At 38.8% G+C, this 72,089-nt stretch overlaps 2 protein-coding genes and 1 long non-coding RNA gene across 3 annotated transcripts; 1 reads left to right on the top strand and 2 right to left on the bottom strand.

Moving 5' to 3' along the window:
- Positions 1 to 27,562: 27,562 nt before the first annotated feature.
- On the bottom strand, positions 27,563 to 31,342 carry LOC124149560. Its single transcript, XR_006863120.2, has 3 exons — positions 31,190 to 31,342; positions 29,742 to 29,837; positions 27,563 to 28,160 (listed from the first exon to the last, which is right to left on the bottom strand). It is a non-coding gene; the product is annotated as an uncharacterized LOC124149560 (long non-coding RNA).
- Positions 31,343 to 46,797: 15,455 nt separating this feature from the next.
- Positions 46,798 to 55,389, bottom strand: LOC124149592. Its single transcript, XM_046521275.2, has 2 exons — positions 55,187 to 55,389; positions 46,798 to 49,759 (listed from the first exon to the last, which is right to left on the bottom strand). Exon 2 carries the CDS (start codon positions 49,736 to 49,738, stop codon positions 48,188 to 48,190), a length of 1,551 nt encoding a protein of 516 aa, XP_046377231.2. The 5' UTR covers positions 49,739 to 49,759; positions 55,187 to 55,389; the 3' UTR covers positions 46,798 to 48,187.
- A 4,364-nt stretch (positions 55,390 to 59,753) lies between these two features.
- On the top strand, positions 59,754 to 69,763 carry LOC124149561. Its single transcript, XM_046521238.2, has 4 exons — positions 59,754 to 59,813; positions 62,819 to 62,927; positions 65,732 to 65,781; positions 66,250 to 69,763. Exons 1-4 carry the CDS (start codon positions 59,811 to 59,813, stop codon positions 67,174 to 67,176), a joined length of 1,089 nt encoding a protein of 362 aa, XP_046377194.1. The 5' UTR covers positions 59,754 to 59,810; the 3' UTR covers positions 67,177 to 69,763.
- Positions 69,764 to 72,089: the final 2,326 nt, after the last annotated feature.

Below are 72,089 nucleotides of genomic sequence, written 5' to 3'. Positions count from 1 at the left end.
TTGTACTAGTCCGGACTGATGCCGTTATATAGTGCTAGCTCACTGAGATACCATGCCGCAGTTTAACATGAATACCCCACTCAGACACAGTATACTGACTCCGAGCCGACCAGTCCTTGTTTTAGCCCCTTAATGCCGAGCGCCAGACAGGGTAACAACAAGTACAATCTTTTAACGTCTTTTTGTATGACGCGGCCCGGGATCGAACCCTGGACCTTCCGCTCACCGGGCGGACGCTCTACCACAAGACCACGGAGGCGGTCGCTTCTGTGTTGAGAACTTTTGCCATCATTTGGAGAAAGGGCCTATGTAATGATTTACTTGCTTGATTGACTGCTGTCAATATGGCTACGGACCGTGTTAACATGACTAGTGTCGATCATTGTATCGCATTATATCCTTACAGTGATATGATAGAATGGTGTCGACAAACCATAGATAGTTTGGAATCTGGGATTCGAACCCACGATCACATCCTGACACGGCTAATGGACGCATCAGCCAATTGCGGTGCCTCAAACCACCAATATTCTCAATTTTCCTTGTTACGTTGACAACATAACACAATAAAGTACATTTTAAAATTTTATTAAAAATCTCCAATAAGTACGAACAAAGACGACGTATACACATATTTAAACAGTCGTGTTTTCTTAAACATTGCTGTCAATCAGGTTTGTACTAACAGGGTGATATTCAATCATCAAGATGAGATGGAGGCACTGTACAGAAAAATATACATCTGAGGGTGTAAGGCCGCTTTTAGCAGTATCCATCTGAACATCAACAAGGACGTCATGAATGTGAGTGAGTGAGTTGGGTTTAACGCCGCTTTTAACAGTATTCCAGTTATATTACGGCGTGTCAGCTTAATGTGGGAGGAAAGCCCGAAGTGATGCAGGTCCCAGACGTTTACCACTTCGGTGAAACCCACGAGCACGGGTATGGCGTGACGAACTTAGAAACATAATCGGGGCGAACCGGGATTCAAACCAACAATCATAGGTTTCTGGCATGCCCAAGGGGCGCAACTCTGCACAGAGCCTTAGACGACTGGGCCACCCGTGCCCCCACGTCATGAATGTGGGGATCGAACCCTGGTCTTAGGCCTGGAGGAGAAAACACTTTAACCACTAGGAAACACTACAACCTCACGATTCTGTGAGCTAAAACATTAATATTGTCAAGTACACTGGGAATACACAAAATATGTGTGAATTGCTATAGATATGATATACAATCATCACTATAATCAATATTAGTATCACTTGTATTGGTGTTTACACTGACAGCGGTAGAATATGACCCGGACCTGTAAAAGGCCGCTTGTCTATATAGTTGGCTAAGGCTAGGTATCCCAGTGTGTACCGATACTATGGAGAACCCCTGGGCTTGTTAGGTGGTTGTCAAATGAATACATCCAGAGTAGCATGGCTCAACCACATCTGTATATATCCATTCTCCTGAACTGTAAACACCACCTAATATAGTTTAACCCTACGTTGGCCCACAGCAACAAAACACTGAGCTTTGAATTTCAAAACAATTAGCGAGATTCATATATTTACGTTTGGTTTAATTTTTAAATATGCTTATTTAGAATGTCACTTGGCTGAATATATGGCTCAACTATTACAGTTATTTGACGGCGGTCTGTAAAATAATCGAGTCTGGACCAGAAAATCCAGTGATTGACATCATGAGCATCGATCCATGCAATTGGGATCGATGACATGCATCAACTAAGTCAGCGAGCCTGACCATCCGATCCCGTTAGTTGCCTCTTACGACAAGCATAGTCGCCTTTTACGGCAAGCATAACCCATGCTTGCCGTAAAAGGCGACTATGCTTGTAGTATGCTGAAGACCTATTCTACCCAAAAAGGAACGAGTAAGAACGATTGATGATTCTTCATGTTATAAACAGATAAGCGAATATTTTAAACACAGAAAATTCTTACAACAGAATAAATGAAAAAAGGTAACCACAAGGTTTTAACCACCACCGCCGCCATCCCCTCCCTCCCCCCATTGGATTTTTGATTAGTGATTAGTGATTATCTTAAGTTAGCGATATCATACCCAAAAGAATAATTCTGGCGCTTTGTCAGCACTCACAAAATACCCCAACATGATTTCATTTTTTAAAATATGATTTAATTTAGAACTTTTAAAAATAAAAATATTCATTCACATAAAACGCAACTGTAATTGGGTATCTAAGATATCTTATCCTGAAAATCAATAAATTTGCTCTTTTCGGCATAAATTGATTACATTTCAAACATGTTATGGGTCATGTGGTTGCAAGTTCATTTCCTACCCCAGGCTGCATTGAACCAATATATTTTTACACTAATTACCCAGCTACGGATTACATTTCACAAACTGTTGCACGAATGAGACATTATCAAATTTAACAACAGTTGTTTCAATTTTCCATTACAAAAAAAACAAACTCGGTATTCTTTCTTTTGACCCTGAGTTAATATCTTTTTTACTTGTGTGGTACTTTATACATATTGTTCATAATTCTTTAATATTTTTTATTAATAATCAATACAATGATTAAACTGCATTAAATTGTTAAGGCGCTTGGCAACTCGTGCTCGACTATCCACTGTATTATATCTCCATTCTGTTATGAGGAATATCGCTAAAAAAATACCAATGATTCTTTTAAAAATCATATTCGAAATTTGGAACTAATAAATTCCAAGCCATATTACGGAGAGAGCTCCACATGGTGTACCTACGTGGTGAATTGGTGCGACGCTTTAACCTCGCTGGACAAGCCCCATTGTCGGTTAAGATTATTTACATAAAGAAATGTCAAATCAGGTCAGAAGTGTTGTATATTTCACGCAGGTGTTCACCAGAATAGTCACGTGATGTCAGGGTTACGAGTTTAGCCAATCGGGAAACACTTCCGTTGCACGAGTTTTTCCTACGCGTAAACCAGACTCCTTGGATCGAAGCAGACGACGCTTACTTTATCAAGTTTACCGGTGCATGTTACATTAATTTCAACAAGCTGTTTACAATTCATTTAAAATCGATATTACAGTGGGCAATTTCTCATGTTTATATTATTCTCGCGCTACGGAGAACGGTGCTTTTTAAACTTCGGTATGTCATGCGCATTATGAAGACTTTCCTGTCCTGCCGTATATTTTTACTCTGGAGATGACGTTGAACAAAAAAAAGGTAAGTGCAGCAGTAAGTAATTAAAAAATCTGTTGGTGAACTTATAATTATGTAAAAGTATAATCGCTGTGGCTGTAATGATTTACAGATGATGTGATGGTATATACGATACAAAAAAAGCACGTCATGGGAACCAGGCCTTTCGGAGCGTTTCTCAGTCATTGTGTGTGTTTGTGTGTGTCTCTGTGTGTGTTTTGGGGGCGGTCGGGTAGCCTAGTGGTTAAAGCGTTCACTCGTCACGCCGAAGACCCAGGTTCGATTCCCGACATGGGTACAATGTGCGTAGCCCATTTCTGGTGTCCTCCGCCGTGATATTGCTGGAATATTGCTAAAAGCGGCGTAAAACCATACTCACTCACTCACTGTGTGTGTTTGTTTGTTTGTGTGTGTATGTGTGTGGGTGTGGGTTGGGGGGTGGTGTGGTGTGGGGGTTTGGGGTTGGGGGGAGCATTGTCCCAAGTCGTCAATGAATTTAAAGTATATTATTCAATGAAAACATACAGCATGTACATAGAAACTACTGGTTCTAAATTCTGTTTGACAGCAGATATTCTGTATGTATGCATATGCTGGCCAATGTGTGGAGGCGTCGGACAATTGTCTCCTCGTGAAAATTTGTTGGGCATTGTCCCATGTCGTCAATGAATTGATAGCATATTATTAAATGAAAGCATACTGCATGTACATAGAAGCTGCTGATTCTATATTCTGTTTGGCAGCAGATACTCTGTATGTTTGCAGATGCTTGCCAATATATTGACCTTACCTCAAACAAACTGATAAATTATATAGGACATGTTCGTACGGGTGGATTTTAGAAATAGTATATTAACGTGTCATAATTTGTTGAAGAAGCCGTTATCACGGCAACGAAACTGTTTTCTGTTGTTTACATCACAGGTGTTGCATGGAAAAACTATGTTGTTAAAACGTTCGCTCCTGTACCACAAGTGGATACATGTGAGAAACGAAATATCCGGGGTAGAATAGGAGGTCAGCAACTTATGCTTGCCGTAAAAGGCGACTGTGCTTGTCGTAAGAGGCGACTGACGGGATCGGGTGGTCAAGCTCGCTGACTTGGTTGATGCATGTCATCGTATCCCAATTACGTGGATCGATGCACATAATGTCAATCACTTGATTATGTGGTCCAGACTCGATTATTTACAGACCGCCGTCGTAAAGCTGATATAGTGCTAAACAACAAACAAACAAAAAAACAAGTGTGTGAAACCCATCCTTGGTCTTCCCGTCGTTGAGTGAGTGAGTGAGTGAGTATGGTTTTACGCCGCTTTTAGCAATATTCCAGCAAAATCACGGCGGGGGACACCAGAAATGGGCTTCACACATTGTACCCATGTCGGGAATGAAACCCGGGTCTTCGGCATGACGAGCGAACGCTTTAACCACTAGGCTACCCGACCGCCCCCTCCCGTCGTTGAAATAAAATGATAATTGTGTAATTGGTTAAGTTGAAAACACCAACGACATACATGTAAGAACATCAATGACCATTTTAACCTTCACTGCAGCTCTGTCTTGTCCAGCTCCGCTATGACAGGTGTAATAACATCAATACATGCTGCTTTCTTTGTGAAACCTGCAAACTGTTGGTTTACTGTCAAAAAAACTTAGTATTACTTGCAATAGAAACTAGTTCAGCTCCGCCGATTCAGCAGTCTTAATCCGACGAGGGTAGTCGTTTGATCTGCTGTAAGCAGCCGCAAATTTAGTACCAATGTCCAAATAGGAAGGGGTGAGGTTAGCTGTCACGTTTTCCTTCCGATTTATATTTTTATCAGCAAATGTTCACAAGGTGAGACTTTGATGAACCCTTGCACCCATTGTCCAACATCTACATACATACAAACATTTTAGAAACCGAATTTAGATTCAATAAAAATTTATATATTCATGTTTAGATTAAATAATATGCTTTTTAGTTTTGTCTTTGAACACCCCCCTCCCTCCACTGAGCTGCAAAAATGTATGTTTTCAGTGAGCACCATACCCGTCCTCGTGATTTTTCACCGACAGATAAAGATACTGCATCACTTCGGGCTTTCCTCCCACATTAAGCAGGCACGTCATAATATGACTGGAATACTATTCCACGCGGCGTTGAACGCGGCTCGCTCACTCACTCACTCAACAATGTCCTACTTACAGTCATACATACACCAGGTTTCCAGGTAACCTTTTAAGCCATTGAATATTTTCTCACGTGTTATAATTCATATTGGGTATTGAACGTTTTCTTCCTATTGTTTAATTCCCTTGGACCCAGTGTGTTGGGTATATTCAAACGAATGAGTAGGCATAATTAGCAAAATAATTCTGCTTGAAATGGTGTTTCAAGTAACGTCTGTGTTTGATCTGCTCATGTGCAGCCCCGGTGTCACATAAACTCTCAACAGCGACACTTGTATGGAGACAGGATTTTCTTCCAGCTACAGATGCAAAAAGCAGCTATTTCTGGACAATTTAAACTTTGAGCATGAATATTGTTTTTAATTCTTGTGGCAGAAAATTTCTTTCTTTTTCAACAGTCTGAACCCTAATGGCATTTTTCAAGTCATTTCTGGGTCGAATTTGTTTTCGATAATGTTAGGTAAAGCGCCGATTGTAGCCATGTTTAAATGTGGTTCCCTCACCACTGCAGTAGGAAACGGCCGTTATAGTAGACCACCAACCTTTAGAATGATATAATTTGTTCAAATCGTTTTAGGTTATGTAATGTTCGCACTGTTGAAGATGAGAAGCACTTTTTCTATTTCATGTCCTTTGTCTTCTGACTTAAGAGATGAACTTTATCACATGCAAATAATATGGTAACTAAGTTTAACAATCTTAACGAGTGTGAAAAGTTAATATACATAATACAGAAAGATAGTTTTGTAAAAACATTACAAGAACATTTATACAACATCTAAACACGCAGCTGTTAATCTTGTTTTTCTTTATACAGTGATTGTACGGTTGTATCTATATAATACCTGACACTAGTTTATACATCACCATGAATGTTTACCATGAATTTGTGCCTTTTATATATACTATCTATATACACGTGACACATAAATAATATATACATATATCCCTCTCGGTAAACAAATACTAATACGAGCTGTAAGGACAATGTGTAACATTAATACTACGAATTATAGAATAGAGAGAGTATAAGATATAATGGATCTGTTAAACTGGTATTAATAGAATAGTCCTATAAATAAAGAAAAAAGAGATAATAAAAACATTGTTGCTGTTGCGAAAAAGAACGTTGGGCTGGGAGGCGGGGTAAGGCGGCTGATGATTGCAGTGTTGTGCGTGTGTGGGCCAGGTGACCTTGATAAGTTGGTTGTATAATCGAGTTGGATAGATCCATAGATAGGTGAGGTGAAATGGGGTTTAAAAGTCCCTTAATGCCGAGCGCCTGGCAGGGTAAATTTTATGTACCGTCTTTCAACGTCTTTTGGTGTGACGCGGCCGGTGATCGAACCCCTGACTTTCCGCTCTCAGGGCAAACGCTGTACCACTCGTCCAAGGGGGGCATGTCGATTCAAAGATAGAAGATATTAATCTTTATTTCTTCCATATGAACGAATATTACAATATGTAGAGATATTTTCGATGTGAATCCGAAATGGAGAAATGTTGTTTTGGCAATTGGTTTGTTTGGAGTTTTGTTTTGTCAAAGATTAATCTAAAATATTTGCTGTCTATTTTAAGGAAATTTGAAATTGCTGAGAATTCTGCCGATGCATTAAATGGTCTGAAGAGTAAAGCAAGATTGTTTTTATAGTTTGATGTAGAGCTCGAACAGGGGTTTGTTAGGTGATCATGATTTAAGATCAGTTGTCTAGGTCCTCGGATTTTGTCTAAATTGGTCGAGTTTGAGAAATTGTGCCACTTAGTAATACTTTTAGTGTAAGGAGATATATGTCCATGTTGGAATAAATAATGTAACTCTCTCTCTCTCCGCTCGTATTGACGAGTAAGAAGTGAACACAAGCGCTTGTCCTACCGGGCGAGTTAATATTTCAGTCATATCAATTCATCTCTAATCAAATTCAATAAAATTGGTATTTTCTTGAGTGTAGTGCGCACGCAAGCATTATGCGCACCCCCTCTACGTGATTCAGTATTTTGGGAAAAAGATATTCGAGTATTAGGCACAGACAAAGATAGCATCATATCCCTTCGACGAATTCATGCAGGTTAACGATCGTTTCATAACAAACATGGTCAATACAAATTTGAAATTTAAAATAAAACATCACTAGACAATATTATTTAACGTTTAAATTGTATTTCCTGTTCTGCTAGTCATTGGTTTATATGCAAAGATTACGAGGAAATACATGTAGTAATCTTAAACTAAAACGGATACAGCAATCAGCTGTACACACTTTTTCTGCAGATGACTCGGTTAAAAATTACCCAATAATAAAACTTCAAAAAATTTTGATGCAATGATCGGCAGAATTGTATCTGAAACTTTTATCTTATCAGTAATAATATATTCTAATATCGTTTCGTTTCAGTGGCAGCTTTACTATATACATTTAAAATAATAATCATAAGTGAAGCACTTTCAAAGGTTCATCGCTATTGCCGGATATTTTTACGTATGGATTAATTTGACTAGTCACCGTCGAGGCTCCCGCCCTTCTGATCGAGAAAACTTTATGTTGACATATAATAGTCAAACTACAACAAATATGACTTTGAACGAGTCAAAGTATGACATTTATGATATATAGATAATCCATTCTCTGTCAAACACGGTTCGTTTCAAGGGGTCAATAGCGGTAATCTAACCATGGTTGCTGTAAATAACGGTCAGTTGAAAACAAATAATGAAATAGGTTACAAACATAAGTCCACGTATACAATGAACAATTTTATAACCAGACAGCGAAATACATAATTAATTGGCGTACTTAAGTACGGATTTCTTGACATGGTATTTCCAGTGTTACGAGCTCACAGTAAATGTCTTTGCATTGGGGAAAAACCCATCACAAATTATGATGGCGTGTGTTTTATATTGGGACCCCTCTCCAGACAACTGTGTATTTTTTTTAAAGTGTGCAGGTTAGAAACAAAGCAAAGTATGCAAGATAATTTAACCTAAAATATGTTCTTTTCTCTCGCACGTTCTTAGAAATAAAAACGATGCACACGTCACTCGTATCATTAATAGACGGCCTCCTTGGCAACTGCCCTTTAAAGAAATAAACAGAATTTTTTAAAGGAATACAATTATATTCATTATTTCTGTTGTAAGCGAACTGGTAAAGATGACTGGATGGCGGAGACTATGCATTTCTTTGTACTGTCTGTCTTAAATATCCTCAACTATCAGATCCAAATGACTGGTGATTGGGTTGAACAATAAGTCTAAAATTAAAAATTAAACTTTCAAAGGAAAAGTAGGAATATGTTCAATGCTGTTATGAACATGTTGTGAATTAACTTCAGTCAGCACGATATCATGCAAAACCGCTGAATATATGTGTGACTTTTTACTTTATAAAGGTTAATTGCAGAACATGGTAATAATACCCGAGAACATGAAACTTTATAACAATTATAAGGGTAAGTGAAAACATCGCAGGACGAGTACAAAATAATATCAACTTGTCTGCAGGACAAGTTATGTTTCGATCCCTGAGTTGGTCTTTTAATGTGTCGACACCCCTTGAGGCGCCCAATTTCTTCTTATAACGAGTCTTTCTTTTTTAGCTCCAGCTAAGACGCATTCCTTTCTATAATAATGAGTTGGTCTCTAATTTTTCATCACCAGTTGTGACGCGCCACTTAATATGCTGAGTTTGTCTCTGATGTTTCAGCTCCTGTTGTGATGCCCCACTTCATATATCGAGTTGGTCTGTAATGTTTCAGCTCCAGTTGTGATGCGCCACTTCATATATCGAGTTGGTCTCTAATGTTTCAGCTCCAGTTGTGATGCGCCACTTCATATATCGAGTTGGTCTCTAATGTTTCAGCTCCAGTTGTGATGCGCCACTTCATATAGTGAGTTGGTCTGTAATGTTTCAGCTCCTGTTGTGATGCGCCACTTCATATATCGAGTTGGTCTGTAATGTTTCAGCTCCTGTTGTGATGCGCCACTTCATATATCGAGTTGGTCTGTAATGTTTCAGCTCCTGTTGTGATGCCACACTTCATATATCAAGTTGGTCTGTAATGTTTCAGCTCCTATTATGACGCACCACTTCATATAATGAGTTGGTCTCTAATTGTGCAGCTCCATTTGTGACATCTGTTATTGTGTGATTTTCTCTCATGTTTTAGCTCTAGTTTAGATATCTCCAGTCAGTCGCAATGCGTTGTTCTCCAGTTGAGATGCGCCACCTCCTAGTTTAATGTGATGCTATCTAATGTTTGAGTTCCAGTTGAGACCCGAAACTTCCTACTTTTATGATGTTTTTTTATTATTCATATCCAGTTTGGGACGCGTCCTGACAGAATCATCTTTTCAATATTATGGCCCTACTCGGCCCTACTTTAACTCCATATAGTTTCTGTAGTCACGGTGACTTTGACTGAATGTAAACATGTCCTTCTACAATTGTAGGTTATACCCAGACGACCAAGGTGCCTGGACATGGGTTACACATTGCAACTGTCCGTGGTCATGTGGGCTCCATTCTGAGAAAGCTATGCTATGCTGGACTTTCTCTGTGAAGAATGTGGTCAGTAGATATAGGGGTGTATTTTGCTGGTCCGAATGTTCCGAGTAGTGGGGAGAGTATAACCTTCCGCATTCATGGTGAAGTGTAAGAATGAGTTGCGGGTGCTGTCCACACCCAATGATACCCCAGTTACCGTAGAAAGGCAGTTGTAGTGTCAGCTGAGGTCGTCTGGAAGTCTGATCCCTTTTGCACTTAAATTGAGAGTTATTAAAAGGCTCTAAGCTTCCGGTTGAGACGCGCGACTTCTGTAAGGAGTTAGTCTTTGTTGTTTCAGATCCCGCTGGGACGCGACACTTCATAAAGTGAGTTGGTCTCTAATGTTTCAGCTCCAATTGTGACGCACCACTCAAAATAATGAGTTTGTCTTCAATGTTTAAGCTCCAGGTGAGACGCGCCAATTCCATAAGGAGTTATTTTTTAATGTTTCAGATTCTGTTGAGGCGCGCCACTTCTATAAGAAGTCGGTATTTAATGTTTCAGATCCTGTTGAGACGCGCCACTTCTATAAATAGTTAGTCTTTAATGTTTCAGATCTCGTGACATGGCGCGTCGCATAATTTATTTGTGGCTACCTTTTGTTTCAGCTCCAGCTTAGAAGCACCACTTCCTATTATAATGATTTATTTGGTGAACAATCGTGTGTTTAGATAGCGGTAGATAACGGCAATTTCGGTTGGGCTATCAATGTGCACAATAGTCGTGGAGAGACAGCGAACACAGAGCTTGCACAATCCTCTCTCCCAAATGATCTAATATCGGGTGTGAACCCAGACGCCGAAAATCTTTTCGGGTCCATGTTTTCCTCCTGACTCAAAAAGACCTTTCTGTGTACCCGTCTCTAGGTTTGAGAGGTTTAAAACAATTTTGGTACCCCTGCCGGAAGATTGAAAACAAAAAATAAGACAAATATGTCTTCACAAAATTTACGAAACTGTTTACCACGGGATATGAATGTTTAGAGTTTAGATCTAATTTCAACTTTTATTTTATTGATTTCGTATTTCGCGCAATTTCGGTTTCTGAAAGCAAGAAGTTTCATATGTGCTTTTAGCGGTACGTTTTTTATAGGTCACACGACATTCGTCACAACTCGTCACTCTCCGTAATCTGCAATCATGTTGGCAATAACAGTTTCAACATGCCAGTTATTCCATTCATACTTGACAGTACATGGTGTACAGAAAAATTCAACCAGAAATGAAATAATCCATCACACTTCATCCTTGTTAACTTATAAAGTAAAAGAACCACCACTCTCTCCGACAACACGCCCATTGAGTCATGATTTACAATCTCAATATATAGGAAAATTTCAAAAGTAAATTTCCAAATGTATTAACCCTACTATCACTTTAATATCGGCCCGTCATGGGTACAATGTGTAAAGCCCATTTCTGGTGTACCCCGCTGTTATATTGCTGGAATATTGCTAAAAGCAGTGTAAAACCATACTCACTCACTTTAACATCGGTATATGATAAAGGCACAGGCTCATCTGGAATACGCTTCATTATGTACAGAAACGGGAGGCTGATTTCCACAGCCGACTCGGTCGTTAAAGTCCCCGTATAATTGAATATGACAGTCTGCAACATGGCTGGGTTGTCATACATCCACGGCTCTAAACGTTCTAAGGGCGGTATGGATAGCCTAATGGTTAAAGCGTTCGCTCGTCATGACGAAGACCATGGTTCGATTCCCCACATGCATACAGTGTGTGAACAAAATTTCTGGTGTCCTCTGGATATTGCTGGAATATTACTAAAAGCGGAGTAAAACCATACTCACTCACACACAAAACGTTCTTATAACATAAAGGTTAACTTGTAACACTATAATATATTGACACATAAGGAGGATCATATGCTACTGTCAGTCGATCTTTAACTGTATCTACACACAAAGTTTGTAAAATTCAGCTCTCAGACAGCACACAGATTTTTAAAAAAACGTGAGAGTGAATTAATCCATTTATAAACAAGGGCTTTCAGCTTCAACGTGCCTCTTTAGGCCACACATTACATACTATCCGTTATGATCCGACTATATTTAACAGCTTGTGCTCATAAAGAAAAATGTGCAGATGACCTTAAAGCGCCATTGACCTACGTCGAGATGCACGCACTGCTAAATACAACCGCTTGCAGTCATCCGGTTTGTAACCACGACAGCAAAATGGATATTTCTTGAAAAACGCTCTTTGCAAATTATTACCATTACTGAAATTAATATTCCTTATAGGCGGAATGGTTTGTTTTTACTTTACACGTATTAGCACACATGTAGCTGTCTTCGTTGTTAAATAATTGCGATATTTAGTGATTCTATATTAAGTGGCGAGGACTATAGAGTAGAAGCAAGTTATGAAGCAAAATGTCATTTAGCTTGGCGAAATGTATATCGCGTTAATTAAATATTAGGTTTGATCAACATCATAACAGCCTTGATTGACTCCGGTATAAGAATATATATCGAAACGTCGCCTTTACGCCAATTCAAGAAGTTGTTATCCATAAATTGTGTCTACTGTGTCAAAATAACTTTGATTTAGTTTTTTCACATTCGAAAAGGCGGGTTTTCTCTCTCCTACCCAGCGCTTCATCTCTGTACTTATGCCACAGACCAGAGAGTCTGGAGACGCATTTAGAGAAACATAGGTCGTGAAATGGTTAACTTCCTTTGGGTATTTACGTTTGTTTACAAAGCCTTCCATTAACCGGTCCTTCTCTGATAAGCGCGAGTGTTTACAACAGGGAAAAAGTCCGGACTGATAATGTTTCTATTCTACAATGTCGAAAAACATTTTGTATTTTAAGATTTCTGGGCATCGAACGCATAATGTTTACTTTCTAAGTATTCACCTACTGTAGCTACGTGATCAGGATTTCTTTCCCTAGGCGATGCCCATTGTTTGAGTTAAACAGCCCGCCTGGTACTTTAGATGTCAAGCACCAAGTGTACAGAGCATTATAACCACCATCCCAGTCTCTGGTGTCGTACGGGGCGGTGGGGTAGCCTAGTGGAGAAAGCTTTAGCTCGTCACGCCGAACACACCAGGTTCGATTCCCCACATGGGGACAATGTGTGAATGCCATGCCTGGTATCCCCCGACTTGCTATTGCTGGAATATTGCTGAAAGCGGCGTCAAACCATACTCACTCACTCTAGTGTCGTGTTATATATTTGTATAAACTCTGTGTCATGGCAATTTGGCATGGCGCTAGGCAAGAAACGACATTGCAGATTGTCATTTTGTTTATGATGCTGGGCCTAGATTTTCGAAACGATCCCAGTTAAGATTAATCTTAACACCTTACGATCAAAGATAGGGGTTTACGATAAGATACAGCTTCGAAACTATCCGTACATGTCTTATATCGTACAAAGGTACGATACCTATCGTAACTCTAAGAGAGAACTCATTTGTTGCAAAAACGTGCTGTTTAACAATGACAGCACGGGGATTTCCCAGCCGCAAACAAAAACATGAAGAAATAACTCGGTATAAATGATCGGCTGATAATTGTCACCAGGTCACATTGTTCAACACACATCTATTTCAGTTCTTCCCGTTAACAAAATGTTTAGTGGCTCCCAAAATACCATTCAATATGTCAATTTGCAACATTAACCGATTATATGCTTTGCATGTTTGTATACAACAATCAGTTGGCGAATATTCGGAAAAGACAAGGCCAAAGAATAGATCAGAAACGCGGAAAAAACACGAGCACCTATGTGCATTTATTCGACTTGTCTCCAATAAGCAGTTGTCTATAAGTGTATTGCGGCAAATACAAGTTGATCATAACAACTGTATGCAATTATTCATTTGTAGTCAACTCGTTCACATGGACAGCCGTACACACCAACCTCTTCACAAAAGATTGTTTATTTGGCATCCACTGTAAAACATGGGCACTAATGCATGTAAGCTACATTTATCACATCTTTCTGAATGTTTGCATGCTACAGTCACATTTATGACATCTTTGTAAGTCTACGTATCAAGAATGCAGGTGAGAATAATTGCACTTCAAGCTAGATTCTAGTCGTAGATGGGGCGGTGGGGTAGCCCGTCACGATGAAGACCCGGGTTCGAATCCCGACACGGGTACAATGTGTAAGGGCCATTTCTGCTGTCCCCCGCCGTGATATTGCTGAAATATCGCTAAAAGCGGCGTAACACCATACTCACTCTCGTCGTTGATGCTTTTCTTTGCAGCATACATGTGTCGTGTAAAGACATTTTTCGAAAATAACAATGTTAAATATAGTGTTACTACACTACAGCTAATAGAATTGAAATAATGTGAGAAAAGATACTTTACTTATCTCGCGAATGCGCCGTTGTGTAAAAACATGGAGTAAAAGGTCATGGACGAAAGTAAGGGAAGTTATTCTAAATGACAATGATGAAACATTTGATCTAACAGCAGACATTCTGCATTATTCAAGTCTGTTGTATACTGCGTCAGTTTGACAACGCTGCCCGTGTTTTTGTTTATGACCAATGTCACGTTACTGGCGAAAACCCCACATTACACCTTCAAACACACAGGAAACTGTGCACACTTGAACTTGTCATTTATCTCAAGCTGGTAATTTTGTTGTGTTATTTAGGTCTCCAATATATTTCTTGAAAAATCAACGAAAACAATTATAATATCAAGCTGTTTGTGTGTACATGTAGGTAGTTGCCGTCATCTCGAAACCTAATAGACCAGATTCGTGCTGAAGAAATATTGTTCTACGGGGTTACATCTGTAAACTGTTACTTTCAGCAAGGAAAGGATCGCCACAGATATAAGCAGCTAAAAGCAGTAGTGTACAGGGTAAGAGTAGGTTACTGAGGATCGTGTAAATGGAGAATGAATGCACAGACAGGAAACAGCTGCTCAACCACAAACTACAAACACTCAAGACAGCCCCCTCGCTAACAGTCACACCCAAGAAACTACATTCAAACACAACAAACTCATAGAATTCCTAACTGCAGCCTTTCTCCTTAAAAAACCCACACCTAAAAAAATCCACTCCCTGGCCCTCCTCTCTAACCTCTACCAAAAAACATTTCCAAAACTTCCAGGCAGCCATCAGAGCACTTAAATAAAACCCTATCCCTATTTGGCTTTCCAAATCTAGCCCCAGAACACCACCCCATCTAGGCCTACAAAACTCCCCTCTCATTCTAAAACCCGACAATGGTGTTCATACAGTGGAACAGCAATGGAATCACCACCAATGGGCATGAGCTTAAGGCACTCATAGCCCTTGGAAAAATTCAACCTTTACTAATCGCAGTCCAGGAAACCAAAATATCACCTAAGAAAGCCTTCAAAATACCAGGCTACACTTTCATTCGGCAGGACAGACCACGTCCATTAAACTTTCCCGGACCCCCTCATGGAGGCCTTGGTATCTTTATTAAAGCTCTGCACGCTAACGTCGAACCCATTCGACAGAGGTGTCACTTCCCGTGCATCTGATGTCGAACCCATTCGGCAGGCGAATAGCATAACGACAACCCAAAATAAAACTCGCCATATCTATTTGCCAAGAAGGCTTTGCGTAACATTTAAATTACGTATGGCATGCATAAATGCTCAGCTTGCTCAATATCAAAACTTTCAGTCATTTATTTACCTCAAAAAGAAAATATCGCGAGTTAAAAAAGTTTCGGCCAAACTTTTGGGCACACAACTACCAGAAACGGCCATTGTTGACTTTTGGCACTTCACGTTGAGCGGCATGCAGTCCGATATTTTCTTTATAATTTCATCATTTTCCTATTCGATCATAAATTTTTGTTTGCTGACGAAAGGAAAACACTCATGTTCCTTAATTTTCAAAAAATAGGAACTTTCGGTGTAACTAATTGTTAACAAAAACAATCTGAATCGTAACATAATCGATTGGATGGTACTTGTGCGATCATGGCAACGGCGGTAAACAAACAACTCCACATGCATAGTTAACCCGTTAGACTATTACAATCATTTTGATACATCTAACTTAATTTTCTAGAATTCTTGACACGTATGTATAAATCTTTGTAAAAAAAAATCATTTTTAAAGAGTTTGCAAATGATTTCGTTTGATAAACTTTCGGACTCATTGACAAGCCGACAAACGTCAGTGATACGTTTGGGCGTGGCCTAACTCGCGATTTGTTGAGTTAACAAAGTCAACAAACACTGCGAAAAATGACAAATATTGGATGATACGCATAATCTGAATTGATATACATTCTAGGTAAACCATTCAATAGCAAAAAAATGCAGTTTACGAGAAATAATCAAAATACTTGCAATTTTAGCTATCATATCTGAAACCGGAAGCACATACCGCATGTGAAGCATGGAAGCAAAATATGCAAAAGTTGGTAAGCTATCATAAAGAAATTCCGAAATAGATTCAAATTCAAAAGAAAATACATAATTTGCAATTTTTCGTCAACTATTTACTATTTATTGATCTGCAGAGCAGTCTTCACTCCTATTTGTTTCATATTTCTTCGTGATTGTCGCCATCAAATGTGCAAGTCTAAATCCGAAACCGTAATGGATTTCACGCTCGATGATTTTAATTTTAAAATATTTTCTGAAAACGAACGCAACGGAGAGAGATATAACGTATTGATATGCCATAATAATAACAACATAATATTGTTATTGGTCTAACATTACAAAAGAACAATTTAAAATATTAAAGATGTTGTTGAAAACCTTCTGAGAACCTCCCGTTTGGTACACGACGAGGTAGTGTAAATATATATATATATATTCTAGGCTCCTACATGTGATTTTGTACCCAAACAAATTAAATTGTACCCAAAATACTTTGTGAGCTATGAAAATAAGACAATAGATCTATAATTATATTTATGTTTTCATGTAGATGAACAGAACACATAATAAAATCATGCTAGAATCTATGAATGTATTCCCGAAAGGAAAACTATCCCAAATGTAATGTGGAACTAACACCGAAAATATGTACGTAGCATTTTATTGCTGATATATACCCTATGATATTCAGCAACGCGGGGATGTTATTTTGAAACTCGTTTTGTCAAGCCCATTTTCGCGCACCTGTTGTAGATATCTAGAGGGTGATCTTGCTGATCGACGATATCCATAGACGTATTACGTGGGATACACTTGTTGTAGTGAAACATATCAGTTTGTACATTGCAGAAATATGAACCATGTCCCATTTATATTCACCGTAACATTGAATGGTGATTCTTAAATATCAACAGAAGTTCAAATAAAAGATACCGAGAAACTTGCATGTGGCATGTTGACTTATCGTCTACCGTTTCCGGGTCACGGGAGCATGCAAGGTCAAACGGATTAACTAATACGCGAATTATATCGCCAAAGTCACATTTTTATTTCATGTTAGTGGTGATTACTGATACTGTGTATCGACTTATGTTTTTGCTGTATGTGATAGGCGAACTATTTCAAAATTTACTGTAATTGTTTTGTTACTAAAGATTATCAGCAGACTACCCCTGTCTGTGACATCACATCCGGTAACCTTTGCACTTATTGAAATAGTGCTGTCAGAATTCACGATCTTTATTTTCGTTTTTCTCTCGTTATATAAATCGGAATATGACGAATAAAACATTCTTTGATTGAGAAAATCGTCAACTTTCGTCAAGTTATATTTATTAAGGCAATGTAAACTTTGTTGATATTAGAATAGCAATAAGTTATGCGGAGGTCGGGCGAAGATCGCCATGTTTGATTTTAGGACGTCTGCTAGCAGCATGACACGGGTTGTTTATTTTTGTATATCGTAAATATTCAACCAAAACGCTTGAAATAAGGATTAGTGAGTATTTATAAGTCATTAATTGTTTCCTGCAAATTTTACAACATGACACGTCAGATTAACCCGAAAATTCGTATTTCTGCAACCGACATGATGACCTCGAAAATTAAGTTATTTTTCTGTTTAACGTTTAGATAATACATTTACTGAAAGGGTTCGTAATTTACCATCGCGCTGTTATATGCCGATAAAAAAATTTACTCAATTAAAATTAAGATATCGGAGATATGATTATTGAAATCAATTTGCACAAATGATACGATATTAAAAGGTTCCTAGCATGAAATGCAAACCACCTTTAATAACGCAATTCAGGCAAGTTCAAGAAAATTTACAAATTTTGTGTTCGCTTTGGTCTTAACCTTGGTATGATTGAAAACACCGGGATATTTTTATATAGTATTTTGTAGTTTTCTATCAGAAATAAATGTGCAAAATATTTCTTCAATTTGCCCTTGTTTAATGAGGCACCGACTGTTTGAAATCACCCACCCTCTTTAGAGCGCCTTATGCTAAAATTAATCCAGCAGACAAGGGTAAGAAGTGTGAAAATAATTCAGCAGGCTAAAGGTGAAGGAACATCTAAATTACGAAACTATTAACATCCCAACCCCAAATCTTGAATGCCTGGCTATCAAAACCGCCATAATAAATGTATATCATACCAAAACAAAACCCTTTTCAGGAGAGGATCTGGAAATATTATCTAAATTTATCGACCAAAATACCCTTTTCTTAGGTGATTTCAACGCCCACCACCCACTGTGGGGTACAAAAATCTTTTCTGACAAATTTGGCACACTAATTAACGACTGGATAGACTCCAATGATCTCATCTGTCTAAACAATAATCAAGCAACTAGAATCCCCCTAAACCCTCTCCAATCCCCCACCTCTATTGACTTAACCATCAGCACACCTTGACTTCAATCAAAACTCAGCTGGGAGGTCCACTCTGACCCCTGGGGCAGCGACCACCTGCCCATAAAAATTTCGTTCTCAATAATCACATCTAGTCCAAATTCTCCCTCTTCTCCATCTAACCCTCCTTCAGGCCAATCCTCCCAGCAATCAAATTCAATTTCCAAAAAACTGACTGGAAAACATTCAAAACACTCTGCAACCAGACAAACGTCCAACACATCCATAACTGAGACAACGACATATTCAACGCAAACCTAACCAACACTATACACAAAATAGCGACCTAATGCATTCCCACAATTAAAATCTCACCAAACCACACACCTGTCCCTTGGTGGAGCTCAGATATTGAAAAATCAAGAAAATTAAGAAGAAAAGCATTAAATAAGGCCAAGCGGGATAAAACCAAACTCCCCTTGGCTAGAAACCTCAGAAACTCCACTAAGCAACTTATAAGAACAGCCAAAAGAAAACATTGGGAAACTTTCACTAGTACCTTGAAAAAGGGGAAACAAAACACCAACATTTTATGGAAAAAAATTAAAGCAATTAAAGGAAACTCTAAAGCCTACTCAGCCCCCACTTTTCCTAATTTAAATACTGACAAAGAAAAGGCTAATGCCATGGCTGCTCACTTCTCGGCAACTAGCAGCTCCACCAACCACACACCAAACATGCAAAACAAAATTAAAAACCACCCCACCTACACACACAGGCCTCCTCTCACACATATGGCATTCAACAAAATAATTAACATACATGAACTCCAAACAGAAATTTATAACAAAAACACAGCCCCAGCCACAGGACCAGACAAAATTAGCTATACTATTCTAAATCATCTTCCCCTCAAATTTCAAAAACTACTTTTACAACTATATAACCAGATTTGGACCTCCGGCTCTATAACCCAAACATGGAAAACAAACCTTAGACCTGCTACACTGAAGAAATTTAAAAACAACCGTAACTTAGCCCCATATGACGTAATTTGGGATTATAAATATAGTAATACTAATAACTGCTGGTAAAGAGGGTTTCGTTTGTTGTAACACAGGAAGTGGAATGGCATGTAGTAAATACATGGTACTAACAGTGTCACAATGAGAAGCCAACAACTTTTATGTTTTGGCCCGTCTACGCAACCTGCCATTATCTAATTATTTGGAATAATCCTTTCCCGCGTTTCTTTCAATTAAAAACGACTAATTTCATACGAAGGGGTCTGTGATCTAAAAGGACAATCATTATGTTTTCATAAACACAGACACACTTAGTGCGGTATGGTCTGGTCAGTAACTGACAACCTGCTGATGACAAATGTCAATATACCGGGTCAGTATACTGACCATTACATTGATCGAAGGATGTGTGTCGTCTACTACTAGTATTCATCGAACAGTTGTAATACTGTAAATCCGCACTAAAAGCATTAAAATGGCCCAAAATTTTACTCCAAAAATCTCTAAATAAAATACAACAATGGGCTGACAAATGGGGCTTCTCCCTTAACTCAGAAAAAACAACAGGAATAGTATTCAAACATAAAAACATGAAACCCGCCTCCCCAATCATCCAGCTTAACAACAAAACAATCAAATTTAAAAAACAAACCAAATTCTTAGGACTTATTTTCGATGAACATCTCTCCTGGGATGCTCACATACAAAACCTAACGACTAAATGCAGTAAAGACCTAAACACGCTGGCTCTAACTGGGGAGCCTCCAAAGATACCCTCCTCTCTCTCTACATATCACTAATTAGATCAAAACTAGACTACGGCTGCGCCATATACAACACCCTAAACAACTCTCCATCTAAAAAACTTGTCTCAATACAATATCAGGCTCTCAAACTAATTACACGCACTCAACATGGCACCTCCCACACTTCACTCCAGGCCTTAACAGGAGAAATGCCACTAAATCTACGTAGGGAACAATTAACCCTAAATTTCTGGGCCGCGTCTCAATCCAACCCCCTAATCCAAAACCTAATAAACAAAAATATCAGCCCCAAAAACCAAGCCCTAGCTCGAAAACACCCTCTACTTACTCCAATATCCCAAAGAATAACCAATTACTTAAATGAACACCAAATAAACAATCTTAAACAAAACTGTAAAAAATCAAATATCTTCACCCCAAAACTTAAAAACACCCAAAATAGACATAACACTAGCTAGCACAATAAATAAACAAACCGACCCAAACATAGCAAAAACCACCACACTAGCATACATACATGAAAATTGGCCAAATTGGTGTCACATTTACACAGACGGATCCTCAGATCCGATCTCCAAACACACAGGTTTCGGAGTCCACGTCACACAACCAACAAAAGCCACACAATCCTACCGACTCCCAAACAATCAATCAATATTCACGGCTGAACTAATGGGCATGGCCTCAGCCCTTCATAATCAACAATCTAAAAAACAAAAACAAAATCCTAATACTTACCGACTCGCTCAGTGGACTACAAGCCCTCCAAAATAAAAACACCAAAAACCGCCCTGAACTAATAAATCAAATACTAAAAAGCTCAAACGATTTAACTAAGGCAGGCAAACAAATAGTATTCATTTGGATCCCCGCCCACGTAGGAATATACGGCAATGAAAATACCGATAAAGCAGCTAAACTATCCCTTAAAATCCCAGAAATAAGCTTAAACCTACCCATCTCCAAATGAGAAATTAAAAGTGTCAACAAACAAAAAATCACAAAAAATGGCATAACTTATATCTAAACTCAAATAGCCAAATCAAAAAGGTTCTAAAAAAAACCTAACCAAACCAAAATGTTTACATCCGTCCAAAAAATCGACACAGTAGTCACTACACTCCAAACAGGACATACTAACCTAAATAACCACCTCAAAATATAAAAAAAACACGCAACAGGAACCTGCCCACATTGCAAACAACGAGAAACCCCAGAACACGCACTCATACACTGCACCCACTACCTAACACACCGAACTACACTACAAACCACCCTAAATCTAAATAAGGCTCTTACTCTAGAAGCAATCCTAAACCCACAAAATAAAATAGAAAAATTCAAAGCTTTAGGCGTATACTTAATCAAAACAGGACTAATAAATCGCATTTAAAACCCCAATAAACTACCAAAACCAAACCACATAATCAAACTAACAAACTTCCATACACAGCGCCCTTAGTTCGGCCCCCAAACCCTCTTGGCATTTTTTCCAAATCTCAAAATTTCCAAAATTCTATATAAGCAACCAGAAAAAACACCGCTACTGGATTGCCAAACACCTTTTTCCCCTTTTCGGAAACACATTAAATGGCCTGACCGGGCCCGTGTGCGAAATACGCTGCAGTCGGAAAGCGCACGTAAAATCTCCAATATAGTCTCCATAATCTCCATAAGTAAGTTATGTAAAAAATTTACATCAAATCATTCGTTTTCTACCAAGGATTTAAGATTGGGAGGCCTCTAAACGCGTAAGTTATTTCTTTTTACAAAAAAATATGATTTCGATCAAAAGGTTACAGTTAACATGACAAATACAACGTTCAATCACATTTAAATCTACAAGATAACCGTTAATTTTGGCCAAGAGTGGATGTGGAGAGTATGCGAAAAAGGGCTCCACTTTGTATAGATATAAACATTTTTGATGAAACATCTGTGTGTGTTAAAGTTGAATTTGACAGCCCGGGCCAAGTCGGACCAAACACTAATACAGTAAAAGTGTTTGAGTTAACGGATCGGTTTTCTTTAAATGCTTTGTACTGAGACATTGTGAAGTGGTATATACAGTGAACTACGGTTATAACGAACACGCTTATAACGAACTAACGGATATAACGAACTCACTTTTTAGTCCCGAATATTTGCTGTAGCTATACTGTATATATGCTTATAACGAATTACGGTTATAACGAACTAAAATTAGTAGTCCCTTTGAGTTCGTTATAACCGTAGTTTACTGTAGGTACATATAACACTAATCTATGGATGTAAACACATTTGATTATGCATCTGTCTGTTTAAAGTTGATTTTGACAGCCCGGGCCAAGTCGGACCCAACACAAGCCAAATACTTCTGATAGAGACTATGTTGAGAATGTAGAGGGAAAAGGGCTTCACTTTGAGCACCTTGTTTTCTGTAAATATCTGAGACACTATGAAGTGGTATGAAGCTATGAAGTGTTTACATCTATAGACAAGTTTATGTTTACCTAAATACCACTTTATAGTGTCTCAGATCGCGGTATTTAAAGAAAGCAAGGAGCTCAAAGTGAAGCTCCTGTGTGTAATCGGTTTAATTGTACGGTATACATTGCAGACAGACAGACAATAATTTATTAATGTCTCACTTCTGTACATACATAAAACAGCTTTGCACAAATAAACATTGATAGAATGTACAGAAATATTCAATAGAATTATGAGAGATTATAAGCAGAATATCCCACTGCTAAGTATAGGATACATTGTTGAATTAACATTAGATAAGGTTGAGAATTAAGTGTGTGTTTTTTCAATACATCTTAGACTGGTGAGTCGTCTGGTCGATGATAACCAGCCTACTCATATTTTTACCCTGTTCCCCATTGTTGGAAAGTGTCGTCTGCTACCCCAGCTGGAGCCATCTGGTAACAATTAATCACAATCTGTCAATATACAATACATTATAATACATCAAGATGGCAGTTTCCATGTAACGATTAAGTATTTCTAAGAAACTTAAAGATATGTACAATATCTAGATATATGTATCTTTAATTTGTATTATTCTGTTTCGTATATTGACAGCTGGTGATTGAGCCGTGATTGCTTGCCAAGGGCGGTTACACGAGATACTGAGTTCAGCGCACCCTTGTAGCCTTATGTGATATGACAGTGGACAGTTCAATGCCTTTGTACAACAACATGTGACTATCGGTCTCCAAAATTTCATATTTGTATCTATGATATTAAATATATCGACTTTATTAGATTCAATAAAATTACTAACAAATCTACCTATTGCGCATTGAGCGATAATCTCCTTTAGCTGAATGCGTAGTATAGAGCTTTATCACGCGCGACCTTGCAATGCTGTTCATCGTATCTTATTCAAGCTGTATCACTGAGAATGAGTGATTATCTCCCTTACCCGAATAGCTCTTTTGCGCACTACCTTTGCAATGTATCGTATGTTATTCAGGCAGCCAGCGAAAATGGTTCCAGGGATGAACTAAGGTCAAGCATGTAACGCGCACTCACTCGTTCTCCCTTCACACTGCTATTGCAACTTATTGTTCAACACGATTAAATCCCAGGCTTTATGAAGCATGACTTTGTTCAATAAACAACACATGTAAAACAACGGGTTTGACATCAGATATTTGTAATAAGTTGTCTTCACAATCACATGTATGGTGCTTGCTGTGCAGATTTGAGCACAGTTTCAAGTCGTTCACTGTATGTAAAATATGATTCATACCGTTTTCATACGGCGGTTTATGGTTCTGGGACTCGTTCCACAAAGCTATCGTTGCGCTACGACAGTTGTAAGTCTATGTTAAGGTATGGGAGTTACGATCGTCTTAGCGCTACGATCGCTTTGTGGAACGGGGCCCTGCATGGCTTATTGTATTGACAGATGTTTTAACTTCCTACAAAGATTATACACCCGTAGAAGTTATTTGCTTCTGGATACATGGGCAATCAAAATGTTGGCCCTTAGTTTGCAATTATTCTCCTGAAAAATAATTCGGTTGCATGATATATTCACGATGTTTGGCTTGAACATAGTAACATTCTTCTAAACATACTTCAAATTTAAGCCGGAAGTAATCACAACACAAATCCAGTTAACCAAACGGAACCGTACACAAGAGTAGTGAGTGAGTGACATGGGTTTAACGCCGCTTTGAATAGTATATTTCCAGTTATATCACGGCGTGTCAGCTTGATGTGGAAGGAAAGCCCGAAGTGATGCAGGTATTAGACGTTCACCACTTTGATGGGATCCATGAGCACGGGTATAGTGCTGACAAGCCAAACACTTCTGATAGAGACTATGTTGAGATTGGAGAGGGAAAAGGGCTTCACTTTGAGCACCTTGTTTCCTTTTAATACCGCGATCTGTGACACTACAAAGTGATATATAGGTAGATATTATACAAGTTGATAGATGTGAAACCATTTGATGTTACATCTGTGAGGTTTAGTTGATTTTGACAGCCCAGGCTAAGTCGGAACGAACACTTCTGACAAAGATTGTCTTAAGAAAATACAGTAAAAGTGTTTGACTTTAAAGGATCAGTTTTCTTTCAATGCGATGTACTGTGCCATTATAAAGTGGTATATAGGTAGATATAATACTAGTCTATAGATGTAAATACTTTTGTTGATACATCTGTATGTTTAAAGTTGAGTTTGACAGCCCGGGCCAAGTCGGACACAACACAAGCCAAACACTTCTGATAGAGACTATGTTGAGAATGGAGAGGGGAAAGGGCTTCACTTCGAGCACCTTGTTTCCTTTAAATACCGCGACCTGAGACATTAGAAAGTGGTATATAGGTAGAGTTAATACTAATCTACAGATGTAAACACACTTGATGATACATCTGTGTGTTTAAAGTTGATTTTGACAGCCCAGGTCAAGTCGGAACGAACACTTCTGACAAAGATTTTCTTAAGAAAATACAGTAAAAGTGTTTGACTTTAAAGGATCAGTTTTCTTTCAATGCGATGTACTGTGACATTATAAAGTGGTATATAGGTAGATATAATACAAGTCTATAGATGTAAACACTTTTGATGATACATCTGTGTGTTTAAAGTTGATTTTGACAGCCCGGGCCAAGTCGGAACGAACACTTCTGACAAAGTTTTCTTTAAGAAAATACAGTAAAAGTGTTTGACTTTAACGGATCAGTTTTCTTTCAATGCGATGTACTGTGACATTAGAAAGTGGTATATAGGTAGAGTTAATACTAATCTACAGATGTAAACACACTTGATGATACATCTGTGTGTTTAAAGTTGATTTTGACAGCCCAGGTCAAGTCGGAACGAACACTTGTGAGACTGTTGAGAGTATAGGAGAAGAGGTCTACTTTAACCAACGTGTCTGCTTTAAATACGATGAACAGTGACATTATTAAGTGGTATTTACTTAGATATAGTACTGTCCTATAAATGTAAACGCTATGCCGACAGATGGAAATTTGTATCACGATAGCTAGAAGTATTTGATACGTTTCAAATCCTATTTCGTTTAACGATTGCCCTTTTACATGTTACCGAGATCAGCGACGCTTACACACAGCTCCACTTTCTGGTTTTTAAGCGATTTACTCCGAATCACTTATTTATGGTGCACGTTCATGGTTGATGATTGTTCATTAATGTCATGTGTGTGTGTTGCATCAATGATATGTAGGTATGGTCGCCGATAATGGAGTAATTAGCCGATACAACTTTGGCCCGTCTTGGCCCGGCCCGGCCCGGCCCGGCCCGACTTTTAGGCAATCCCATAAATTGTTTATGTGTGTAAATTGCATTGAACATGAAATTTGAATATTTTGGGTGGTGGGTGGGCGATGATTTTGGATAGTGACTGGATATTTTGTCAGCTACAAACCAGCAAAACCAGATATCCTTTTAAATAAAAAATATATAAAGCCTAAATAAAAAAATAAACATGTTGCAATGATGTATTTTTGCGGCTTTTTGCTTCAACAGTCTGAATCAAAATGATTGTACATGATTATTTAAAGATTAGGTACACGCACAAACACACACACACACACACACACACACACACACACAATTTCAAAGAGTTTATATGATTTATAATTTGTTTTCCTGTGTTATTATAAAGTTTATTTATTACCGAAATGAGATGATTTGTGTTAATTCCAGACGGGAATGGCTGTAAAACTAAAACATTACGTAACACAACTTACTCCATCAACAGGAGTTTGCTGCATACTGCAACGATCAGCTGATCAGGACACAGGCCCCTGAAGCAGGATAGTGATATAACTGAAACAGTGGACCCATATATATATTGTCTATTGTCTATTTATATATATGGGTCCACTGTTACAGTTATATCACTATCCTGCTTCCTTGTCTATTTATATACCCAGGTAGCATATGCCATCATCGGCCCTGCATCGGCCCAACGTCGGCTACACCATCGGCCCAACGTCGGCAAACTGCATCGGGCCGATGAAGTTTTGCTCATCGGATCTACATCGGCCCAACGTCGGCAAACATCATCGGCCCTGCATCGGCAATGCACTGGCCCAGCATTGGCCCAGCGTCAGCAAACATTGTCGGCCGATGAAGTTTTGCTCATCGGATTGACATCGGCCCAACGTCGTAAATAGTTATCTGGCCAGCCTTCGGCCAGAAATGGGCAACTGTTATGGAATCAGCATCGGATGGACATCGGCCCAACGTCGACAATAATTATCAGCGCAGCATCTGCCATCTGCCATTATCTTAAATAGGCTGATGTCATCAGATGTCATAACTGACAACATCTCATCTTAATATTTCATGTAAATGATGCCACAATAGAACTTTTCCAAGTGTAGTGTTAGGGTACATAAAACTAAACATTTCTTAAGGCTCCAGCTAGCCGTGATGTTAAAGTGACAAAGATAAAAGGTAAAACTAAAAAATACTGAATTTTTAAAAAGATAATAATTTTTTATCATAAGTTGATACTTTGAAAACCAAATGTAAGTACTATAAATACTTCTAGCTGTACAAAACAATCGAAATGCTTACACTAGTTACAATACTATTGTTTATGTACCCTAATACATGTGTAGTTAATACTTATAAATAAACACAAAGAGCAAAATAGAATAATAAACTTTATTATTAATTAATTATTATTAACAAGAAAACAGTGTTACTACCTGCAACAAGGCGGACGTGAAACATATATTCTCAAAACCAGTTTTAAAACACAGTCTAAACATATACCCCTAATATTGGCCTGCAAAATTTCATTTATGTGGCTTCAAATTCGTTTGTGAGACAAACTGTTTCCCCCTATATTTCATCAAGTTAAAAAAGCATGAAGCAAAGGCCATAACGCCATACAAAATAAGTTCTTATAACCATCTTATGGAGTTTGTACCTTAGATAAGCACAGACAGTTTCATTTATTAACTTCAGTAGTGTCCAAGAGAACCTGGCAGAATATGTACCAAGTTCAAAAACAAGGGTCATAACCCTGTGAAAAATATGTTGTCAACGCCAACTTTTTGGATTTCTTTGTTCTGTTGCAATTCAGCACTTTTGTTTGCAGATTCTCTATCTACACCTCTGTTTTTCAGTACGCGTTTCCTTATGCCATTTCTAAGCCTTGCTCCTGGAACTCGAAGCCATTCTTTTACACAGGTCACCATGTACTTGTCAGTGGCTTGTAAGAGCCCAACTGCAGGCTTCCTCCTCAGCTTCTGTTTACAAATGATAGCAAGAAATGTCAGTGTGCATATTATAAGTCATTGCATGCACTCTCAAAATTACAAGTAATGGACTTAGCAATTGTGTCAAAACAAGTTATTGATAACATAATGGAATAATAGAATACGTAATACCCTGTTCACATGCATCACCTTACATATGTGTGTATATATTATTTTAAGTCTTGACACCTGTTAATAAATACAAGGTTCACTAGGGCTGTTACGATTCACTCGCGTATTCGGTGAATCGATCCGTAACCATTCATGAATTGAATTCGTTATTCATGGCCACTAGAATCGAATATTTATGAATATGCTATCATATATATTTACATACCCTGTTCCTAAAAATATCTAAAACAACATATTATATTCACAGATTCTTTCAATGACAACACTCTAATAATATTTAATTTGATAGTATTGTTTTCACTGGTCATTGTCGCATTTGAGCAGATACTAGTACCTGGATAGGTGCAGTATATAAATGTATAATTTATTAATAATTAACAAACCATGTCAAATAAATTATGTTATTATTGTTTCACTGAATATAATAAATAATACATAAACTGCTGACTTGTTTTTGTAATTGTTCATTAATATTCGTATTCGTTACCCTATATTCGTGATATGAATCGTATTCGCCTCATAGTGTATTCGTTGCAGTCCCTGGGTTCACTCAAGGAATATTCTGCCATGGGCCCTTTATGTGACAATTTCATATATTCCCTAGGTACACCCGCACTTGCCCATACAGCACAATGTTAAAATGCCCCATTGTATTTGAAAATGTGGGCCTTTTTCGAAATTTAGGGGCTAAAAGCAGAAGGCCCCACCCTAGAATTATCGGAATTCCAGTAAGTAAATTGATGAGTTAATAATATGTGTAAATAAGTAAATTGAATTATGTGTAATTATATACGCAAATATCATAACAACTCCCAATATTGTATGGTAGGTCCCTAATCTGTTTCTTATGTCAATTAAAAAAGGATTTTAGAACTGACATATCACCCTATTAATTTAGCCCAATAAACATCCCCAATAACCACATAACCCCCCTCCTCCAATCTTGCTGGAGAACCGTTTTAGGTGTGCAATCTCTCTTGTATGTCCATCAAAAGTAAGTCAGCATGAAATTTCATTTGGAAGATTACCATAGTATAGTGTCAGGTGCCCTTAATAGGGCAAACATGATATTAAATATATGCTTATAAATATTTCAAGCAGAAACATGTATCAGTTGGTTTGGTTTGTTGTTTAACCCCTCACTCAGCAACATTCCAGCTATATGACGGCGGTCTGTAAATAATCGAGTCTGGACAAGACAATCCAGTGATTAACATCATGATCATCAATCCATGCAATTGGGATCGATGACATGCATCAACCAAGTCAGAGAGCCTCACCTCCCGATCCCATTAGTCGCCTCATACGACAAGCATATAGTTGCCTCTTACGGCAAGCATGGGTTGCTGAAGATATCTTCTGCCCTGGATCTTCTATATGAATCAAAATTGGAGTAAATATCCCATACTTGATACATCTAAAGAAATTTAATCCACTCACCAGTGCTCTCTCAGTTGCTCGATTTTGGAAAAGCTGCTAAGAGTTCATTCAGCTCATCCATGTTTGCCAATAGGCAATGGCTGAACATCTGTTTTTCTTAAATAGAAATATAAGAATATTATATATCAAGTTTGTGTAGCAGCAGTGAGCACTTAGCTATTATGGTGATGATGTCAAGAGGTTGAGGGGAATATTGCTCAAAACATAAAAGTAACATTTAAATAAAGCTTTGGCCATACACAGACATCAGGTCCTTTCCTTAATTCATACATCTTATCTCGTATATTTGCACTTGTACATACAGTGTAGCACTTGTACATACAGTCCTTATCTGGAGCCATGTAGCAGAAATAATTTCCCAGGGAAAGTAGTTTCACTTTAATAGCCATAGCCCCATCCCTGAAAAGCAGTGAGAAAATCCCCATATTGACATAATATTGAACAGATCCTGTGAAGTCAGGTTACCACAAAACAGATTTCATTTATTATATGATACCAAAATATATGTAGATTACATCATGGTAAACCAAAACTGCATATAATTATAAACGTTTATCATTGAAAGATCAGATACAAAGGTATGTACATATTACAAACACTTGTATGCAAAAAATAGCAGGAAAGTATTGGGGACAAGTAATTTTATGCACAGTTTCATTGCTTGTAAACATAGGAAAAGGGATAATGATAAACTGAAATAATATATCTTTAGTTAGAATAAATCAAATTTGAAACAAGGCTCTGGGTGTTTTTCTACAATGGATAATGTCCTGAAAAATCTGTACTGAAGTATCTTCATCAAAGTTTTACCATTAATTTGAATTTTGATTAAATAAATGACATTCTAAATTGTCTTGGATTATATATTTAGCATCATACCTTTGAAATAGTACATTAAAAAAAAAATTAATTCAGTATTTCATCACAAATGTACATCATAGGCTAAATTACTTAACTAGATAAGACTACCATACTACAAAACATCAATTTTATTTTTTTTATTTCAACTTTTTGGTGATCGAAAACCGAACTCGGCAGTGCAGTTTGCCGATGCCGATATTGCCGGCGGTTGCCGATGCAAAGCCAACGTCGGCCCGATGTAGGTGTGCTAGCTGGGTATATGGGTCCTCTGTTTCAGTTATATCACTATCCTGCTTCCTTGTCTATTTATATATATGGGTCCACTGTTTCAGTTATATCACTATACTGCTTCAGGGGTCTATTTATATATATGGGTCCACCGTTTCAGTTATATCACTATCCTGCTTCAGGGGCCTGTGGATCTGGAGTATCGACATAACCATGCAGGAAGTGAACATGTGAACGAGACAACATCGTGGATATTCATGATTATCAAGTGAAACTATGTACAAATATCACCATACCCCTGCTAAAATACATTTCTTAAATACTACTGTGGTTAGAATAAACTAAAACAGCAAACTTACTTGATCGAGTTACTTCAACTTTACGGCGTTTGTTTACAAAAACATCCCAGTCAGGGTCTTGATGAGAGTGCCTGTCCCTTTAGCCCGTTTCCATATAAGGATCGTACACCATCCGCTTCCGATCAGTTTCAGCACAGGACCATGTAACTAATAATAGTAACAAAAACGGCCTTCGACCTCGTCTTTAATTTTTTGGCGAGTGTTTTTTTTATTGTTATTAATAGTTACATATGGTCCTGTGGTTTCAGAACCAGCAGGTATCTAAACTCTCACGGAAGACGACAGCAACTCAGCAAGAGCCAATATGCGCAACACAAATGAACGAATAAGCGCAATTCATACAACGGACCCTTCCAACCATAATCGCGAATCTTACAGTATGTTATCCATGCATTGTTGTCTTCTCGGTCGCGAAAACGAAATAATTTTAGAGTAATTGTGCTTAGCGTTGTATCTTGGACAGCTCGGCGCCGGACAAAACAATAGGCTGCGCATCTGAGAAGATTGAACCACACACCTCTACATACACCACGTGAAATAAAGTCTGATGACGTCATTCCTTTATCAATTGGCACCAATGACGTCATATTGCAAGGGGCATAAGCCATGGTGTGTTTATTATGGAAATAGAACTCTCTGTAAATGTGAAAAATATGAACCGATTTTATGAATAAAATAAATTAGATACATGTGATATTTTTATTGTTTTGCCTCCGAAACTACTGGGTAAATACTTTTTTATCATGAAAAAGTACAAGGAAAATAGGTTTATTTTCGTGTGAACTTGCCCTTTAAGATACCATACACGATATAATAGCTTTGGACGATCTGTTTTGTACGCGGACCTCTGTGTCACTAACGAGTATCTTACTTAGTCGTCATATGTTTTATACACATATGTTTTGAGTTCAATTAAAAAATCCAATTAAACTGTATACTATAGCCTTGCTCCGTGGGTGTCTAGTAATTCTATCCTTATAATTGGCATGTGTAGATCAGCGGATGGTCTATGGACGTCAGTCTCTCAGAGGGACACTTGTTCTTAGAATTTATATAGTCTAGAAATTATGATTTAATCTAACAATTATTGCCTCAGGGACTTTTGTTAGTCTGTACATCTTCCAGTGGTGACCCGTGAAGATCCGGGGTAGAATAGATCTTCAGGAACCAATAATTGCCGTAAAAGGCGACTGACGGGATCGGATGGTCAGGCTCGCTGACTTGGTTGATGCATGTCATCGATCCTAATTGCGTGGATCGATGCTCATGATGTCAATCACTGGATTGTCTGGTCCAGACTCGATTATTTACAGACCGCCGTCATATAGCTGGAATATTGCTGAGTGCTGCGTTAAACAACAAACCAACCAACCAAATCTTCCAGTGGTCGGAATTTGCTCGGATCTGAGGGGAGATTGTGGTGTTTAAAGTTGCCAGAGTACATTGCCACGTGGTCATAGCTGATGATGATTAATTGTCAACAAATCACAATCTCATTAAAATTAGGTCTTAGTTCTCGCTTTCGCTAAACAATTGCAAAGATCTGAGGACATCCCATTACGGGTCACGTCAGAACGTCCTTTCATCCGACCAATGAAAGCGTCGCTTATCAGATCATGAAAGTGACAGTCGGAAAGTGTTTTCTAATCATGTAACCTCGAAAACGTTAACACTGGGTATTCCGAACGACAGTTACGGCCCGTACGACTGATTCCGTCAAAATTATCGTCTATATCCGTGAGATAAACATTTGAATGGAGGAGGCGTTGCACAGTACGTGGGAAGCACTGCCATACAATCGCAACCATATATTAGACATTCCGGAATGTTCGTTTGTTCCATTTTCAAAATGTTAATCGAGAACTGTGTCAACATCTTTTTCAAGCGTAGTCTGAAATGGAAGTCGACAGGTTGAAACGAGTGCCGTAAAGCTGCTTTCTAATTGGCTGATGTCGACTTATTGTTGGTCGTTTCAGTGGTCGGTCAAAGTTCGCGAAAGGTCGTTCTGACATGACCCGTAATGGGATGTCCTCAGATCTTTGTTTAGCGGCAGCGAGAACAAAGATCTGATTTTAATTAGATTGGTGTAATCACCATTAAGCATTTACCAGGATTTTTCACACCTAATGATGAGTAATTGAGCGAGATCTTTAGCACACATTGCTCACGCCGAGAACATAACTCAATGAGTGAATGAACTTGTTGGGTTAACCTCTTTTAAACAACATTTTTGTTATACCAGAGCATGACAGCTTAAAGATAGTCATCGAGTTATGCCAAAAGGCTGGAAGACCTTAAATAACATGTGATATGGCGATATATCGATACTGAGCGTCCACAAACCCTACCCAAATCAGACAAGTACCTCCAAGAAACGCCGAGGAAAAAACAATCACATCCCGTTGATATTGACGATATCCTCACCAATGAAATAGTCCAGATATCAAATGTCTGGACTAATGAATTGCTGTAAAATTTTAATCACATACTGGCCAACTCTTAGAAACGATTGCTGTACATTGATAATATTTTCACGATTTTTCTGAACTTTTGTTACTATTGTTTCTGCATTACTTCGTTAAGAAATGAGGAGGCGAAATTGATACTAGTCAGGAGATAATGTGCTTGCTGCCATTAAAACTTTTCTCGTTGAGAATATGTTCGTTCATAGTTAATTTCCCATCAGTAAGAATCATCTTTTTGTTTAAACACAGCTGTTCAGTAAGTCGTGCTCTTGTCCTGGAAATACAAATAAACAGAAACAGAAGCAGATCCTTCACCACCATTTCTGAAATATATATAATCATTACATACCACTACGAGTTTCCAGTGTGATGCCACCACCTTCAGGTTGGTAAACTACATGCCTAGTAGAACCTCAAACCAGATAACATAATGCCATCACCTTCAGGTTGGTAAACTACATGCCTAGTAGAACCTCAAACCAGATAACATAATGCCATCACCTTCAGGTTGGTAAACGACATGCCTAGTAGAACCTCAAACCAGATAACATAATGCCACCACCTTCAGTTTGGTAAACTACATGCCTAGTAGAACCTCAAACCAGATAACATAATGCCACCACCTTCAGTTTGGTAAACTACATGCCTAGTAGAACCTCAAACCAGATAACATAATGCCACCACCTTCAGTTTGGTAAACTACATGCCTAGTAGAACCTCAAACCAGATAACATAATGCCATCACCTTTAGTTTGGTAAACTACATGCCTAGTAGAACCTCAAACCAGATAACATAATGTCATCACCTTTAGTTTGGTAAACTACACGCCTAGTAGAACCTCAAACCAGATAACATAATGCCATCACCTTTAGTTTGGTAATTTACACGCCTAGTAGAACCTCAAACCAGATAACATAATGCCATCACCTTTAGTTTGGTAAACTACATGCCTAGTAGAACCTCAAACCAGATAACATAATGCCATCACCTTTAGTTTGGTAAACTACACGCCTAGTAAACCTCAAACCAGATAACATAATGCCATCACCTTTAGTTTGGTAAACTACATGCCTAGTAGAACCTCAAACCAGATAACATAATGCCATCACCTTTAGTTTGGTAAACTACACGCCTAGTAATCCTCAAACCAGATAACATAATGCCATCACCTTTAGTTTGGTAAACTACATGCCTAGTAGAACCTCAAACCAGATAACATAATGCCATCACCTTTAGTTTGGTAAACTACACGCCTAGTAATCCTCAAACCAGATAACATAATGTCATCACCTTCAGTTTGGTAAACTACATGCCTAGTAGAACCTCAAACCAGATAACATAATGCCATCACCTTTAGTTTGGTAAATTACACGCCTAGTAAACCTCAAACCAGATAACATAATGTCATCACCTTCAGTTTGGTAAACTACATGCCTAGTAGAACCTCAAACCAGATAACATAATGCCATCACCTTTAGTTTGGTAAATTACACGCCTAGTAAACCTCAAACCAGATAACATAATGTCATCACCTTCAGTTTGGTAAACTACATGCCTAGTAGAACCTCAAACCAGATAACATAATGCCATCACCTTTAGTTTGGTAAATTACACGCCTAGTAAACCTCAAACCAGATAACATAATGTCATCACCTTCAGTTTGGTACACTACATGCCTAGTAGAACCTCAAACCAGATAACATAATGCCACCACCTTTAGTTTGGTAAACTACATGCCCAGAAGAACCTTAAACCAGATAACATAATGCCATCACCTTTAGTTTGGTAAACTACATGCCTAGTAGAACCTCAAACCAGATAACATAATGCCATCACCTTTAGTTTGGTAAATTACACGCCTAGTAAACCTCAAACCAGATAACATAATGTCATCACCTTCAGTTTGGTAAACTACATGCCTAGTAGAACCTCAAACCAGATAACATAATGCCATCACCTTCAGTTTGGTACACTACATGCCTAGTAGAACCTCAAACCAGATAACATAATGCCATCACCTTTAGTTTGGTAAATTACACGCCTAGTAAACCTCAAACCAGATAACATAATGTCATCACCTTCAGTTTGGTAAACTACATGCCTAGTAGAACCTCAAACCAGATAACATAATGCCATCACCTTCAGTTTGGTAAATTACACGCCTAGTAAACCTCAAACCAGATAACATAATGTCATCACCTTCAGTTTGGTACACTACATGCCTAGTAGAACCTCAAACCAGATAACATAATGCCATCACCTTTAGTTTGGTAAATTACACGCCTAGTAAACATCAAACCAGATAACATAATGTCATCACCTTCAGTTTGGTAAACTACATGCCTAGTAGAACCTCAAACCAGATAACATAATGCCATCACCTTTAGTTTGGTAAATTACACGCCTAGTAAACCTCAAACCAGATAACATAATGTCATCACCTTCAGTTTGGTACACTACATGCCTAGTAGAACCTCAAACCAGATAACATAATGCCATCACCTTTAGTTTGGTAAATTACACGCCTAGTAAACCTCAAACCAGATAACATAATGGCATCACCTTCAGTTTGGTAAACTACATGCCTAGTAGAACCTCAAACCAGATAACATAATGCCATCACCTTTAGTTTGGTAAATTACACGCCTAGTAAACCTCAAACCAGATAACATAATGTCATCACCTTCAGTTTGGTACACTACATGCCTAGTAGAACCTTAAACCAGATAACATAATGCCATCACCTTCAGTTTGGTAAACTACATGCCTAGTAGAACCTTAAACCAGATAACATAATGCCATCACCTTTAGTTTGGTAAATTACACGCCTAGTAAACCTCAAACCAGATAACATAATGTCATCACCTTCAGTTTGGTACACTACATGCCTAGTAGAACCTTAAACCAGATAACATAATGCCATCACCTTCAGTTTGGTAAACTACATGCCTAGAAGAACCTTAAACCAGATAACATAATGCCATCACCTTCAGTTTGGTAAACTACACGCCTAGTAGAACCTCAAACCAGATAACATAATGCCATCACCTTCAGTTTGGTAAACTACATGCCCATAAGAACCTTAAACCAGATAACATAATGCCATCACCTTCAGTTTGGTAAACTGCATGCCTAGAAGAACCTCAAACCAGATAACATAATGCCATCACCTTCAGTTTGGTAAACTACATGCCTAGTAGAACCTTAAACCAGATAACATAATGCCATCACCTTCAGTTTGGTAAACTACACGCCTAAAACCTCAAACCAGATAACATAATGCCATCACAATGAGGAACCTTGAGAATGACAGTTACCATAGACATGAAAAAATAGTGACCACCTCACATCTGGTTCTTAAAGCTCTGGAGAAGAAGATTTTTTCATTTAGGATGGCTACCTGTCAGCCGTATCGAAATTCCAATTTTGAGGCCTTGAGCAGACTTGAACCCTAATATAGCATCATACATTCATACAAAGTGGAAACTGATTCCATCCAGCTATTTAGGAGAATAAGTCGAAAATGTAAGAGTGAGTGAGTCAGTATGGTTTTACGCTGCTTTTAGCAATATTCCAGCAATATCACGGCGGGGGACACCAGAATTGGGCTTCACACATTGTGCCCATGTCGGGAATCGAACCCGGGTCTTCGGCGTGACGAGCCAACGCTTTAACCACTAGGCTACCCGACCACCCCCGAAAATGTAAGAAGCTTCTGGGGTACTTAATAGATCGGGCGGTATAAGGCTCGGTGACTTGGTTTGTGGCGTGTGCTCGTTGATTGCCGTGGATCGTTGATCGTAATATCAATCACTCGATTGTTACTTAGTATCGACTGGGTTGACAACAGAATTAAAAAATAATAATAGGAACTATTTTCTTCATTACCCTCGTACACAACAACTATGTATTTCTAGACTAATAAGATTGTTTAAAATAATGTTTTACAAGTCATTTTGCTACATGATTTTGATTTGGGTAGTAAATATGGAGAGTGGGAAGACTCCTTTAAGCTTTTCAATATTTCCGAAATAAAAAGGTTGCATGGTGAGGCGAACTTGTTCCAGCCAGTAGATAATCCGCATCAGTTGGATATTTTAGACCGCTGTCTCGTCAATTTAAGCATTTCTTTCTTATAATTAATTTCCCATATCTCAAAAATAAACCGTTTTATGTTAACAATTAATACTTTTGTAATGCGAAGCTCTCCCAAATAGCTTAATATAAACTCGTTAAATACATTCCTTAATACTTTTTAAACATGTTTTTCCATTTGTTTTGGTAAACTGTGTCCTTAAAAATATTTTAATGTGGATTAAGACGGATACGGATGGTAATTGTCATGTATAATGAACATATGAGTGATACTATTAGTTTATTCTCATTTAATAGTAAGGAAGGACGACGCCAAGTAGAATGTGGCACGTAAAGATTTCCAGTTCTCAAATAATGTATTCAGGAATAAAACGATGTGAAAAATAATAATAATGAGAATTCCAACTAGACTGAGTTTCCTCATTAAAAGTACTGTCGGAAATGCTAGAAAACTGCTTTTTGCCTGTTAAAAAGGGATATCATTTTTCACAGACTGTTGTTATTGAAATCTCGAATAACTGCCGATCGCCTTACCTGTGGTTTGAAGTATTTCAGTCACAAGGAGTCCTATCGACAAGTTTACAGGAGACAAATCCGAACGAAAACATGAAGTTTACATTTATTCTAAGTCCAATGATGGCAGTCTGAAACGGACTATAGAAATATGCGCACGTGACTTCTGTCACAATGATAATAATGTAGTTTTCATAAAACATCTAATCCACACACAAAAATCATTTTGAGAAAATTCTAGATGTGCATCGTCTAAAATGACAAAATGACGCTGCGGGTTTTTTTTGTTAACATTGCCCCCATGATGCATGTTACATTACACTTGCATAGCTATAACCAAGGTACACGATATGGAATCTGTACTTGGAAATGCATACAAGTTCTTTACACTTTAGATAGATAGAGGGAAACCATTTATTAATTTAGATAGGGTGAATTACCTAACTGCCCAAGCTATGGTGTTTTCAATTCATACCATCAAGTCTACGGTATGATAAGAAAACAAAACAGGTATAGGGGTGGTCTCAAAAACAAAACTGGGGCGTAAAAGGATTTAGACAGCTTTGATACAGGGTGATTAGGCGTATAGTGTACAAGCTTTATGAGCAGAAGGTAACCTGACTTGTAGTAGAATTTGGGAGGAATTAAAGATACAATTAATATTTCCCGGAATACACTATTGCTCTCCAAGAGATGGGATCTCGATACACTGCGCGTGGCGATGACCGAGCACTTTTCAGGGGAAAATATTCCACCCTGTCTATGAGGTCACATTATCTCCGAACCATTCATAACTATCACAGTCAGGGCGTCCAGATAATTTACCTTGGTGAATCATTCCACTGACTACATGTGGCTATTGGCGGATGGACAAAAAATACCCATGGTACCATCAGGTAAAGGTAATCGTGTCATTGTTTTGCACGCTGCAACCCATGATCTGGGGCTTATTGATGGATGTTTTCGAGGCGAAAAGGAAAACTGGTGATTTTCATAAGGAAATTATAGAAGGTGATGTGTTCATAGACTGGTTGGAACTTTAGCTATTGCCTATTCTAAACAACGTCAGTGTGATTGTCATGGATAACGTCCGGGAATCAGATACTGTCGCCCAAACCATGAGTAGTCTGAAGGCGACCATACAGGAATATATGACATTGGTCGACTTCAGACCATATGAAACGAAAGTTCAACTCATGGAGAAAATTCGGCTGAATAAGAAACCAGTAAGGTACAAGACATATGTGCTGGCGGCACAACACCTTTACGTTGTCTTACGTACGGCAGTCAGACATTGTGGGCTCAACCCCGTTGTGTCTATCTTGGCTAAATGTACAGGGTTCGTGGCAAGACATAACACAACATTCAATACGTCAAATTGTGTCCATCTTTTGAAAGAGTCAAAGACAAGATGGTTTCAACTAGCGATGCGGTGTCTGCAACGCGCGGAGCGCCTACGGGCTACTCTCATGCCGGAAACTGACAGAAGTCAGCGTGTAGTGGTCAATACATTCAATGTTTCACAGTCTGTGGAACAGGTACCAACAAACCCAACATGTTGACAATCGACCCCGTTCAGGGCGTCCCAGGTCAACGACATGCTCATCCCAATCCTCGCCGGCCATGTGTTGTGCCACCTTACAAATCGTCATTCTGCCAACAGACGTCAAGGGTATACACAACGTCGAAACTGGGGAAATCGTCGCCGGTGACGTGTCGTGTTTTCAGACGAGTCCCGGGCAGTCGGGTAGCCTAGTGGTTAAAGCGTTCGCTCGTCATGCCGAAGACCCGGGTTCGATTCCCGACATGGGTACAATGTGTGAAGCCCATTTCTGGTGTCCCCCGCCGTGATATGGCTGAATTATTGCTAAAAGCGGCGTGAAACCAAACTCACTCACTCACTCACTCACTCAGACGAGTCCCGATTCACATTGAACTTCCTTGATAGGCGACGTCGAAATGAACGTCAAGCCATGTCACACGTGAGACCCCCAGACACATTTGGCGGTGGAGCGGTTATGGTGTGATGACCGAACCCCACCCCGTGTTGTGCAAGGAAGGGTCACTGGACAGTACTATCTGGACAACATGACACCCTTTGTTGTCCCGTTTGCAATGAGTGTTGGTTGACGTTTTGTCTTTCAGGGCGACAACGCCCGTGCTTACCATGTACGACTCGTCATCACTCACCTCCAACAGCACAACATCCATAAAATGCCGTGGTCAGCAACGAGCCCAGACCTTTACCCCACTTAATACGGGACATGATAAGGCGAGTAGTGCGTCAGTGTTATGGGCTGAACGCGGCCAGGCGCTGCATGAGGAGTGGAACAGACTCCCTCAAATCTCCATTGGTTGACTCATACGCAGATTGCCTCGTAGAGTGAGAGAATGTTTGACAAATCGTGGCGGTATTACGCACTAGGTACTGATCCCAAAAAGTAAACGTTGAAATTTCCAGTCTTAGTGAGTGAGTGAGTGAGTATGGTTTTACGCCGCTTTTAGCAATATTCCAGCAATATCACGGCGGGGGGACACCAGAAATGGGCTTCACGCATTGTACCCATGTCGGGAATCGAACCCGGGTCTTCGGCGTGAGGAACGAACGCTTTAACCACTAGGCTACCCGACCGCCCCCTATCTTAGACTTATCGTCCTTCAAGATCGTCGACGTTCATAAAATATACTGTCATACTTCACTACCGGTTGCAATGAGTTCCCAGTTCGTTCACTATTACAATACAACTAATACTAAAAACTAATATTTCTTACAATTTTGGATATTTTATGTTATTTCCGAGTAACCCGACTTATTTAGGGCCTGGCCAGTTAATATAGAGAGGAGGGGTTCATAAGAATGTAACGTGTATGGGGGAGGGGGAGGTGCTGAAAATATGTTACATAAAATGAATGGTAAGGTCATCAAAATGTGATACAGTCTTAAGTAAAGACAAACCCCTCCCCATGTAATGAATTACCAGTCACGAAATATATTTACAATTTTTTACTTGTGTGCTACATTTGGCTTAACATTATTGGGATCCAGTATGCATAAGATGCATATGTGAAGCCAATCAGCTGATCCTGGCAACAGGCTGAGGACACAACTAAAAAATTAAAAATTAAAATTAATTTATACTGAAATGGTAAAAGGAGTGAATGTTTGAGTTGGTTTAAATCGGGTTTGAACACTATTTGAGTGTATGACACAAGGGCCTAATGTGGGAGGAAAGCTCAGTGTGATGTTTCGTTTGTTTGTTTTTTTAACGCCGCACTCAGCAATAATCCAGCTTACGACGGCGGTCTGTAAATAATCGAGTCTTAACCAGACAATCCAGTGTTTGATATCAAGAGCATCGATCCACGCAACTGGGTTTGATGACACGCATCTACCAAGTCAGCGAGCCTGACCACCCGGTCCCGTTAGTCGCCTTTTTACGACAAGCATAGTCGCTTTTAACGGCAAGCATGGGTTGCTGAAGACCTATTGTACCCCGGAATCTTCATGACGCATGTGAATCAATGATGTCATTCCAATTTGCTTGCCTTTTCAGAAATACTGTCATATCATTTTGGCACATGGCATGTGTGGGGCATATTTAACACCGCACTCAGCAATATTCCAGCTATTTGACGGCGGTCTGTAAATAATCGAGTCTGGACCAGACAATCCACTGATTGAAAACATGAGCGTCGATCCACGCAGTTGGGATACGATGACATGCATCAATCAAGTCAGCGAGCCTGACCATCCGATCCCTCAGTCGCCTCTTACGACAAGCATAGTCGCCTTTTACGGCAAGCATGGGTTGCAGAAGATCTATTCTACCCCGGATCTTCACGGGTCTTCAATGTGATCAACATGATATTAACCACAGTGGTGAAGCCCAAGTGAATGAGTTGGGATTACACTTAGTCCAGTTAATGCAGGTCTCAGACGTTTATTCAACGGTTCGGAAGTTCTGCTCTGGAATGGAAAACGTGGAACGTGAACGGACGGACATGCTGATCGGTATATCCCCCCCCCGGGGTATTTTAAAACGGGGGAATAACAATAACACTGGCCATGTGGAAGAATAACTTTATCTTCACATCTACGTTGCATATATGGACTGTGATACATGGATAGTTCTGTTGTGCATAGAAACATCCATAAATATATAAAATGGAATGTTTTCAGCAAATAACATGGAATACATTGTTGTGCATGTATAAACAGAAGGTAGTACACACAATAACATAAAACAAATACTGGAGTTGTTAAAGGTACTCCTCTACTGAACACACAAGGTAAGATTCTGTTAGTTTCTGGAGGAGTGGGACTCTACTGAACACACAAGGTCAGGTTCTGTTAGTTTCTGGAGGAGTGGGGCTCTACTGAACACACAAGGTCAGGTTCTGTTAGTTTCTGGTGGAGTGGGGCTCTACTGAACACACAAGGTCAGGTTCTGCTAGTTTCTGGTGGAGTGGGACTCTACTGAACACACAAGGTAAGGTTCTGTTAGTTTCTGGAGGAGTGGGACTCTACTGAACACACAAGGTAAGGTTCTGGCCATGTGGAAGAATAACTATCTTCACATCATGTAACAGCTATATTGCATATATGGACTGTGGTGCATAGAAAGTTTTCTTGAGCATTGACAGGTACATAACCATATAAAATGGAATGTTTTCAGCAAATGACATAGACTACATTTTTACATTGGACAATAACACATGGAAAAGTTTATTGAAGTACACAAAATAACATACAACAAACAGGGTTGCCCTAGCTTCTTAAAACTGGGGGTCTTTATGACTCCCTAGCTGTGCTACAGAGAGTCATATGTCCTTTGTAGGAGGTTATGTCTACAAAATATTAATTGATATCAGATTTCATAATTTATAATCTAAAAAATATTATCTTGTTCCACTTATCCTGCTTTAAATCATATTTTAGGTATTCATCTACTATCTACACGGGTGTTAATATACTTAAATAACAATGTCCAATATTTGTTATTTTTCTTTTAGAAACATATAAACTAGGAAGGCAACTGCTATATAAGAACATCACTCTTCACATGAGACTTGCCACTCTCAATACTGTACCCAATATCTTATCTGTTGTTATCTTTCAACCACAAAGCATAATCTGGAATAATAACGAATTCAATTAAGTTGCAAACATCAATGAATTAAGTGGCCAAAAGTTTGAGATGTATATTTTCTTGATCGGCTAGATGCGGGAATTCCATGGGACGTAGCCATTCAGACTGATAAAAATATAATTCTTCATAAGAATGCCTCTGTTAGTATGGCTGTAGCCAATACAAGCACCAAATTACGCAGATGTTGAAACTTAATTCTGACTGGCAGACACTGATAGCTTGCCAGGAACGCTGTTATCGCTGCGGGTTTTCCAGCTTTAAAGAAAAGCGATGTCGGTTGCATTTTATTGTTAAGGGATTGTTCGTTTGGGATTTTAATATTCGGACAGTAAAATGCAGATAAGTTATTGGTTTTGACAGACTGACATGCTAGACACTGGTTAATTCAATCCCTGTGAGTGAGTGAGTGAGTGAGTGAGTGAGGAGTGAGTGAGTGAGTGAGTGAGTGAGTGAGTATGGTTTTACGCCACTTTTAGCAATATTCCAGCAATATCACGGGAGGTCAATCCCTGTGACTAGCCAACTCAAGTATATGCCCGAGTGTGATCAAACATCCTGTGACATCCCCGCCCTCCCCCCTAGTTATTGTCAATCAAAAGTCACCAGGAGGTTTCCCAATCACAGATATCAGCAGTTGCACTAAAAAGAATACTAAGGATGAACCTTGTAATCAGCCTGCCATAAAATTCTATATATTAATTCTATGTATCAATCAATCAATCAGTCTATTCGGTAATAAGGCCTCAGGCCCACGTACAGATATATACAAATTAGTTTCACATCAAGTGCTGCATGAAATAATATTTACAGGTAGGAAGAACGAAGACAGATAGCATTTTTAACATAAATGGTTAAGTTCTCAAGGCGGTTTACATCAGAAGAGTTTTACACTCTAACCAGTGGGTCTTTACGATTATTACCAGTAATGAAGTCTAAATATGGGAAATATTTTGAGCGAATATCTTCATAAATGGGGCAAACAAGAATGAAATGAATTTTATTTTCAACTGCCCTTAACTTGCACAATGGACAAAACCGGAGTGTCTTATCAATGCCATCCCTCCTTCCTATGTTATGCATAATTCCCAGTTCTCCAATACGTAAAAGGGTAAGCATACATCGCTTTTCTTTTGATAATACATTTAATAGATACGGTTCAAGTGATAATGATGTCTTAAATAATGAATACAGTTCTAATTTTGAGCATCCAGACAATTCAGAATACCATGTTTGTGCATGACAGTCCTTAAACCTCAGTCTAAACTCACTTATAAAATATTCAGGATCACCAGCACCTTGAAATTCCCACACATGTCCGAAGCCATGAGAATATAACATATTCTTAATAGCCGAAACCCATGTATTCCTACCAACGGCATCAAACCTAACTAACATATCATAAACCCGTTTTGGAAATCTCTCTTGAGACATATTAAGAAGCTTAAACCAGTATCTTAAACATCTTGTGTAAGAATCAATATAAATACCGTATCGACCACACTCTCCAATTCTATGTAAGAAAAGTATGATTGCTCCTTTGTCATACAAAATGTAAAAAGTGCTCTAAATTAATCCGTGCTGTAAAAGCAAGGCTTCGGTATCCAGACTACCAAACCATACAAGTTCAGCTCTCAGATTTTCACATATTTGCACTCTGGTTACATACACATGATACAAGGACAGATTACATATACAAGGACAGATTACATATACAAGGACAGATTACATATACAAGGGTTTGAGTGGAGGAACTTGACTAACTCATGTAACTCACACCAGGTGCACATTGACATGGAAAGCTGGTTGCACCAGATTAACCAGGTTGCACCGGACAAAACCAGGTTGCACCAGACAAAACCAGGTTGCACCTGGGTCCCATAAATATATCAAAGTTGAAACACAGATGTATAAACTAGTCTAAATAAGTAAAAGATCTCCGATGACTGTGTCATGAATTACACATAACACAGGGGCAGATATAGTATGGTAAATAAAGCTTAGAGATATTGAGCGTGTTCTGAGACTAGGGAGTCACGCACAAATTGGTGATAAATTGGTGGGGCTGTGACATAAATTACGCATAACACAGGGGCAGATATAGTATGGTAAATAAAGCTTAGAGATATTGTGTGTTCTGAGACTAGGGTAGTCACACACAAATTGGTGATAAATTGGTGGGGCTGTGACATAAATTACACATAACACAGGGGCAGATATAGTATGGTAAATAAAGCTTAGAGATATTGAGCGCGTTCTGAGACTAGGTAGTCACGCACAAATTGGTGATAAATTGGTGGGGCTGTGTCATAAATTACGTATCATTTACCTACTGACGTTAATCTCTCTGATGTATGCAGTTGTTACTGTTAATCCTCCACCTACTATGTATATTCTGTACATGTCCATTATTCATTAGAAAACTCAACCCTACTACGATCAGTAGCTATCACTAAAATTCAAACTACCTGGGACAGCTGGGCCAATATATACACTGATGGATCCAAGAATCCTATCAACAACAGTGCTGGTTACGGGACCCATATCCACAGCTCCAAACCCCAAGCACATTCAGTTCGCTTGCCTGATGGTCAGTCAGTATTCACGGCTGAATTGGAGGCAATTCATCATGCACTCAAACTCATTCCGGAACTTCCGGAAGCAAAGGCAGTCATCCTATCAGACTCGCTAAGTGCACTTCAGGCCATCAGTGGCAGAAACTCAAACTCCAGGCCAAACACAGTCAACAATATTCTATACGAATAAACAAAACTACCAGACCAAGGGCAACAGGTGGAGCTGTGTTGGATCCCCTCTCACATAGATATTCATGGAAATGAAAAAGCAGACTCACTGGCGAAGCTAGCTCTAGACAAAGCGGATATACAGCCTATTCCCTTTAGTAAACTAGAGATCAAAATCAAAATCAAATTCCCCATAACAGAAAGATGGCAAGCCCAGTGGGGCGCAAGTAAGATCGGCAGATGGCTATACAAAATTCAACCCAAGGTCCAACAAAAGCCAAACTCATACTCAAATGAAAGGAAAATTGAAATTGCTATCTCACGCCTCAGACTCGGTCACAAAAAGCACTATGACAAGGTTGTTCATCTTGCAATCAGGCTGAAACCATTGATCACAACTAGAAAGACCATGCCCCAGCCTGGGTTAGGTTAAAACAAGAATTGCAGTTAGATCCGCTATCTGTCATAGATCTCCTAAAGCCAAGAGATGCAATAGCGAAGGCCAAACTAACTCTATTTCTGAGAGATGGACAGCTACTCGAACGTATATAAACAGAGCAGCCAAGGATAGAAATGAAATCATACCAATATAAGAAAATAGAAATTATATCAATACAAAAACAGAAATTATGTGAACACTAAACTCACAATAGATAGGTGTACCCTACTCACACACAGGAGTCCCAAAGAGGGACAGGTCAGCCGAAATTGCCTAGGCAGAAGGCGACCTCCTAAACACTTAATGCAACAACAACAACAACATTATTCAGCCTTGCTGGACATCGATATATGGATCTATACCGAAATGTCATCTTCACAGTTAATAAAGAAGTTGTTATCCATAAATTATCTCTACTTTGTCAATGATGCCTAGTTTGACACTCTTGACCCCAAGCAGTGATAACTCACTGGATGCCTATTGTGTAATTCCTATTCTTTAAATGACATATTAATATCATTGTTACAACTGCATCTTAATAAACAGTGTTTGTGTTTATATATTCAAGTTGGTATTTCCGCTATTGAAAGTGTGCAGTGAGGCTGTTTTATTGTTGATAGTCATTTTGGAGACATAAATGCATTTAATTCACGTTCACGTTAATTTCAAGATTTACAATAACGGATTACAGTATCTTTTTATTACCCAGACTGCAAAAGATCAATGAGAAGGGAAGTCATATTTGTAACCTAATTTTTTCTACTATAATAGTCATATTTGTAACCTAATTTTTTCTACTATAATAGTCATATTTGTAACATAATTTTTTCTACTATAATATTCATATTTGTAACATAATTTTTTCTACTATAATTTCACCCTTCCAAACCTCCTTTTGAACATAATTTAAAACATTCTTTTTACCTATTTAACTTAATATTTTATTTCAAGCAACGACACTGTGCTATTGAAAAAATAAATTTGTGAAACAAGTTCTAAAAAAGGCTTGATAAATATTAATAACAACTACAGTCATCAACAAGATCAAAATTGGCACCTAGCTATTGAGATAGTGACCTTAGAGGGACATGTGACACGTTTTATTCACACCTGTATCATGAAAAGACATTGTCCCCAGGAACCCAAAGAACTGGACAAAGACATATTTTCACACCTGGGAAAGGCTGCTTCAAAATTAGGTGCTGACACTCTCACTATAATGCAGCACTTCTTTATACACAGAGGCATAAAAAATAAACAATTATGGCTGACTTAAAGATAGCAGTCTGAATGTACATATATAAAACCACATTCCCGCCAGAACCCACACTCACATTGAGTTTGAGAATCACTCTGTCCAGCCTGAACTGTACAGCACTGACTTGATAGGGAAGCTTCTCTAACCAAGTTCCAAGTTCTATCACAGTCTCTGGAATAATAGTGCAGTGAGTCAAGGAGTTATCCTAAACTGATGCAGCGAGCTGGAGATATCTAGAACTGCTGCAGTTAGTCGTACAGCTGCTTTGATTGTCTCTGCACCACAGCATCAGCTTTGAAAATCTTCCATCATCGCTGGACTGCCATTTTTTGTGAACTAAACTGATGCAGTAAGACGAAGAGCTGCTTTGATCGCCTCAACACCAGAGCCTCTGTAGCTGGCAAGATCCCCCTCTGTCTCCGGACGGCCCTCTTTCCATTCCACCTGGACAAGAAGTGACCGTCCCGCACCCATATCCTCCGGCCTCGGCTGACACAGTACTTCAGAACATTCAACATGCTGCAACAAGTTTGTGTCCACCTTAAGCACAGAAGGAACATCAACGTAAGTACGATACGCAACTTCTTCATTCTTAGCTCCTGAATGTCTTGACGGTGCTTGCTTTAAACGTGTGATCAATAATTTCAAAAATTTAGATTTAGGTTTTGAAATCAGTACATTTAGATCAACTGAATAGTTAATGATTCTGTATATTGAGCGTCGAAGTGTTGCTACGGAAGTGTACTTTCGAAGATCATTGGGGAACTCTTTTCTCCAAATGGTGTCCGAACGCACAACTACCCCACCGTGGCGCAACAACACATAGGCACCGTACATCATGTCTCCTATTTCCGGCTGCATATTGGACATGTGCGTCACGGGTATGAAACTCACGTTACGTTTCGATAAGTGTTCCCATCGACGTCCGGACGGTTTGACAGGCCCATGAACATACACATGCTGCATTTTCGCAACATAGAGGGCGCTGAGAATACTCGCGTATGCAGTCACGTCTAAATCTGGTGATGAGGTCACATGTATTATATGACAATGTAATGGTACAAGCGAGGTTTCGTTCACTGATGGACTTATTGGAGCTGGTGATCCGTAGGCAAGATTTCGTGCAAATTCATAAAACGGCTTTTTCTGGTGCCAGATATCGGAAGGAGAGAGTCTTTCTGTGAGTTGAACACAAACACTGCTGTTAATCCCACGTCTGTTGTAATCTTGAAGTGAGGGACAGTTAAGGACCTGAGATTCTCTTCCTGATGATATGACATGGGGCTCTGAAGCAGGCAACAGGAATGCTCGGACATGTACAAAACTTGATGATTGCACCATCTTGAGATAATCTGCTCTTGTAAAGCCAACAACTGCTACTTCGTCTGACATGAATATACCTGCCGGATTAACAAAATCTGATAAAACAAAATCACCTTTTTCAAAAAAGGCATGACCACAGTAGCGGGTGTTGGATATTTTTTTAAACGACAAAAACGGAATATCACGTTGAATGTCTTCAAACCACGTCACATAACCTTTGCTGTCTGATTCTGGCAGATGAGTGTAATGAAACATGATCCCGTCGGGGCGAATCACGTGGACTATACTTAATATACTCAAGTAATGCTTGAACTCGAAGTATCCCTTTCTGCACCACAGGTAATGAACAATGAAGGGTGGAGTCCCTGGGATCAACATCTTGTTAGCATCCCCCTTTAGCCAGGTGTACACTTGTTTGGACTGGCTGGATTGCGTCTGAAGCAGGTACGGGTGTCGTGGCCATGTGTTGATGCATCCCAGGATTTGGTAGACGAGGAGTGATACGGCTGCCAGGAGAGCAACAATTAAGTTGAGGGTTAGCAGCAAGGATGAGCGTCTTCTCATGGTGGTCTGGGTATTCGATGCCTGAAACACAGCATATGGTGATAGTTAGGGCTTGGGCGAGTTCAAATTTACTACCCAGGTACCCACCCCTCTATTACCTGACCCTACCCTGGTACCTGCTGGTCTCAAGAGATTGGGAATAGTTTGACCGTTGCCCTGGACAAAATGTATTTCGATACATGTGTAAAACAATCTGGTCATGCATACACTGAAGTTGACGGAAGTTTTAGTTTCATTCAAACATATAAAAGTCAGAAGGAATGGTTGCATAGTCAGAAAGAAATGCAAACATTAGTGATTTGTAGTGTAGTCCTAGATCATTTTTGTCATTAAACAATATATCACATGACTAACCACGGGTCCGGGTATTCCTGTGGGAAACCGGGTCCTTCTCAGTACCCACCCGACCCGGGTACCCGTCCCAGCCCTAGTGATAGTGTAGGTAGTAAGAGTGAAACGATACAGCAAGGTCACGATACAATACGTATCACAATATATAGGTCACGATACGATACGTATCGCGATACACACATTTCCGCCAAATCACATGGAAACTTCTTGCCTTGGAATATTTGAGAGAACGTTCAAAACATAAAGCTATCTGTAGACACATGTGGCGGCTATTTTCAGTAGTGAACTTGAAACCCTAATCACAACACATTTCGAGACATTTTACTGACAAAGATGCTGCGTATCATTTTACGAGTAGTAAGTAATTTCTTTAAGCAAGTGTATCATTTTGTATTGAAACGAAAAAAAACGTAGCATGTATCGTATAAGGCATGAAAACTCCCGATGCACTGGTATTGTTTCACCCCTAGTTAGTCAGAGTCCTCCTGAAATAACTATAACAAACATGAACAAAATGTTAGATACCATTAAAGAAGGTTCATCATGACCGATTTTTTTTTTTTAATATGAGAACTGATGGTAGTTATGGTTGCAGCTGGGTCTGCATTTATTTTGTCACATAAATAATTCAGGAAAGCCTTTTTGTCATTTGCATGGATATCAGGGTTCAACAGCTATTTTGTGTTTGTTTGTTTGTTTGTTTGTTTGTTTGTTTGTTTGTTTAAAAAGAACACATAGACATTATAGGTAGGTGAAATGCTGCCTAAAAGTAATATATATTCTGAGATATTCAGGTATTATTTTAAAAAGATAAGCTGGTTTGAAGAAAAATAAAACAAAATTGCAGAAGAATTTTTGCAAAGTGATGAATAAACGTGACAAAAATGACAGAAATGCTTCATGTGTTTCTATTAATGACAATTCAAAGAAGGCTTTGATAGGCATAAAGAAATTGGAAGAACATGAATACATGACACCTTTTATCGATAGCAACTTCGGTTATAACAAACTAAAATTAGTGGTCTCTTTGACTTTGTTATAATTCACACAAACACACGACATTCTCGGATTCATAAAGATATAACCACTTGTGTTCCAACTTCCTCGCAAATTTTTTTATCTTGGCATACTTGTCATCACTACACCTTTAGTGTACTTAATCATGTTAATTGAATCCTCTCTTGTTAATCTCATTGGCTTCGACATTATATTCTTATCTTTGTACATTAATCCTACTTTGTGTTGTGAACATATCATTACATATATCACACACACACACACACACACACACACACACACACACACACACACACACACACACACACACACACAAACTCTATGCACTTACTCAGCATTCACCTGATGAAGGAGAAGTACCTCTGAAACGTCGTGATGAAGAATAAAAAGAAGTTGCTATCCATAAACATCTCGTGTACTGATAATGCAAAGAGTTACTTCCCTTCCCATACTATTATCCAAGCTCCTCACAGCGATAGTATAGAGAGCTCCGGGAACGTACTATCGCTGCCACCAGTCAAAACTCCCCACTGTGAATAGGTGGCCACAACCATGCTTGGAGTTGAACTCGCACCCGAATGACTGTTTTGTTTACAAACAAGTGACGACTGTCATGACGCCGAATACACTTATAGCTGCTAAATTACTTTCTTCGTTTGTCAATTTGAATTTCTGTTTCATTAAAACTATCGTGTTATTGATATAGTAAGAATGTAAGGGAGAAGTTGGTTGGTTTTCCGTTAGTCTGCAATCTCGAACCAATCTGATTATACAAACAACAAAGTAAATTCATCTGGAAAACATGGTCCGTCGTAAACCTTTTCAAATTGAAATATGATGGCATTCCCAAAGACAAACAAAAGTATAAACGTTACTACATTTGGGGTTAGAGGGCAAATTTCAAGATTCTTGTAATGGTCGCGCCCACACTTGTGGCAGCGATGTTACCGAGAGTGTAACGAAGGTGTCACGCGCTGGGAAGGAGCTTGACTATTATCAGCAGTGGATCTTGAAGTAAAGTGAAGATAAATCAATTATTGATTTTATCTGGCTTTAATCATGTTGAACAGGCTCCAAACAGATGAATAATTAAAGGTGCACTGATCTAAAGCAATTCCCCGGGACTGATTGTTGCCTTTGTTCCCTGTGAGTACCCGGATGATACGCAACGCAACTGAGCGTGACCAGAGACTGAGCTACCGTCTGCAAGGACAGCTAAATAAACTTGGAGGCAATATTTGTTTTACGCATTTTGGATCACAGATTGGTTAACCGTGATCTATAAAGATTTAAAAAAAGGGCGCATGTTAATTAATTTCTTCAGCCTAAACAAACAGACAAAAGGAACGGCGGAGCTCATCGGATGTCGTCATTTGGAAATACCCCAGATGGTTATAGTTTAATCATAAAAAAAGTATCCATGCAGTGAAAGCATTTTCGGATTTCGGATTGCGTCGATAATACGATTACTACTCCCTTGTTGTCATCCACGTTTTCTGGTATAACCCTACACCTGTGTATTTGTCGTCATTCACTTGATGCTCAGTTAATGAATTTATTACAGGTATAATTAGTTGTAGCACCACTCAGAATACCTGACAAAGGTTCTCATTTGGCATTTATTGTGCCTGGGGTAATTATTCAATCTAAATATAGGTTTAAAGTGAGGTGAAATGTGTGTTATGTAATATGCACGTGGCAGCCCAGCAAGAGATGAATGATCAGTTGATTTACTTTTTTGTGAATCAACGGATCGTTACTTGTCATCAAAGGATTAACAGAAAATACGTTGATTGATTAATCACTGTTATCTTGCACGGTTGATGTGTCAAAAGAGAGTGTTTACATGTCAAAGTTTACTAAAACGAGGGGAATACACTCATATCATGGCGTGAAGTGCCGATGTAAAAACAACATACTTTGTTCAAAGGGTTAACCGATAATACGTTGATTGATTGCTCATTGTTATCTAACTCAATGGATTTTTTTAGGAACCTTGGATGTTATGAAAATAGTTGTCACGTGGGCTTTCTCAGCCGACCTTTGAGACTTGACACCTATGTGAAACACCTGAAACAATCTAAGTGATCAGTTGAGAAATAAATACGGGTTATCATATCCCAAAACGATATATATATATTTTGAAATATTTGATTGTTACAGAGACACGTGACATCGAATAAGTTTCTTTGTACAGCTGCAGACGTGTGGGATATTGTTCCTTTGTGTGGATATTCACGGATACATTCCTCGAACAAGGAAGCTGCCTAAAATTACACACATAAATTTGGTAGGTTATAATTATGATATTTGCCTTTTGATGTCCTTCATTTGCTGTAGCATTGAACAGATTCATTCTTGTTCCTCTACGTCTTGGTTAGGAAATTCTTTGATGCGCGATAGACGTTGTTTTCACAAGTCTTTTATTTTGTAAGTGTGTATATATTACAGTCAATTTGTAAAATGTGATTCTTTCAGGCAATTTATAAAAATGTGTAAATATTTCAGTCATTTTGACTGAAAAATCTATCCATTTCTTTAACAGATTGACTAAAATTGATTAAGACGATCAATAGGGCCTAAAAACATCACAATAGATTATTATGTAGATTGGATTAGAAGCCAAACAATATAGAAATGTACTTTTCATCGTAACATTTACAGCCTCTTGGTGATGTTATTAAACATAAAAATCTTTGGAATTTGTTTTATAATTATACGGATGGACATATTTTTCAGCCAATTTGTAAAATAACTGAATATTTAGGCGTTTAATAAATTTCCTAAGTGAAAAAGTTGCACATTTTTTACTGTAAAAATATAACACGATAAAATAAGCACTACTCAGGAGAAATATTTCCTTTTTGTTGCAAGTAAAAATAGTGTAAACGAAAATCGCACAATTACCAAGCAAGTGACTTATCAAAACTTCGTCACCATTACCGATGCTACCCACAAAGATACCTACATTTCCTTATTGTTTCCAAAACTGTATTTCATTTTATTGATCAATGTGACCATACGCCGTTATACTATCAATAAAAGTGACAAATGCGCTTACGAATTGCGCAGCAAAGGTCGCGAACGAAAGTACTCACGGAAATGAAAAAAAACTGTTTTTCTCAATTTAAAAATCGACACAAAGTGTAACGTAGCTGTAAATATGAAATAACAAAACAACTCGAAAAGTACTAGTCTGGATTTGCTAGTTTGATCTCAGTGAACAATACAAAATGTACTTTACAGGAGGTAATTTGTCGGCACTTTCAACATTCAAAAATAAAACTAAGTCCAAATTGACATGGCAGAAACAGACTATAGGCATTATGCACCTGTTCTCACCTCTCACCTGTCGTCATAGGTCACCTTGATCTACTTACACCTGGTTATGCCCTGTTTCACAATAGTCTGTTTTATTCACATTTTTACACACTTTTACGTGTAAAAAGGCATAAAAACATTTGATACGCTGTATTTGTGCCACGGCCCAATTAGAACTAATTTAGTTGTTTGAATATTTACATATTTTGTATATTAACTGCATTTATTTAAGATCTGAGGTAAAAAAAAAACAGGTTTTTTTCATTTCCGTGAGTACTTTAGTCTACATTTCTACTGTTTCATCCGGGTACTCATGTGAAAAAACAATAACAAAGGCAACAACCAGTCCCGGGGAATTAATTTAGATCAGTGCCCCTTTAAGACATGATGTTATAGTTCATTTTAAAACTCAGAAACGAAACCACCAAAGCCTATTACCATGGTTACAATAATAACGAAAAAAACTTTATCAACAAATTACTTAAAATTACGATTTATGTTTAACGAAACATTATTTGCAAACAATTAAATGATTAAGTCACCCATTCTTAATCACCTTACGATTTAACCATATATATTAATTGCCCTTTCTTAATCACCTTGAACTATTAAATTACATGAATGAACAATAAAAAATCATTAATATTCGAAAAGTAAATGACATTTAATTAAACAGTAGAAACAGATCAAACTGCATTCTTAATATATCTGCATGACACATCTTGATCGTCTGAGCGCGGTACCTGAAGACTTACTTACCTGAGGTGTCGACCTGGATGAGTGTTAGATTCTATACTTCGTCCCTCGCAAATTATTTACAGTGAGTGCAGATATTTCGCCTATGTACATAACTGTCTCTCCGTGCACCCATTCATCATTACATTCGTAACATGTTCAGTGACATTCCAAACTGACCGCTTTCCGACACCGCTGCCAAAATGCATGTCAGGTGAAAACCCGGAAGAAATGTACACACGATTTGATGACGTCACATTTTGTGTGGTTAAACTTCAATGTTGCATGCGATCTTGACTATTTTGCTCATACGAAGGGAAGAAAAGTCTATTGTTATTTACTGCAAATAAATTTGATTACGGGAACGATAGAGTTAATACAAAATCATTATATATCATATTTATACACGTTATTCAGTTAATATCGACATTGCTCGTCAAGTCACTTCGTATCAAGCTCCTTACTACGAAACGATGCACAATTCACATACTGGCACAGCCTGGAGTTAGCACTGTTTGGAGCTGACAACGGCTGTACTCTATTTTCCGGATTTTTAGTTCAACGAGTTTTATGCACCGTCTTGAAAGATGCAAACGATGTGTCAATCAATCCAGAAATATCAGACATTGTGTCTTTGTGCTTGTGTTTTGGGATCGAAAAAGAAGAAAACAACTCACAATGACAAGGGTTTTCTTAATGCGGTACAGATGGCTTTGACATTAAAAATGAGAATCCATTGCCTCTATGCAGGCTTTAGATATGTAATATTTATGAGGACCCAGGTCAGGCCAAAATTTATTTCATTTTTATTTAAAGATGATTTTATAAAATGCTGCACAATACCTTTTCAAAAACATTCGCCCTACACTAGCCATATTTTTCACAATCTAAATTTCCTTAAGAAAACCAAAAGGTCTGGCCTTATTTGCTTGTGTTGGCATCACGTGCAAGGAACTGACATCAATAATTGACTCAGATCGGCACCTCGTCACAATGGTACCATAATGGCGAAAACGGTCTAACAATACACTGAAAGAGATGTGGAAATGGATGAGGAAAAAGAAAAGAAAAGTTGTACTACAGTAAACTACGTTTATAGCGAACACGCTTATAACGAACTGACCGATATAACGAACTGAATTTTAGTCCCGGACATTTGTTGTATACATGCTGTACATAATTATGCTTATAACGAACTACGGTTATAACGAACTAAAATTAGTGGACCCTTTGAGTTCGTTATATTTCACACAAACACACGACATTCTCGGATTCATAAATATTTAACCACTTGTGTTCCAACTTTCTCGCAAAAATTGTCGTAAGAGGCGACTAACGGGACCGGGTGGTCAGACTTGCTGACTTGGTTGATGCATGCCATCGTATCCCGATTGCGTGGATAGATACTCGTGATGTCAATCACTGGATTGCCTGGTCCAGACTGGAATATTTACAGACTGCCGTCATATAGCTGGAATATTGCTGAGTGCGGTGTTAAACAACAAACAAACAAAAAAATTAGTTAGGAAACTTAGGCCTGTCTGTTTAAAATTTGTTGATGTGCAGATTTAATAATCAATATAAACATAAAACTTGACACTTCAATTATGTTCTGGCTTTTTGATCAGTGTGATGCAAACCTAACATTTTGACATTCAACATACTTTTTCATTTGCCGTTTCATTCCCTCCACCAACACTGATTTCTCACAGTTGCATGTAATTTGTTTGTTTGTTGTTTAACTCCGCACTCAGCAATATTCCAGCTCTATGGCGGCGTGAAAGGTTGTACATGATGTCAATCACTGGATTGTCTGGTCCAGACGCGATTATTTACCGACCGCCGTCATATGGCTGGAATAGTGCGGCTTTAAACAATACATACAATGTGTTTTTGACATTTTAAATTGTAATTTGAACCGAAATAAACATTATACTGTTCTTATGTTTGAGGGGCGGTCGGGTAGCCTAGTGGTTAAAGCGTTCGCTCGTCACGCCGAAGACCCGGGTTCGATTCCCGACATGGGTACAATGTGTGAAGCCCATTTCTGGTGTCCCCCGCCGTGATATTGCTGGAATATTGCTAAAAGCGGCGTAAAACCATACCATACGTGCGTGTGTTGGGGATCACTCCCACGTGGGTATGTATCTCATGTTGTGTGTCCCAGTGTCTGATTTACCAGGACCGCGAAGTTAAATAACAAACAAAACATATTTGTACTGATTGATGGGAGAAATCAGCGTCATTGGTATTTATTATATACTTCAGTGTGAAAGACTGAGTTTTCCAAAGTTTTGAAAAGTGATATTTTCATTGAAGTGAACATTACACGTGATATTTCACTACAGTGAACATAACACTTGATATTTCACTACAGTGAACATAACACTTGATATTTCACTGCAGTGAACATCACACTTGATATTTCACTACAGTGAACATAACACTTGATATTTCACTGCAGTGAACATAATACTTGATATTTCACTACAGTGAACATAACACTTGATATTTCACTGCAGTGAACATAACACTTGATATTTCACTACAGTGAACATAATACTTGATATTTCACTACAGTGAACATAACACGTGATATTTCACTACAGTGAACATAACACTTGATATTTCACTACAGTGAACATAACACTTGATATTTCACTACAGTGAACATAACACTTGATATTTCACTACAGTGAACATAACACTTGATATTACACTACAGTGAACATAACACGTGATATTTCACTACAGTGAACATAACACTTGATATTTCACTACAGTGAACATAACACTTGATATTTCACTACAGTGAACATAACACGTGATATTTCACTACAGTGAACATAACACGTGATATTTCACTGCAGTGAACATAATACTTGATATTTCACTACAGTGAACATAATACTTGATATTTCACTACAGTGAACATAACACGTGATATTTCACTACAGTGAACATAACACTTGATATTTCACTACAGTGAACATAACACGTGATATTTCACTACAGTGAACATAACACGTGATATTTCACTACAGTGAACATAACACTTGATATTTCACTACAGTGAACATAACACTTTGAAGGAACTTTTGTCATACAAGAGTTACCTCCCCTTAAATTGTCTCCCTTTATCGTAAGTCTAGCCCGTACACAAAACGTTGACGTCATTTTTACGCTATTCCCACATTCACAAGACAAGATAATGACAGATGGTCATTTATGGAGTTAATATCACTTCTTTCCGTTTGTTATTCTCTCGAAAGTGTTTCGTTACAAACTGTAAATTGCTCATTTAACTTGTCAATCGAGACTGTTCGATTCGTAAAGCGCCATTTTTGTTACTTGACCAGCGTGTATTTGTTTTGCTTCCAACAGCGGTTTCCTAGTTTTCAAGAATATTTTTTGTTAGAGTTGATTTTGTATGTAATTATATCTATATATATGATAAAGATTTTTCGTGACCCGAAATAGTTTTGGATACTTTTGTTTATATTTTTTAAGATTTTGCAAACACGAAACTACTTTTTAAGTCGCAAATACAAGGGGTGGTGAACCGGCCGGTAGGGAAAATTTGCGTTTCCAGGTTTTACTTTTGTAATGATGTAATTTAATTTTCCGGTAGACAACTACACAAAACGTATAATATTTTTATAAGTGGGATATTCCATGTGTCAAGTGAAATATCATGTTTCTCTCATCTCGTGACGGGGAAAAGGAGATATTCGTGAAAATTTATGAGGCAAGCACACGTTCAGAATTGAAATGACAGCTGCCAAAAAAGTAACAACAAACCAATATCGTTGCGTGTCTGTCATATGTGATTAAAAGGTCACACTGAGTAACCAGAATATCACTAACGTTAGGGGTCCAAGTTTTTTTTGTAAATGTGGAAACTCCTGACAAGGCTTAAGGTGCAATAGAGTGAGTGAGTGAGTGAGTATGGTTTTACACCGCTTTTAGCAATATTCCAGCAATATCACGGCGGGGACACCAGAAATGGGCTTCACACATTGTACCCACGTCGGGAATCGAACCCGAACTAGGCTACCCCGCCGCCCCAGGTGCAATAGAAGCGCGCTACAACACAGCCATGTTGATGAGCATCCAATATGGGAGAGCAATCAGGGTTTTCAATTTAATTTATGCCCATGGGCTTAAAAGCGTTTTAATATTCCGCTTTTATACTCATGGGCTAAATTACGAGGGGGCTTAACGTGTAACCCCGGCATTTACGCTTAACGTATAGGTGTAATGACGTGACTTTTAGCTGTAATTACATAGTATAGTATAAAACTGAATCTAATGTCAGATTGTTATTACCTACTCTGACGTCATCACTCATATCGTCACCAATGACGTAGGCGCTTACAATGGAAACATTATACACATTATATTATTAACTCTCTTATCTTGCACCACATAGATGATATACAGTCATAATTCATAGCTGTTTCTCAGTCAATTCAAACGCGTCTTGACGCATTTCCCCGCCCTATTAACGCGCGTTTTTCACTTGTTCGCCATCACAACGATTTAGTCTGAAACATCTTGTTTAAGGAGGTCACAAACATCTCTGAAAGAAGCATAACCGTGTAAACACACCATCCAGCCGGAATGCACTGATCACGAGACTATGTAAATGGTAACCGATTATGATTTTATGCATGTGCATAGTTGTTATTAAACATGTCTACACATTTCTTAGCTTGAAAATCTCCGCATTTAATTTAATTCAATTTGAGGCGATATTACATTTATCACCACGTATATGCATATCGACTGTATATCATATGGTGAACAATATTGGTCGTCTTTTTAATTCTGTCTTCGTCTGTCATTGTAGTGAAAATTCTTAATGAGCTTCAGTGGAATAGTGTCTTGAGTGTGGTGATTTGTTGAACATTAAACAAAAGGGAGAGAGTTCGCCTGTTGCTTTGGCTGTAGTAGTCATGGTGTAAGATCGATCGAACCGTATTTAATCGCTCATTATTCCATGTGTCGTACATAATTTATTAGACCTTTTCCAGTCATGCTACATTGCTAGACAGATCGAGATGATGGGGACAGTATGGCACGGTATACCACATTCTGCGTGAGCCCTAGCTTTCTACTGTTTCTGCATGTCAAAATGTGTAGCAAATATATTTTCACTTTTTTAATAACTGGTGCACTGGCAACATATTTCAGCCTATGATAAGAGTACACATGGATGGACATGTTTGTGTTGAGATGTGCCAAAGAGCACACTGTTTAAATGTGCCCTTTGGAAGATAAATGTGCCCACAAGAAGAATTCTTTTGATCCCACAGATTTAGCTAGGATTTTACATGAAGGAAAATTGGGAAAAGTATGTGAGTTTGGGATGACTTTTTTAAAGTTTTTATTTATTTTTTTAAGTCAAAGGTATTTTAACATTATGCTCAATGAATTTATGTAAAATTGAGGACTGAGTTCTTTTCCCCTTTATTGGTCCTGTTATCAGTGACATACAAGTCACCTCTACAAAGACGTAACTTTAAATACATCTACAACAGCATAATTTGGGAAATTATGACTTCCAATTTGGGAAACGTTGCTGACATTTGCTGCAGGCATGGACCCTCGTCCTCTATACGCACGAGTAGACAAATCATGCAAGGCGCAGCGATTTGCCGCTGTGCAGAGTTGCGTCCCTTCGGCTTGCCAGAAACCTATGATTCTGGGTTTGAATCTCGGTTCGCCCCAATTATGTTTCTAGGTGTGTCAGTACCAGTAGGTTCACCAAAGTGGTAAATATCTGAAACCTGCATTACTTCGGGCTTTCCTCCCACATCAAGCTGACACGCCGCGATATAACTGGAATACTGTTAAATGCAGTGTTAAGCCCAACTCACTCACTCACTCATTTTCATTGTGTTTGTTCAGTTTATTTGTGTGAAAGTACATATATTACTATCTCCTTTTTAAACAATTTTGTTTCTAAGTTGTTTCTAAAAACAGGCAAAAAAACGTAAATTCTTATAGTGGGTCTTTAATGAATTGTAAATGATTCCCCATAAGGGTACAATGTGTGAAGCCCATTTCTGGTGCTCCCTGCTGTGCTGGAATATTGCTAAAAGCGATGTAAAACCATACTCACTCACTCACTCACTCAATTGCACCTTAAGCATTGTTAGGAGTTTCCACATTTCCACATTCCGCAAGACACTTGGACCCCTAAAGTTGGTGATAATCTGGATACAGTGTGACCTTTTAATCACATATGACAGACACGCAACGATATGGATTTGTTGTTACTTTTTTGGCAGCTGTCATTTCAATTCTGAACGTGTGCTTGCCTCATGAATTTTCGAAATTAAAAAAACAAACATAGTCCCTCATTCACTGAATCAGATATGTAATTGATGGTGTTTTCTCGCACCTTGGTGTTTTGTCACAGAATGTACAAACATCTGATTACAGCTATTACTGGCAATTCATTTGTGTAGTGATAATATACTCATTCAAAGCGAAACTAAAGACACATATGTTCAAAAAAGCTTTCCAGAATGACATTTGAATGTAGTGCTTTGAGCATGAACTGCTACATGGAGGCAAGCCCATTATAAGTGCACATTATTATTATTATTATTATTATTATTATCATCATCATCATCATCATCATCATCATCATCATTATTATTATTATTGGAACAGCTTACTGTATGCTCAATAGAAATTAGGTATACAATTAGATTGGTGATATGTGGATCGTAAAGTGTCGTTTCTTTGTTGGAACTTTAAGTGGGGGCACGGGTGGCCCAGTCGTTTAAGGCGTTGCAAGAAACCTGTGATGGTGGGTTTGAATCCCAGGTCGATTATGTTTCTAGGCTTGTCAGCACAATATCCATGCTCATGGGTTTCTTTGGTTTGGTTTGTTGTTTTACGCCTCACTCAGCAATAATCCAGCTATATGACGGCGGTCTGTAAATAATCGAGTCTGGAACAGACAATCCAGTGATTGATATCATGAGTATCGATCCACGCAATTGGGATCAATGACATGCATCAACCAAGTCAGCGAGCCTGACTACCCGATCCCGTTAGTCGCCTCTTACAACAAGCATATTCGCCTTTTATGGCAAGCATGGGTTACTGAAGACCTATTCTACCCTGGATCTTCACGGGTCCATGGGTTTCACCAAAGTGGTAAGGGTCCCAGGTTTACTGTGTATGGATTTGTTCACAGTACAAAAATGCCAAATGGAAAGTGGAGAATTGGAAGTTCTATATTTTCTCATCACACTGATTTTTCAAAAAGCCAAAATAATAATTGAAGTGTCAAATTTTATTTTTATATTGATTTTGAAATCTGCACATCAACAAATTTTAAACAGACAGGCCTTAGATTCTTAACTAAAATTTTGTTTGTTTGTTGTTTAATGCTGCACAGCAATATTCTAGTTATATGACGACAGTCTGTAAATAGTCGTGTCTGGACCAGACAATCCAGTGATTGACATCATGAACATCAATCCACGCAATTACGATACGATGACATGCATCAACCAAGTCAGTGAGCCTGACCACCCGATCTCGTTAGTCGCCTCTTACGACAAGCATGGGTTGCTGAAGACCTATTCTACCCTGAATGTTCACGGGTCTAACAACTAAATGATGTGGTTTCAGCTATTGACGATGTGTGGGGCCCGAGGAGACTGGCAGAAGGAATGGCAGCACTACGTGAAGGGCCTTGTGCTTCTCGTGGGCATCCTCTATACTTCCTATGCTGTGTATTGTAAGTCAAACTTTTTTTCTTTTTGTTTGTTTGTTTGTTTGTTTGTTGCTTAATGCAATCAGCAATATTCCTGCTATATGACGACGAATCAAATCTGGACCAGACAATCCAGTGATTGACATCATGAGCATCAAACACGCAATCAGGATACAATGACATGCATCAAACAAGTCAGCAAGCCTGACTAACCGTTTGAATCTTTTACTTCAGAACAACAACTATATTTCTTCACCCAGGATGGATGCTCATTATGTCAATCACTGGATTGTCTAGTCCAGTGTCTATTATGTACAGACCGCCATCATATAGGTGCAACATTGCGGAGTGTGGTGTTAAAAAACAAACAAAAATGTTAATAATCAGTGATGCAGCTTCAGTGCATTGTTATACTCTGAGCCACAGTACGAATATTGAAATGGTAGGTCCATCTTCCCTAGGCAAGGGCGTTAACTGACTATAAAAGTCCAGTTTCCACCCTTGGAAGTCAAACAGCAGCAGCAGCAGCAAGCCAAGAGAATGTTAAGGTTACCATGTCTTAAAGTTGATTGATTGTGTACCTTTGCTGATGGTGCCTACCTGCTCCTAGGCATCTCGCATACCAAGAGCTGGGACGGGTAACTCAGGTACTCGGGTCAGGTGGGTCCTGAGTAGGACCCGGAAGGGCTGGGACGGGTAACTCAGGTACTCGGGTCAGGTGGGTCCTGAGTAGGACCCGGAAGGGCTGGGACTGGGAACTCGGGTACTCGGGTCGGGTGGGTACTGAGTAGGACCCAGAAGGGCTTGGACTGGGAACTCGGGTCCTCGGGTCGGGTGGGTACTGAGTAGGACCCGGAAGGGCTGGGACTGGGAACTCGGGTCCTCGGGTCGGGTGGGTACTGAGTAGGACCCGGAAGGGCTGGGACTGGGAACTCGGGTACTCGGGTTGGGTGGGCACTGAGTAGGACCCGGAAGGGCTGGGACCGGGAACTCAGGTACTCGGGTCGGGTGGGTACTGAGTAGGACCAAGAAGGGCTCGGACGGGTAACTCGGGTACTCATGTCGGGTGGGTACTGAGTAGGACCCGTAAGGGCTGGGACGGGTAACTCGGGTACTCATGTCGGGTGGGTACTGAGTAGGACCCGTAAGGGCTGGGACGGGTAACTCGGGTACTCATGTTGGATGGGTACTGAGTAGGACCCGTAAGGGCTGGGACTGGGAACTCGGGTCGGGTGGGTACTGAGTAGGACCCGTAAGGGCTGGGACGGGTAACTCGGGTACTCATGTCGGGTGGGTACTGAGTAGGACCCGTAAGGGCTGGGACGGGTAACTCGGGTACTCATGTCGGGTGGGTACTGAGTAGGACCCGTACGGGCTGGGAAGGGTATCTTGGGTACTCATGTCGGGTGGGTAATGAGTACGACCCGCATACCTACAGGACTACCTGGACCCGTGGCTAATCACTGTTTGCATACATTCTGACTTTTATATGTTTGCATAAAGATAAAACTTCATTCAACTACAGTGGGTACCTGGGTAGGGTTGGGTAATAGGGGGTTGGGTACCGGGGTAGTAAATTTGGACTCGTCCCAGCCCTTTAAGAAAGGATAAGAATGACTTCTATTATTGCAATGTTTCGGTGTGGGTTCTTACGCTGTTATCAAGCAAGTGATGCAACAGTGTTATAATCTACACTGAAACGTCGCTCCTAATCATGCTAATTGTAATAAAGAAGTTGTTCATATCTCATCCTTACTTAGTACCATTTAAGAACTTTTGAGTCACATCAGTACATCGGTGGTATTTCCCACACTAAGGTAGGATACTATACTCTGAGTAAAACTTCCCCCGGGATAATATTTAGGTAGGATATAATCCTTGCTTACAATTATCCATTCTGATAAGCTAAGGGTGAAATATTGTATTGATTTGTTACTGTATGCAAGAAGATGCAAAATACAATCTCATTAAAATCAGATCTGAGTTCTTGCGGCTGCTTAACAAAGATCTGAGGACATCCCATTACGGGTCACGTCAGAACGCCCTTTCGTGAACTTTGACCGACCATTGAAATGACTTAAAAGAAGTCGACATCAGCCAATTAGAAAGCAGCTTGCTTTACGGCACTCGTTTCAACCTGGCAACTTCCATTTCAGACTACGCTTGAAAAATATGTTGACAGTTCTCGATTAAAATTTTGAAAACTGAACAAACAAACATTCTGGAATGTCTAATATATGGTTGAAATTGTATGGCAGTGCTTCCTACGTACTGTGCAACGCCTCCTCCATTCAAATGTTTATCCCATGGAAGCAAGAGATAGACGATAATTTTGACGGAATCATTTGTAGGGGCCATTACTGTCGTTCGGAATACCCTGTGTTAACGTTTTCGAGGCTGCATGATTAGACAACACATTCCGACTATCACTTTCATGATCTGGTAAGATACACTTTGATTGGTCGGATGAAAGGTCATTCTGACGTGACCCGTAATGGGATGTCCACAGATCTTTGTTTAGCGATAGCGAGAACTAAGATATGATTTTAATGAGATTGATGCAAAATATGTTTCAACATTGTAATATTTGTATCCGAGTACCGTATAAAAGCATTTCATGGCATCCAGTGTTCTGCACTGTGGCATCTGGAATACCACTTAACAGGGCTCGGCATCTAGTGTACCGAAATAGTGACAATTGGCACCCTCATTGCTCCTTCTTGCCAAACTGTTTTTGGCTGGTTTTCTTAAGTTGTGAATCATTAACACACTGGAAGTAGCTGTCTGGGGAATGTTCTATTTCTTGATGACTCTGGTTGTGTTTCCAGATGCAAACCTGCGCCTCAACTCGAGTACCTGGGCAGCACGCCCCACACAGGTTAGTGTGCCTTGTAATGTGGTGGAACTTGCCCTTCATACTTTCTGTGTTGTGGTTATGTGAAAACTTCTATTGAGAGGAGATTTGGTCTTCGTATATTTGTCTGGTCAGAATACATCTGTAGAGCACATGATTTAGCCTTCGTAAATTTAGTCTTGTGGTTGTCGGAATACGTTTGTAGTAAAGATGATTTAGTCTTCGTAAATTTGTTTTGTCAGAATACATCTGTAGAGCACATGATTTAGCCTTCGTAAATTTAGTCTTGTGGTTGTCAGAATACGTTTGAAGAAGAGATGATTTAGTCTTCGTAAATTTGTCTTGTCTGTAGAGCACATGACTTTGTCTTCATCTTTTTCTCGTGGTCGTCAGAATACATCTGCTTAGATGATTTAGTCTTCATGTATTTGTTCTGTGCTTGTCAGAATACATCTGCTGAGATGATTTAGTCTTCCTATATTTGTCTTGTAGTTGTCGGAATTTATGTGGCGTGGAGACACCGGCCTGGAGAACGTCCATAGTCATGTGATGAAGGAGCACCTGTCACCCGACGTCACCATCATCACAGCGTACTTCAACCTCGGCAAGTTCACCAAGGGCACCGGCTACAGCTACACGCCCCACCTCTACACACACTGGATGCAGGTGTTCGCCAGACTCAATAACCCCCTCGTTGTTTTCACTGACAGCCAGGATGTTTATGACCTTTTCGTAAAACTCAGACAAAATTTTGCATCGAACCAGTCCAAAATAATCTTGCTTGAAAGAAGCAAACTTTGGTCCTTTTCCCTCGCTGGGGAAATACGAAATGTTTATCGCCAACATAACTACCCAAAATATCACCCAAATACAGTTAACGAGAACTATTCCTGCGTCATGCACGCAAAATTTGAGCTAGTTAACAAGGTCATTCGAGAACAGCTTTACAAAACAAAATATCTCAGCTGGTTAGATATAGGTTTATTTCGCGACATCGCTGGCGAAGGTTCCGTATTCCCGATCCAGACGCCACCATTATGGGACGAGAACAAAGTTGCCTACAGCGAGGTCCACGATTTCGAAGCATCCTTGACCCCTACAGAGGTCATATTTCAGAACCGGGTATGGGTTTGTGGTGCGATGTTTCTGGGTAGGCCAGAGGTTCTGTATATGTACACCAAGGACTACATGAAGGCGGTCAGAATGCTGCTTGACCAGTCGTTAATGAGCACTGACCAACAGGTTATCTATTCAATGTACTTGCCATCATTCAACTTCAAGCCCCATGTGGACATACAGACGTACACGACCCACAGCAGCGGGGACTGGTTCTATCTTGGGTATCTCATCAAGGACCTCTGGGATAAAAAGAAACGGGAGATGATGCCACTGGTTCGATTCTTTCTGTCCTATCTGTGATATTTTTTTATATTTCCAGAAGAGGTTAAGTCTAAGATAGATTTAGACTGACTATTTTAATGTCATTTTCTATCCTGCTCGACTATTTTCTGGGTTTTTACATGGCAAGAGCAGGTAACTCTAATCAAACTTGCCAACATTCAGTTTCAGTTAACCTCAACTTCCTTTTTTTTTTAATGTTTAAAAGTTTTTTAAAAAGTTTTTTTATTGCGACAATTTAGCTAAAACAATTTTTTTGTATCAACAAATTTTACTAGTCTAGCTTTTTAACTTTTTGTTCAATTAGGCTAAAAAAATAATTGTCTTTGTTATCAGGCACCACCCGAATCATCATAAAGTCTGCCGCACATTTTGTTTTTATTTCCATTTTCAAAAAAATATATAAATCTAATACTTAAACACAATGCACAAAAAAATGAAAATTGAAACAAAAACGAAACGAAGACTTTATGATGATGTGGGCAGAGCATGAGAACCAAGACTGTTATTTTTTTTAGCCATATATGCTCTGAATGTAGAGATCTTACCCTTATGAAAAAAAGATTCCTGTCGAACAACTGTTTGACAGTTGTTTTTTCGTGTGTTTTTTTAAGGATAAAGAGATCTTCACGCAAGGACATATATCATATTGAAATCAGTTTGTTTACAAGAATGTTTTTACAAGGATGTTATAATGATGATGGCCTTGTGTTTTTGTGTCAAATTATGGCTCTGTGACTTACAACTAAAAATGCCATGTGATGGCTATCCCAGAATTCCCTGTTGCCTGAGAATAGAAGTACTAGTTTCCTGTTTACTGCCAAATCCATGCTAGTATATCAACATTCAAATCATCTTCATGGAATGCTGTGTACTCCATAGTAATTAATGTTTAGTAACAGTTAAGACGCCATGAATATTTGTGATCGTCATTGTTTCATTGTTATTTGAGATTTTGTGCAAATGTTAATGTTGTCGTTAACCTGTGGACAACTGGTTATATATAGATTGTTGATGACTGGACTGGTTGGGTCAAAATGGAGCTGTTTTATCATACATATATTTGAGCTTTGTTTCTAGTGAAGAATCTCAAAGTTTAAGAACCAATTCCTGCCTGCGCTAATACAAACTTATTATCACTTTTGTGATGTAGTAATAGAATGTTGTTGTGATGTAGTATCTCGAGTTTAGAGGTATCAAATCAGCGATATATACCTTTACTTTCACCACTGGGTTTACACGATTTTACAGAGGTGTTATAAATTCTCAGACTGATATTGAACCCAATGTCTACACAAATTTTGATTCACATTCCGAATTTATAAAATGTAAAATTACCGATTCAGATTGTTATTGTTTCAACAATTATCTTAGCTTTACAAAGCTGGTTGTAGTTAACTGCTAATGGGACCAAAGAGACTTTAGTACTAAGAATTACAGTTTTTGCATTCAATTCATTGTTAAAATCCCTCTGAATTTAACTATGGACAATAAAACAACTTTTATTTTTGGGTCAAAATATTAAATTCTCTCAATTGGTCTGCCACAAGCACATAGTTTAAAGTTCTACACTAATCCCTCGTTTATCTCTATATATCTGTATGGCTTGATGAGGGATCTATAAATAGTTTGTTGCGAACTTCCACATGATAGTCAAATTTTCAATTAGTTTCAGAACAATGAATTAGGTCACTGTTAAAAAGTAGGTCATAGTGGCCTATTATTTGATGATTAATCAGATGCCATCTTTGTTTTTGTAACTGACTACAATCAGGAGCTTAATCTGGTTGTATTTATTTACACTCACAAGTCCTACCCTCACTTTAAGGCAGGGGTTTATGATAGGGAGAGCAGTGATAGCTGTTTATTGTGTATTTACAACAAAGCATTGTTGATTTGTGTGATATCTAGTCTGTTCAAGTTCTGTGTTTTGTTATATATCGTGCACAAAACTGTTTTGAATGTATCTAGTCATTTTGAATACTCAACTGTTTTAAGCTGTTTTTCTGATCGGAAAGTGTCACAATTATAAGGCTTCCAGATATGAATGATATTTTTTACAAACAAAGGACATCATCAATAATTCACACATACGTTATATTCTTCTCAAAAGAAGTTCAAGAACACCTGATTTTTTTCATGATCTGTCATGATGGATTGACTGCAGTAATATGAAGAAACGGGTGTTCCTTAACTTCTTTTGAGTGGTATACATGTTTCTCCATCACCGATGAATACATACGCTTTGTGGTGTAGTCACTGTTTTTAACCAACAAGTTGAACAAAGGCTTAGTTCTAGTGAGCGGGAACTAGTCAGGGCTCGATTTAGTGATATAAAACATGGACCTCTACAACCTTATATTGAAAAATGCACCCTAATACTTGTGTCTGCTTGCACCAGGTGTTTTAAATAAAAAAAATAGATTTGTGTTTGACTAACCCTTACTTGTCGACACAACAACGATCTTTGAACACAATCAATACTTCTATTCTTTGTTTACCATACTACATCACTAATTGTTGTATTACCGTATTCGACGTAATAAGCGCCCAGGGCGCTCTCAAAATTAGAAATAGGGGGCTCTTATTAGAAAATTATTTTATTGGAAAAAAACAGTTAAAAGATAAATTTCATGGTTGTTTATGTTTATGTACGACAGATATATATTTCCAGAATTTAATTGCCCATAATTAAGTGTGCATATAACACATGAGTTTGTATTATACGCGAATAAATAAGTCTTGTGTACATTGATCAATCGGAAGGGGTGCTAATTAGGATTGTTCACAGGCCAATATATTAGCAAATATCGCCGTGGGCGCTTATTAGAGCCGGGGGGGCGGTCGGGTAGCCTAGTGGTTAAAGCGTTCGCTCGTCACGCCGAAGACCCAGGTTCGATTCCCGACATGGGTACAACGTGTGAAGCCCATTTCTGGTGACCTCCGCCGTGATATTGCTGGAATATTGCTAAAAGCGGCATAAAACCATACTCACTCACTATTAAAGCGGGGCGCTTATTACGTCGAATACGGTATGTGTAATTCATGATACATGACACAGTCATCAGAGATCTAAGATTGTACTTATTTAGACATGTTTACGCATCTATGTTTCATCTTGGATAAATTATAGGACCAGGATGCAACATAGTTTAATCTGGTGCAACTAGCTTTTCATGTCAACATGCACCTGGTGCTGCTTAAACTGAATCACAGTTGGTAGTTTTCACATTCTGAATATCTGTTGTGCATGAGACCGGTCTTAAGTATTTAGAAGGAAGTATATCTGTGTAGCCAGTGAAGTGATAATGATGTTGGTGCTATTTGTAGATAAGCCGAACCAGAGGTGCATATCAGCTTATGTAAGCAACAGGTCATTTATTATAGGGGAGGGGGTTCTGGGGACATTGAGGGGGCATGAAAAAATGACACAGCTAAAGAGGGGGTCTGCCAAACTATGGGAGGAGGGGGGTTCTGTTTTGATAAATAAATATTAAGGGGGGACAGGTAACATTCTTTAGGGACTGGTCATATATTATTGGGAGGAGGGGAAGTCATGTTAAATCAAGTTTCTTAAATCGAGCCCTGCTAGTGCCCAGACCTGTGCAATATTTCTCATGCAACATGTGCCATAGCCTTGCAGCCCTCTACCGTATTTCCTCGATTAAACGCCAAGCATCGTATAAACAACGGGGTACGGGGTATCTGAAGATAATAAAAGCCAGGTCTCGATTAAACGCCAGGTCTCTAGTAAATGCCAGGTTATTTTTATGCTCGGAATTCTTCCTCTCGTTATGTTTGGGTAGAACACATTGTCCCCACTTAATAGTGAGTGAGTGAGTTCGGTTTAACGCAGCTTTTAACAGTATTCCAGTTATATCGCAGCCTGTCAGCTTAATGTGGGAGAAAAGCCCGAAGTGATGCAGGTCTCAGACGTTTACCACTTCAGTGAAACCCACGAGCACGGGTATGGTGCTGACAAACCTAGAAACATAATCGGGTGAACCGGGATTCGAACCCACAATCATAGGTTTCTGGCGTGCCCAAGGGGCGCAACTCTACACAGCGACCCTACTTAATAAAAGCATTGGGGAGAAACTACAGTATCGAACATGGGTCTGAGTAGATCATTAGTTGCAAATTAAAATCATCAATGTCTGGCCAGGATTAAATGCAGTGGTAAAGAAATGTACGCCTGGGCATTTACTCGAGGAAATACGGTACTCCATACCTTGCTTCAGTATTGGGCAGAGTTGGGTTTTCAAAGTTTATGCACAGGGTAGGGTTCATTTGAGTTTGACACAGTCTCGCGTCATTCTCTGACACACGTCGCTAGTACACCACGTAGCGGCCGTATGTATTCACAGCAGATGGAGGTATACAATGTATACAAACGTGGGAAGTATTGATGATGTACGAAATAAAGCCAGACCATTTTTTTTACAACTTGTTTTACAGAGTTTAAATGCCATGATTAAGAAACCAATTTATTTTTTACAAAAATAATTACTTTAGGTTAATTTCTAAAACTCAAGCTCTCGATATAAAAATATATTTTTGAAAAAATAATTGAAAAACTAATTTTCAATGTTAGCAAGTTTTTATTCAAACATTGCATTTTTTTTTTTTATGGATTTTCAAACTTTAGAGTTGGCTTATAAACAAAACAATTGTTCTGGTTTATGTTTGATGTGGAACTTGCCATGCTCCTCCAAGTATTGTGAAATCTAGACCGTCCAATGTTACTGTTTTATTATTTCTAATCAATTTATATAACAGGCAAGTATATATTCATCATGAGATGAGCATCAGGGTCCATTGCTCTTGAAAGCCACCGAGCCATGTTACTTGTTTCGAGTAATGTGTTCCACAATGAGAATACATGTATGAAGTGGCTCTCTCCTCCTTGTTAAGGAGAAACAATCGACTGATTC

Source organism: Haliotis rufescens, unplaced genomic scaffold (assembly GCF_023055435.1).
Source record: "Haliotis rufescens isolate VD_foot unplaced genomic scaffold, xgHalRufe1.0.p SCAF_58, whole genome shotgun sequence".
Classification (NCBI taxonomy): Eukaryota; Metazoa; Mollusca; class Gastropoda; order Lepetellida; family Haliotidae; genus Haliotis; species Haliotis rufescens.
This window is presented reverse-complemented; position numbering and strand designations above follow the sequence as displayed.

Coding starts and splice junctions, on each gene's coding strand:
- LOC124149561 (XM_046521238.2), top strand. Junction 62,928..65,731: donor TACTTCCTATGCTGTGTATT/GTAAGTCAAACT, acceptor TTGTGTTTCCAG/ATGCAAACCTGCGCCTCAAC. Junction 65,782..66,249: donor GGGCAGCACGCCCCACACAG/GTTAGTGTGCCT, acceptor TTTGTCTTGTAG/TTGTCGGAATTTATGTGGCG.
- LOC124149592 (XM_046521275.2), bottom strand. CDS start 49,738: ATGAGAAGACGCTCATCCTTGCTGCTAACCCTCAACTTAATTGTTGCT.